Raw genomic sequence first — 60,948 nt, 5'->3', positions numbered from 1 at the left:
AGTTGACTTGACTTGACTTGATTATATTTTCTGTAGGAATCAGGGAACTTGTTAAGTGATGGAACTGTTGCATTGAATGAAATTTAGAAAAGAGTATGCAGAAAAATGATACATTTTGCGACACTCGTGTGCAAAAAAAAGGCAAAATATTTAAATTTTTTTAACATTCTTTTTTTTTTTTGAAAAAGGTTACAGTCTATCCATAATTTAACCAGCAGGTGGTAGCAAACACAGGCACGCACTATGACGCAGGACGTGATGTCATGACGCAGTGGGCGGAGCTCCTGGTTTAAAAGTGGCGGGTGAAGTATAAGACAAGTAGAGGAAGAAAACAAAAAGAAAAGAAAAAAAAAAGGGTTTTGTTTTGTCTCGGAGCTGTAAAAAGAAGCCGAGAGTAGTTTTGCTGGTTTTATTTGTAGTTGTGAGTGAGTTTGGTGAGGTTTGAGTGCAGCGCTGTAAACCGGCTCCCCTCAGGTTGGTGCTGTAAACAGTGTGTTAGCCTTTAGCTCAACTGACATTAGCGTCGTTATTGAAGCTGCGTGTTTGTTTTATGCGTGAATGAGCTGCTGATGTTTGTTAGTGAATCATCTGACTGATAAAACATCACCGAAATGTCCTTGTTGTTGTTGTTGTGTTTCCTGTTTGTTCAGCATGATGGAGGAGGACCGAGTGATTCCGGTCCGTGTGGCTCTGCGCTGCCGCCCTCTGGTTCCCAAAGAGCTGAATGAAGGATGCCAGAGCTGTCTCACGTTCGTGCATGGAGAGCCACAGGTCACAGTTCCACTCCACAACCCCCCGCCACATTAATAGGAACCCTTCCACACCTGGTTATGCATGCAATCAGCCAATCACGTGGCAGCAGTACTGCAGGTCCAGGTTTCAGAATCTCATCTCATTATCTGTAGCCGCTTTATCCTGTTCTACAGGGTCGCAGGCGAGCTGGATCCTATCCCAGCTGACTACTGGTGAAAGGCGGGGTTCACCCTGGACAAGTCGCCAGGTCATCACAGGGCTGACACATAGACACAGACAACCATTCACACTCACATTCACACCTACGCTCAATTTAGAGTCACCAGTTAACCTAACCTGCATGTCTTTGGACTGTGGGGGAAACCGGAGCACCTGGAGGAAACCCACGCGGACACGGGGAGAACATGCAAACTCCGCACAGAAAGGCCTTCGTCAGCCACAGGGCTCGAACCCGGACCTTCTTGCTGTGAGGCGACAGCGCTAACCACTACACCACCGTGCCGCAAGGTTTCAGAATCGTGCAAGAAAAAAAAAAGTGAGGGTCAGAACTGCAGGTAGAAACACCTCGGTGATGAGAGAAGGTCAGAGGAGAGAGATTTGGCCTGACTGGTAACTCTAATAACTGTTTATAGGTGTGGTGAGTAGAAAATCAACACATCAAGGTGGATGAGCTTCAACTGTGACTTTATGCGTTGTATGAAAACTGCTGCAGTTTGATTATGTGGATAATTGCATAAGCATGCAGGTGAATAGGCGTTCCTGTTGAACTAGCTCGTGTGTATCAACTTGATGCTCCAGCCATCTTCCATCATTAGGGTGAATTATAGTGTGTGTGTGTGTGTGTGTGTTTTTTGTTTTTTTTTCAGGTGGTGGTGGGCAACGATAAAGCGTTCACATACGACTACGTGTTTGATCCCACAACAGAGCAGGAAGAAGTGTTCAAAAGGGCCGTGTTGCCTTTACTCTTGGGCCTCTTGAAAGGTTTGTATGAATTTATTTTAAAGGAAAACTCCCTGAAGGAGGGCATGACTTCCAGGAAATATCCTGTTAAGATGGTAGTGTAAATCGGTATAATCCTGCCCGATGTGCTCTGTGTTTTGATTTTCAGGTTATAATGCCACGGTGCTCGCGTACGGTCAGACAGGCTCAGGAAAGACTTTCTCCATGGGTGGCACCTACACTTCAGCCCAAGAGAACGAGCCCACTGTTGGGGTCATCCCCAGAGTGGTTCAGAAAATCTTTCAGGAAAAGGACAAGAGGACTGACTGTGAATTCCTCCTCTCTGTTTCATATCTTGAGGTATCACATTCCACTGAAACCTCTCAAAATATTCAAGCCTTTCTTTCAGTCACACAGTTGGTTGATGGATATATAACAAAACTGTCTGAGCATATATGAACAGTGTTCAGTTTCATGAAAAGGTGAAAAGTTTGCAATACCCAAGCACACCTAAAAGTAACCAATGACCGCTTTAGTTGCCACTTTATTCGGCACACTTTTTCTAGACAGTAATACGGGCTTAGATTGAGATCAGGTGGTGAGATTAATAAAGCATGTGATCATAGCGTGTTTTGAAGTCTGTAAGAAACGTGCTAAAAATTGTTTATTCAACGCTGTTACACTCAACGAAGTTTTACAGTATCTGTCAGTTTGATTTTGTTCCATTACCAAAAAAAAAACCAATTGATTTTTATTACCTCCGCCAAGGAGGTTATGTTTTCGGTAGCGTTGGTTTGTTTTGTTTGTTTGTTGGTTAGCAACATTGAGCAATTCCAGCGTTATGGACGTGACACTTGAACTCAAAATGGCAACAAATGACCCAGTGCGTGTTTTATTGTCTCCCAGTATTTAAACAGGTGTTGCATATTTTAAGGCTGTACCATACTGGAGAAGTGATAGAACAAGAACAATTCCCATAGTACATCTAGGGCATGCCAGAAAATGCCAATAAAAGATGCGTTATGGATGTGACAGAAAAAGTATCACTTTTCTTGGGTGACTGTACATTTTTATCAAACTCTGTGAAATCGTAAACCTAATGTCGAAATGGAGATATCCATTTGATAGAGGGGTCCAAGGTGAATATTAAAAAATCTTTGTTTAAAATATTTTGTATTTCATGCAGAGTTTCGGAAGGAAAAGTCAGCGTTATGGATGTGACGAAATTGCATTATGGATGTGACGCGTCTGAAATAGACATGGCATATGTTTAGAAAATCAGCGATTTAACCACCATAACCCTTTGAAAAACTCTCTAAATATCAGCTAAAACTATCAAAGTTCTTAAATGATATTTAGGATGGCTATTGTTTTGCTGTTTTGTGGATTTTAGCATACATTTCTGTGGCTTGTGGCAATAATATGGAATTGTACATGATCAAAGTTGATTTTAGCTTGGGGTTTACATTATAAGAAAGAAAGACTGACAGTGACATATTAGGTTGGTTACAAATTGGTTCAGCTTATTCACATCTGTAAAATACAGGCCTAGGTGATCTCTCTGGGAGTGGTTTTGATGTATTACATGTTGCTTTATTTTTGCATGGTGAGGTTGACATTTACATGGAATTGCCCATTACGGAAAAAGTTATGAACGGATTGCTCTGAAGTTTTTTCCAGAGGTGTGACTGGGCACAAGTAACAATCCATTAAATTTTGGCGGTGAGCCGGATCACCTTCTGGATCCCGGATCTTTTTAAAGGATTCTTGGCGGAGGTCTGCGCTCTCCGAGTGCTTTTCTAGTTAATCTTTTGTGAGAAATCAGTGTGGTTTCTTTCCTAATTGGTGGCGACATCACTACACTACAGTCATGATTTAAAGGCTCAGTTTATTTAACCTCCAAGTAGAAAAACCCAGATGAAATGCCACCTCTAATTGGAAAGGCAGTAAATATAAGTCTGTACTAATGATCAGGATCTGCCCAGGTTCATTACCCCTTCTGAAAACTTGCCCCCCTCCTCTCACTCATCAGCAAAATGCCCAACGCTGATCCTGGATGTCAGACCTGCGCCTTCTCATTATCAGTGTTATCCGTATATGCAACACTGGTGTATATTGTATGTCATCTCATTATCTGTAGCCGCTTTATCCTGTTCTACAGGGTCGCAGGCGAGCTGGATCCTATCCCAGCTGACTACGGGCGAAAGGCGGGGTACACCCTGGACAAGTCGCCAGGTCATCACAGGGCTGACACATAGACACAGACAACCATTCACACTCACATTCACACCTACGCTCAATTTAGAGTCACCAGTTAACCTAACCTGCATGTCTTTGGACTGTGGGGGAAACCGGAGCACCCGGAGGAAACCCACGCGGACACGGGGAGAACATGCAAACTCCGCACAGAAAGGCCCTCGCCGGCCCCGGGCTCGAACCCGGACCTTCTTGCTGTGAGGCGACAGCGCTAACCACTACACCACCGTGCCGCCCTGTAACAAAGCTGTCAAACATAATTACTTGTTCTCTATTACGCTGTGCGCGGTTGGATGCGTGTACACAATCTTTTATACAGTAAACAATCTCCTTTTTAAAATGTTGCATACACATAAGGAAAGTGAGTAAAATGTATAGAACACAATTTAGTGTGCCTGTGTAGGGTTTCATGGTAGCTGCGGGGTCTTAAGTCTTAAATTTAATATTCCAATTTTCAGGCCTTAAAAAGTCTTAAACTGCTTTGCCCAAGTCTTAATTTTTTAAACAAAGGTCTTAAATTTACTCGTACTATCCTACAATGTGAAAATGTGGGTTTTGCGTAACATCAGTGAATATTTCTTGGAGCATAAAGAAACAATATTGATATATTTTCGCACCGGCGCAATCGTCGGAATCCGTGGTGGAGAGGAGACTCCGCGAATCGCAGCGTGGGGAAGTGTCGTTTTAATCAGCAGTGGCTTTCAGATGAAAGATATCGTGATTGGGTGAGGGAGGTTCCTGGAAGCGACGTTGAAGCAAGAGGCTGTGTTTGTCGAAAGACCTTCAAGTTGTCCACTATAGGTCATTTCGCTTTAGAGTCTCACATGAAGAGCTCAAAGCACATTGCATCTGCCCTCCACTGCCACCAGCCCATCGCTCAGTTCTGCACGGTTCAATCTCCGAATGCACCTGGAGTTGGCACTAGCACCACTGTCGAACGTCAGCCAAGCCAGACATCATCGGCAAGGCTAGCAACAACACAAGGGCCGAGCAGTGGCATGATGGGCGTCGGTGGAACCCCAACACTTCGGGCAGAGGTGCTCTGGATTTTAAAAACAATTACGGAACACCACTCGTACAGCTCGAATGAGGGCATAAGTGAACTCTTTAAGGCTGTGTTCCCAGACTCAGAAGTCGCTACAACATTCTCCTGTGGAAAAAACAAAACGTCTTGCATAACAAAATTCGGTCTTGCTCCTTATATAACGAAGGAGTTGGTCAAAGACGTTAACGAGGCAAGTGGTGGATTCGTCGTAAGGTTCGATGAAAGTCTAAAGACGACGAAAAGTAAACAAATGGACTACTCTCTATATCTATCTATCTATCTATCTATCTATCTATCTGTGTCTCTCTCTCTCTGTCTCTCTCATATATGTCTATCGCTCGCTCTCTCCTGTCTGTCTCTCTCTTAACTGTCTACCACTCTCTGTCCTATCTATATCTTTTTATCTTTCCTCTCCTCTCTCCTATCTATCTCTTATGTCTGTCTACCACTCTGTTATCTATCTATATTATGTCTATTGCTCTCTCCTATCTATCTATCTATCTATCTATCTATCTATCTATCTATCTATCTATCTATCTATCTATCTATCTATCTATCTATCTATCTATCTATCTATCTATCTATCTATCTATCTATCTATCTCATTGTCTCTTATCTATCCACCTCCACGTCTTCCCTCCCTCCCTTGTTTACTAGTATTTACATTTCTTTTTATTCTTCAAAATGTAAAATGGTTGAAGCAAGTTGAATGCTGGGAAACTAAGACAGAGTTTGTCTGTTTATCATCTCTGGTCATAATTAGTCTAGAGACAGTTCTTTAGGCCTTGAGTTGGGCCCTCAGTCTGGCTTTTTGACTGGTGAGTGCACGCCATTGTACCAATGTATTGGTACGCCAGTTGCATTTTTGTGCACCTTTAAGAGACTTGCCATCTATCTATCTATCTATCTATCTATCTATCTATCTATCTATCTATCTATCTATCTATCTATCTATCGTACAAAATATAAAATGGTTGAAGCAAATGCTGGGAAACTAAGACAGAGTTTGCCTGTTTAGAGTGTTGTGAATGTTTTGATATTTGATTTAAAAAAAAAAAAAATACACCCACATCACTTTTTTATTTTAAGTATCGTCTCTGGGTGCACGGTCATAATTAGTTCAGAGACAGTTCTTTAGGCCTTGAGTTGGGCCCTCAGTTTGGCTTTTTGACTGGCGAGTGCACACCTTTGGCATTAATGTGTTGGTATGCCGATTGCATTTTTGTGTACCTTTAAGGCCGTGACGTGGACCCTACGTTGTGCTCCTTTCTTCCAGCTTTAGACTTGTTTTTTTTTTTGTCTTGAATGTGAAGATTCGACAAGCAATGCACATAATGACTTAAGTATATAACTTTTTTTTTTTTTTATAATGTTTCAAGTAAAAATACTTTTGTCATTATTGGGAATTTGATCTGGTGTTCTATGACCGCATAATGGGTGCGACGTAGGTCTTAATTCTCATTTAAGTGGTCTTAAAAAGGTCTTAAAGTCTTAAATTTATGGTGGTCAAACCTGGGGAAACCCTGCGTTTATACACCACTGACTGAAGGTCAAATTCCGGGACAAAATACTTGCTTCTGTCATTCTACTTTCCACCTCCTGAATGGTTTGAATGATCATCTTTATATTTACGTTTGTCTTGATGATCTGTACGTAAGTGTATAGTCTTCATTGAGTTGCTGATATGTGATTGGCTGAATATTTGCAATACATGCGTGCGGTGACCACCGGTAACTCGGACTTTCCTGCTTCCCACATTTGAATGTTCATGCTAACTCAGACTTCTGAAGTTGAAACTGGGATTAGGGGGAGAGGTTTGGTTTGTACTTGATTTATTTTTAGTGGGTGTGAATTCACTGTTAACAAGAGAACACTTCCATTATTGGTGCCACCATGTTGAAATGATCTCACAGAACTGCAACTCGGAAGTCATATCTCGCAAATCTCAGAACTGCCAAGTAGGAATCTGAGGGGAGGAAGCCTTTCAAATGTATTGTTTAGAAACTTCCCAGTTCCCACTTTGTCCTGAACGCGGTGTTATTAAATGAGTCACTGGGAGCGTTGCAGTATAACGTTTTATTATTGTATGTTGTTCCAGATTTACAACGAAGAGATTTTGGATCTTCTCTGTCCATCAAAGGATAAACCAGTTATTAGCATCAGAGAAGATCCAAAGGAAGGCATCAAAGTGAGTTTGAAACTTGACCTGAGAGAGCTTTGATGAATGAGTTGTACAATTAATTTTGTTTTATTTCAGCAATGAATACTGAACACGCAGATCTCAATGATGTGCTGCTGCAGGTTGTAGGTCTGACGGAGAAGGAGGTGTTCACCGCTCAGGAGATGGTGGGCTGTCTGGAGATGGGGAACTCTGCCCGTACCGTGGGCTCCACAGCCATGAACGCTGCCTCGTCCCGTTCCCACGCCATCTTCACCATCAGCTTGGAGCAGCGCCGCGGAGGAGACAAGTGAGTCAGTTATACGCTTCAGCGGTGTGTGAGATTTGTGCCTCGTTTGCATGAATTGATTTGATTTTACTCGTGTACCAGTGACTTTCGTTAATTCTGTCTTTCTCGTGGGAACAAAAGTCAGCTTTGTTTGTACAGCACTATGGATTTGGGCAGCTCTGAACCCTGAAGGGTTGCTCTTCTCTCTCCCTCCCCCCCCCCCCCCCCCCCCCACTGTTATTTTTCTAAAGATCTCAAATGGCCCTGTTCCCTGAAATAAACAAATGAGGAGTAATTTTAAAAACGGTTTATTTGCAAATTTTGGAGTCCAATAGACTATTTCTAGGTAAAATGGAGCTGCTGGATGTTTTTAAGTAATTTGTATTAAAAACAGCAGCTCTGACCGTAGTAACATAAATCACAGGTATGTTATTGTTTCTGTAGTAACTGTTCCTTCACAGGGACTAATAATAAAAATGATGGTTGATGTGGTGAAGCTTTCCGTTAGGAGACACTTGTGGAAGGAGTCTCCATTGTCAGAGTTTTGTAATGATCTGTAAATTCTCTCCTTTTCAGGGCAGAGGAGTTTACATCAAGAGTTCTATGTTTTGAGTAACATATGTTGCTTTTTATTTTCCTTATTAATGTCAAATGGAGAATAAAGAGAAGCTGGTGATGGAGTTTATTTATTTAATAGCTGCTATAACGCTAGTGACAGCTAACTTGACTTGCAGATGTCTCAACATTAAACCTAGCTGTAAATGGGGAATTTTTTTTTTCTTACTATTACAAACACTATAGAAAACTGTGTAGAAATGATGGTTTAAGCTATCATCTTCACTTCATCACTTTATTCCACGTCTCGTCGCCATCTAATTATGCTGTGCAATAATATTGTCCCAAATAGTAATATCCATTTTATTTCTCTCTCCCTCATTGTGTACAATTATGTTCATAGCCTGTGTTACTTTACTTTACTCATGTATTCCAGCCTTGTTAGTTATATTATGCTGTGCAATAATGTTCACTACTAGTACGATATTTCAGTTGCCAGTATCTTATTAGTGCAGTATTGCTACTTCAGGTGAAGTGCTACTCTTATTTAAGTTCCTTTATTTTGCTGTGCACACTACATACATGGCCTGTGGTGTGTGTTTTTTTTTTTTTTTTTTTTTTTTTTTTTTGGGGGGGGTGTTACTGTCCATGCCTGACCCTTTTCTATCTGTGAGCTGCTGGAACATGTACATTTTCCCCCAATGAGGGATGAATAAAGCTTATCTCAAATTGCAGAGCTGGGGGGGGAAAAACACCCAGTATGAGAACTTGCCTTCTGTTTGACAAGCAACCAATCTAAATGGTCAGTTTATCAACACGCCCCTTCACAAAGTTGCGTGCTTAGTTGTAACTTGACTTTCAAGTAATTGAATGTCTGAGTGCATTTGAAAGTGACATCATGACATTCCTTGGTAATGGTACACTTTAGTTTTTGTGTGTGTGGGGGATTCAAAATGTTATTCAACTCCACCCATCGAACAACATGTACATCTTGCCTAAAGTGCCTTTTTAATAAAACTATAATGGCTGTGGTGTTGGGTGCAGGAGGGATAAGACTTCTGGCCATACTGGTATCTGACTTTGATCCACCTTACATCGTTCTGTATACATCACTGCTGTGCATGGTGTGTTCTTCCTTACTTGATGCTGTTCATGTGATCGCTCGTCCCTTGATTCTTCCAGTGTCAAAGCACACCACCTAAATGAAGTGCAATCTCATGGTGATGAAGAGAAACTGATGGCATGAGGAACAATTTGAGCCATAAGATGGAGAACTTTTCTGATTTAAATTGTGTTTTTTTTTTTTTTGTTTTTTTTTTTTTAAATGTAGAAATGATGTCATGGTCTCCAAACTGCACTTGGTAGATCTTGCTGGATCCGAGAGACAGAAGAAAACCAAGGCTGAAGGAGATCGTCTCAAAGAAGGTGAGGAGAAAGGGATGGGGGGGTTACTTTGATCACGGCTGTTGCAGCAGCTCTGTAACTGCATCTGTTTTATGGTTAGGAATCAGCATCAACCGAGGCCTGCTGTCTTTGGGGAACGTGATCAGTGCTCTTGGAGACGAGAGCAAAAAGGGCACGTTTGTACCTTACAGAGACTCCAAGTTGACTCGTCTGCTGCAGGGTGAGGGATTTGTAAAGTTTTATGATCGGAAAGTATTCAGATATTTAACCCCTTCATGCTCTTCAGCGTAGCATGTCCTGGTACAAACTTCTACACACAATCCAAAACCTAATATACTCTTGTACCAGACTCTACGATAACTGGGTGGGTGGGGATTTAATTTTATTTTAAGTTTTATATAAATATTGTAGATGCTCATTTTGCCTTAATGAGCTGCATCATACAACAATCCTAAAATGCATACATTTTGTACATGTCAGGGATCTTGCTTGGATTTTTGTCCATGTGATTTTTATTTTCTGTAACTTTGATTACTAAATATTTTAGACCTGAAGATGTTAAACCATTTTAATATTTAGTTGGCCTGAGGAGTATCATTCCTGTATGTTTGAGTATTAATTAATTATTCCCCCTGCCCCTTTTCACAGACTCGTTGGGAGGGAACAGTCACACCTTGATGATCGCGTGCGTCAGTCCGGCCGACTCCAACATCGAGGAGACCATCAACACGCTGCGTTATGCAGACCGTGCACGTAAAATCAAGAACAAGCCGATAATCAACGTGGATCCACAGGCCGCGGAGACGAAACGGCTCAAGCAGCAGGTACTACAGTGGATTAATTTAATGGCACATGATTCTGTGCATTGAATGGGATTGATCACGTTTATGCATGAGGTGTATATTTCCAAACACGCACACCTGACTGTATCTATGCAGCACCCTCTAGTGGTAGGGAAGTGTACTAGCTGGTAAACTGATGATGCAGTGCTTTCATCCCACTTACTGACAATCATATGACCATAACTGAGTAATTGCTGATTTCAGTGCTCACAGGATTCACAGATGGAATGTGAAGTAAAATCACAAGGATTGTTTTAGAATGATGCCTTGTTTGCACATGCAATCTTATAAATAGATGCGATTATACTAGACAGACTGCTGGCAAAGTGCTAAATAAGCCTTATTTTGGTCATGCAACTATTGCTTTACTTTAAGGTCATCCCTCCTGACAATAGACCTTGACAGTTCCATGCTGTCTGTAAGCACAAGCAGACTACTGTGCTTTTTAAAGGGAAGTTGTTTACCATATTTGGCAGCTTGAGGGCATTTCTTTATGCAAATGAGTGTAGCCATGTACAAGCAAATTGTGTGTTGGTGGTTTTGATCACATGTAGAACTTGTTCTATACTCGCTTTGATAAATGAGTCCCCTGAACACTGTAGGAATGTTGGCTCGATGTGATGAATGAACGTTATCCAGTAAACTGTTGATCTGCTTTGTCCTGCAGGTACAAGAGCTTCAGGTGTTATTGTTTCAAGCTCGAGGAGGTGTGGCTCCTGTTCTTTCAGGGTAACCATATGTGCAAATTTGTTTACATAGAACTGTAGAAGATATCTGCATGTACATGTTTGCCACTTTCTTCAGGTGCTAGAATATCGTGTCCGTTATGATCAGACCGATTAGACACAATTTATTAAGCATCCAGGAAAGGTGTTGTTCCAGGTTTTGGGAATTCTAAACATCAAATGGTGGTTCTGTAGGTCTGAGGAAGCGGAGAACATGTCAAAGATTGTGGAGCGTAACCGCAGTCTAAAGGAGGAGAACAGCAAGCTGAGCCGAGAACTGAGTGAGGCTGTAGGACAGACGGCCCTCATGTGCGAAAGGATCATCGTGGTATGTGTTTTAGTTCAAGTACAGAATTGATGCTGGGTGTCCCGCAAGACTAGCATCATAAGAAGGGTTTTTAAAAAAAAAAAAAAAGACCAAGAGTTTATTTGTAGAATTTGTTCAGTAGTTCCTTTCTATTAAATTCTTAGGAGTAGAATTATTTGGCTTCATTCTTTGCCCAGATGCATCATGGTCTGTAAAAGTATAAATGACAAACCTTTCAGGCTGTAGTTGTGCATATTTTAGTGAGAAGCTTGCTTTGATGACCCAGTTTAAGTCCATAAAGTGTGTGTGTGTGTTTGTTTCCTATCCTTGGATGATATCTGGATCCCCCCCTTGGTAGACGGAGCAAGTCAATGAGAAACTTCAGAGCAAACTAGAGGAACTGAAGCAGCATGCTGCGTAAGCTTGAAGTGGCATCAATCACTGACTTTTTTATTAAAAATTTGTATTCGTTTCTGTGGATGTAACGACTCTGACTCTGTATCCATGACTTTTACTTCAGGTGTAAAGTGGACCTTCAGAAGATGGTGGAGACCCTGGAAGATCAGGAGCTGAAGGAGAATGTGGAGGTCATCCGAAGCCTTCAGCATCTCATCCTGGAGTTACAGGTAAGAGTCAGGAGCTACTGATGGATGCTGGACTTCATTGGAGTCGGAGTCTGATTAAATCTGTTTTACAGTCATTTTTTACACAATATTCAGTGATTATATGTTCATTAGAATTATAGTCCCGTCCCCCCCCAATGATTAACTGTGGTTAAGCTAGCAATTTTTAAAACTCTGTTCTGAATGATTAAATCATTAATCAAGTTCTTTTTCAAATTGATTTGTGATCAGAGGAAACAATCCATCTTGCACTAGTAGAGCATGCTGTCAGATTTACCGTTTGTGGTGCTGTTTATCTGTTTCTGTAGCATGAGGGTGCAGGGATCGCAGTCACCATCGATGCCATGACCTCCGGCAATTCCACGTCTCTGGAGGTCGAGGCAGAGGACAACGCTGCAGACATGAGCCAGAGTCCTGCCACTGGATCACCTGTGGTATGCTTTTAATATCAAAGTTAACTGCACAGTTTGCTGTAGCCATTCTGCAACCTCATGTTTTCCTTCCTTTTCAGGCCAGCAATGCTGAAGCTCAGGACAAAGACTCCCCAGAGACGTTCACTACCCAGCATGCGCTGAGGCAGGCTCAGATGTCCAAGAAGCTCATTGAGCTCAACGAAGTCCTTGCACTTAAAGAGGCATACGTCAAGAAAATGTGCCAGAATGACAGTCACTTGGAGCCTATACAAGCAGAATATCAGGTAGTAGATTTATTACTTGTACTCTAAGCAAAGGATACACTCTGTAAAATGAGCACGTAGTCCAATTTTGTGTTTTAGTCTTTGGAGATGACAATCCTCTCCCTTACTAGCCATTCAGTTACTTGATTATTGTTTTATCCAATTACTCTTAGGAGAACATCAAAAACCTCCAGGCTGAGGTTGGATCCCTACAGAAAGAGAAGGAAGAGCTGATCCTCGCACTGCACTCTGCAAAGAAGGACACCAATCAAGCAAAGTAAGCTCATGCTAATAATACAGCTTGTATGATGTTGATTTCTCCCGCCATCCACTTGCAATTAATCAGATCATCACATGGGAGTAAAAGGAAATTAACATGGAGTATTTCCACTGTTTCAGTTTTGGAGTAGGGCAGGGCTATTCAAATAATTTGGAATTGGGGCCAGTTCATGAATCTGAGGCAAAATAAGGGGCCGGAGAATACAAGTAATCACAGTAACAAATAAAGAAATTACAACAACATACTGAAGGAGTCAATATATTTTATAAATGCAGAACAACATTAGCCTGGCTAACGCAACTTCAAAGCTCTACGAGCTATTGGTCTGGCAAAGATATTAAGCCCAACCGTTTCCCAGAGCCCGTGGTTGACCCGCCTCCCTGAAATGCCTCAGTTTGCTGCTGGTTGAAGCCAGAAAAGGCTGTGACGAAGCTTAAACCAATCACATCACTCTTTCCTTTGACGTATGCGACGCGACGGGGCTAACTGGTAGATTAAACTCTTACCGAAGCCGGTCGGGAGCAAGGCGAAAACGTCCTTCCTTTCAATAAATACCTCCAGGGCTGCTCTTTGCTCCGTTTTCAATGAGAACTTCCCGTTGAATGCCTTCAATACAGCATGTACCGCCGTGTCAAAGGCTTGCCGCTGCTCCATGTTTGTGATGTGAATGAAGCGCTTCCGGCATAGATTCTGTAAACAATCTATGGCTTCCGGTCGCAGTTCTACTACATCACTGCCTTGAACACGCCTCTACCCAGGGCCGTTGGAGATGCTCAAAGTTGATTGGTTCCCGATTTTTCGGGAGCTTGGAAGAGCTGTAGATAGCTTGCCTGGCCAGACTAAGCTCGCAACAGGCCCTCGTGTTGCGTCACGCTTAGGATGGGCGGGCCCAGGCTAGAACAACATGTGCACATAAATCCACACATGGACTGCTACTGTAATAACTTTTGTCTATTTTGAACATAAATCAGACATCATAACAGTCCATCAGTCTAGGTCAGCCATATCACAGATACTTAAGATTGCACTCATTTAAGTGAGAGGCACCATCAAATTTATCTCCAACAAAAATAAAACCAAAGTGCATACTGTAGTATGGTACAGAAAAGAATTACAACAGCATAACAGTGCGTGGTATTTTATCAAGGCAATATATTTCACATTGCACCCAGTTTAGGTGAGCCATATCAGTTGTTTACATTTTCATTAATTTAACTGACAACTTAAATTCCAAGTGCATCAACAAATAGAAAACCAAACTGCCATGACCGAGTCCATGGTCTCTTTTAACTCACCACTGAGTTTGGCACACAGGAGGCTTTGGTGGATAAAGCAATGTAGTGATCTCATCTGCGGAGCTGTAGAAGATCTCGCCGGTGGTCTGCCCCTCCAGGGGAATTAAACCAAGCAGATCCTCGCGAAAACATTCTCCATTAAAAAATCGCACACAGAGACACGGCTGCACAACATCACTGTTATCTGTCGACTCATCCACGGCCAAAGACATCACCTCAGCTTGTCCAAAAGCGTCTCGAAAACATCCGATGCAAGGGACTCGACTCTCCTCATATTTGACGTGTCAGATATTGGAATTTGCTTGGTCAACTCTGTAACGCTTTTTCGTGTTCTCATCTGTTACCACCTCATCAATGGATGCCAGCATACACTCCTGACTGTCTCAGTCTGTAAACGGCTTTTTCTTTTTTCCCAATATCCATGCCACTCGTAACGATGCCGCCGTTGCTCACTCTCGATCCGTACAAGTCCGGAACAATAGCCGACGTCTTTGCTCATAACAAAATGTAAGCCCCGATATCTTCTGCTTCCGAGCGGCAGAGCCCGACTGGAAAGTAGTGTTAAAGTTAGCATGCGTTGTGTTAATGTCTTCTCAGGGCCTGTTTACACGAGGACGCTGTCGGGTAAAAACGACTAAATATTTTATCGGAAGTGCCTTTCGTCTACACGGGGACGGCGTTTCCGAGGCTGAAAAACGGAAAAAATTGAAAACGCCTTCCAGAGTGGATAAGTTAAAAACAGCCCCCGTTGCATATCCGTCTAAACTACCCAATACGCGAAACTCTGCTCGGATCTGCTCACGTCGGGTACGCGTTTACGTCATACATGTGTCATAGACTGCACATGCCGGCCTGGGAAGTAAGAAAGTAAATAAAGTAAGAGCATGTCTGATTACATCGATCCAACGGACCTTCAAGCTGCTCTGGCAGTTTTAATAAACGTCCAGGAGTCCTTCGAACATCTATACCGAATCTGCACATGTACCGTTAATGAACAGAGGCGGGTATAGTATGCTCTTACTTACCATAGCCAGAGTAGTCAAAGTTTTCGCGGCGCAGATGTGCAGATCAGACAAGACGGAAGACGTTGTGCATGCGTGCAGACATAGCAGAGGTCTTTCACAGCACCACCTAGCCGCCTGGCATGCACATCCAATTGAATTCCACACGTTTATGCGTCACTGTATAGACGCAGATTTCCTCCTTGAAAACGGTCGTGTAGACGCCGAAAAAAGTGAGAATGAAAATGGACTTTTGCGTTTTTGTTTCAGACCGTCCCCGTGTAAAGTGGGCCTCAAATTATACTCTTTACACACGGCGAGGCACTCGTTGCAGATTAAGCACACAGGCTTCGTATCGACAGCAATAAACACGTATTTCTCCGTCCATTCATTGTTGAAGTGCCTGTTCTCAGAGTCAGTTTTTCTTTTCTTTAAGGTAGAGAGAGATCTTTTGTCTCGTTGGTTTGTCTTTTTGCTTGAAAGAAAGTCAGAGCGTTGCACTAGACCACACCACGAATGGCGATTTTTGATTCATCATTTAAATGACAAATCAAAAATAGCCATTCGCGGAAGTCGTGAGGTCCCCCAAAATATATGTCCGGCTAAAACCGCTATATTTTACCTGTTTTTCCACCATGACTTAAATGTGCGCGCATACCGCATGTGCTATGAGACTATCCATATTTAATAATTACAGTACACTCTAAGGGCCGGTACAAAATTCCTCAGGGGCTGGACCCGGCCCGGGGGCCGCCAATTGAATAGCCCATGAATAGGGGACCGTGTAGTAGTAATAGCAGTTGTGGAGTCGGGAACAGCTTACTAGGCAGAGACAGTCGCAGGTGTTTTTTTTTTTTTTTTTTTTTTTTTTTTTTTTGGTGCAGTAAACAAACAATGGGTGCATTTTTCAAAATCCTTTTACTAATCACTTGTTTAATGTCCTCATGGCCAGCATTTTCATGGTTCTGCTGTTCAGAGTGTTTGAGCCTGACCAGTGCAGGAGAGAAAGTATTTAATCACTTACTAATGAGGTTTTATTTATTTTATTTTTTTTTAAATCAAACTGCATCACTAATATAGAAACCAATTTTAATGGTCTTGAAATCTAGACACTCTGTTTCCTGTGACAAATTAAAAGCACCACAAGTCCAGTGTATAGACCCTTCCCACTGACGTCACCGGAAACCAGAAGTAAACAAACCCTGCGCCATATTGGAAGACCAACAAACTTGTGATTAGGGGGAAATAACGGCAGCGCGCGGAATTTAAACCCACGAGGCACTTGATTCATCATAAACCTACAATGGTAAACTTTTGTGCTGTGTTGGGGTTCCAACAAAGCTGATGGGAAAGGTGAAAAGAAGTCGTTCTACAGAATACCAGCTGTGATTGAGACACAAGCAAACCAAGGAGCTTTCTGCCAGGAGACAGTAGAACAAAATAGCAGAACAAAATGTCTGGACACAAATCAGGTTTTCAGAAAAGGAAAGAAAATAAACGCAGGGTCAAATACAAAAAAGGAGGCAGAAAAAGCAAAACGAGTTAAGGTAGGACAAATGGTTACTTTTGTGAGGCAGCCCGCCGTGGCTGCCTGCAGGCTTATTTATTATAGCCCATTTAGTTAAAATAGTTGATCTAAAATGTTTATAGTTATGTGATGGTTGTCCTCAGTGTTCAAACTATGCCGATATTTTCGGGGGGTCCCTTTTTTTCCCTGGGGGGTGCTTGCGCTTGTCTCAGAGCGCGGATCTCCAAACACGAGAAGCCTATCTTACGCACATATCACGCGGACTCCACACCTCCACACACGCATCGCGTCTGAAGTCATAACTCATCAGGGGAAATCGTGTCCGCATTGGCATGTTCAAAAAACCACCTCGCGTCAACAATGATACCACACGCAAGAAAAAAAACAGTCAGGCTACTCAACAACCAACCTGGCAGCAGCAGTCGTTGTCATATCGGTTTATTTTATCTTTGATGTAAACACAACACTTCGGATATGCAAATGCTTCCCGTTACACACGATTGCTATGTCAATAAACATCATTTTGCCAATATTTTAGAGACCCCCCCAACATTTCCCAAATCATGTTTTCAAGGGATCTCATGTCTGTTTCAGGGGATCTCGGATCCCCCGAGTACCATCGCCACTACTGGCTACGTTATCTCGGACGAATTTATGAAGTTATATAGTCAGTTTTCTAAAATAAAGATCAATGTTGGCAAAATCAAGCAAACAGAAGTATATAGATACATATCTCACGGTATGCAGCCAAACTGGCCTTGATTGGGGGAATTGACCCCTATGAAGTGGACAAAGATGCATTTTCAAGTGACTATGCAGGGCTGCCAAAGCCTGAAACTGACTTCATCAAACTTTAAAGGCTGTCTGATATATACAACTTTATATATTCACAGCGTGTCTTTTGGTGGATGCCGCCTGAATCGCGCAGATCCGGGTTTTTTTTTTTTGGGGGGGGGGCGTTGGAGTGTCTGATTATAATTTCAAAGTAAATTCTGTATTAAAATTACTAAATAAGCAAATCCGTTACAGTCCATGAAACAGGAAGTATAAGGATGAGAAAAAAACAGTTTAAATCGGGAAGCTGCGCACATTTGCGCAGTCCTGCACACCGCTTGGGCTGCGCAAATGTGCGCAGCTTCCCGATTTAAACTGTTTTTTTCTCATCCTTATACTTCCTGTTTCATGGACTGTAACGGATTTGCTTATTTAGTAATTTTAATACAGAATTTACTTTGAAATTATAATCAGACACTCCAACGCCCCCCCCCCCCCCCCCCCCCCCTTAAAAAAAAAACCCGGATCTGCGCGATTCAGGTGGCATCCGCCAAAAGGCGCGCTGTTTGCATCCCAAACACATTAAATCATACAGAATAGACCTAAAATGTTTTTCAAAAATGACCCTCGCGTGAGTTAAGTGACAAGTGTCAAATAGAAACGTGACAAACGAGTGATATTAAGTGTACATTACAATGTAAACGTACACTCAGTGGTTCCAGTTAGGCATTCTCCAGAGATTGTTCACACGATGTTTTTGTTTCCAAAAACAAACTTAAACACAATTGATTGTTTATTTAAACAACTTACCACTTATAAAATGATCGGAGCAGACTTTGCTGTGTTTGGAAGGCTGATAATCCTTGCGGTTGATTCTCGCAAGCCATAGATTTCTCCTTTGTATGCTGAGTTTTTGTTTGCTCGCCTTTGTGCTCCCGTACAGTGGGAATTCCATAAAAGCTCCGCTTGACGTCATCATCTGACCTATTACGACAGCCGTGAATACAACAGGTGTGCACCATTGCTAGCTTTAAATAGTAATGTAACTATAAATGTAAATAATATATAAATGAATGTAACTCGCACGCTACAATCTGTGCTCAGTGACTCGTACAGTAAGCTAGCTCTCCAAGATGGCCGCCACCAGGGAATCACCGACTCTGTGACGTCATGTGAAAACTATCTATCGGGGAGTTCAAAATGGAGGTCTGCGCAGGTCGGCTTTTTCAGTCCCGCTTGCGCCCGCATTGTGCAGTCCCGCTCCTGCCTGCACCCACAAAGAATTATGATTTTCAGTCCCGCTCCCACCCGCGCCTGCCATGTTTTGTCCCGCTCCCGCCCGCAAATCCCGCATGATGCAGACGTTCGCGTTATTTCTCAGGAAAGTTCTTGTCTTGACACAGCGTGATGGTGCCCCGCCCCCTACTTTGAGTGGATTTGAGCATAAATATCTACAGCTCACGTTCACATTTATTATTTACCTTGTTTCTGAATTCAGCATGTAGTGTGTCTCTAATAATAATTAGTGCTGTCAAGCGATTAAAATATTTAATCGCGAATTGCACATTTTTGTCACATGAGAAACCATTGTAATTCTCTGATCAGCATAAAGTGAATGGGCTTGCTTTGTACCATGAGTGAAGTGATTTACTGCTTGAGTTAAGGCCAATTTATGCTGACAACCCAGTCCTCGCAGACGGTGTCGCAGATAGCGTCTGCGTAGCCTCCCCACCTTCGCAGACGCTCTGCGCGCACCTCCCAAAAATTGACCACCGCAGAAGCCTCGCAGACGAGGGCTCTGATTGGTCCACTCTACATCCGCTGTACACGCACTTCCGCTTCCCTACTTTCCCGGTTTGTTTTGTTTTCACTACCGCCATTTTTAAAAACACGAGCAAAGATGGAGCAGCACGAAGAGCGGTTGATCAAGGAAGTACATACATCTATACGACTCCAGTTCTAGTCATTATAAGTAACCGGAGGATAAACACTCCACTAACCACACTCACCAACTACTCCTAGCGATTTCGTGACTTCGCACCCCCTTGCGTTGTAGCGGTGAATAACATCGCGCACGCCTATTACTCCCCGCTCAACGATAAATTACAACTGTCTGCGAAAAGCTATCTGCAAAAGCCTTGTCGCAAGAGCATGCAGAGGCCTTTAGTCTACAACTCTAATCAGAGAGACAGGTTACACAGTGACGGTAGGCTTGACTCAATGCTATCCCAGAAATCCTTCCTGTAATATGCAAATTTGGCCGCCTCTGATTGGACAGCCAAATTTGCATATTACAGGAAGGATTTCTGGGATAGCATTGAGTCAAGCCTACCGTCACTGTGTAACCTGTTTAAAACACGTTTTTAGTTAGCGGGACTGCAGCTTATCACCGCCCGCGCCTGCATATGTGCACTTCCGGTCCCGCCCGCAATGAGCTTTCAAAATTTGTCCCGCGGCTGGTCCCGCGCAGTGTGATATCGTGTCAAGGTGACATGCTGATTCTTCAGACTTCTTTCCACACCTGCACAGGTTGAGTGAGCAGCGCAGGAAGAGGTTACAGGAGTTGGAAAGGCAGATGACTGAGCTGAAGAAGAAACTCCAGGACCAGTCAAAGCTTCTGAAGCTTAAAGAGGCCTCAGTGCGCGATGTTACTAAGCTTAATCAGGAGATTCAGGTACGTCACGGGGCCGAAGCCTGTAATGCTAGAAGAGTTCAGAGATGTGTCAAGTGTGCTATTTAGTGACCTATTTTTTTTTTTGTGCATGTGTAGGCTATGAAGGCCCAGCGAGTGCAGCTGATGAGGCAGATGAAGGAGGACTCTGAGAAATTTCGTATTTGGAAGCAGAAGAAAGATAAAGAAGTTTTGCAGCTGAAAGAAAAGGTGTCTGTCTGGAGTTCTGGCTGTCTTTGTTGTGCTCTCCACACCACTAACAAACATGAGTAACTAATTGGATAATGCAAGCTAGTTTGTGGATTAAACAGTGAATGCTCTTGTAACTCCGTCTTATTTATCCAAGATTGTTCTGTGCTATATAATTTGCAACAAAGCAGATCTAGTCATCAACTACCTGGTTAACATTAGCTAGCTTGCAAAAACTAATTAAATTGAATGTAATTTCACTTACAAAAAAAGGCATGTTGCAATTTTAAGATGGAGATTAAAAACTGAATGTGTTTCTGTGAACCTGTTTGCATGAAACAGTCACCGATGGGCTGATTAGGCATGATGAAGTAATAGTCTTAAAATTTGATTCATGAGAATAGTGGTACTAACTGTAATGATTTACAGTACCAGAGTTAAATGTGGACCAGGCCTGAGATTGAAAGTAAATATTTCTAATCTCATGGTAGGATCGTAAACGGCAGTATGAGATGCTGAAGCTGGAAAGGGATTTCCAGAAACAGGCGAATGTTCTGCGACGTAAAACTGAGGAGGTAACGTTTGCACTTAAACACAGACGACCTTTCAGCTGATGATTCCTGAAATAGAAAATGACAAACTGATCTGTTCAGGGGAAATGCTATAACTGGGTTAAGCTGTCTGTCTGTGATCTCTCAGGCTGCTGCAGCGAATAAACGCCTGAAGGACGCTCTTCAGAAAAGATGCGAAGTGGCTGAGAAACGCAAAGAGACTCAGAACCGTGGTATGGAGGGAGCATCGAGTCGAGTCAAGGTACATCGAGCTTCTAACATGTCTGTGAAGATTCTCAGTCATCCAGGTCCTAGTAAACTGTGGGTGGTAAGAGTTGAAGATTTGGACTTGCTTGAAGATTCTTGAAGACATTTCACCTCTCAACCGAAAGGCTTCTTCAGTTCTGCCTGACTAATAGGGAGCATCAGGTATTTATCTTCTCATGGATGAAAAGCAGTCCTGAGGTGTCACTCACTACGTTTACATGCACATAGAGAGAATCGAATTTCTGCCATTGCTCGACTGAAATCGAAGTTCAAAATGCCATGTATACACCTTAATTCGGCTGAAATTGAACCGAACTTGATTTGTCGGAATCGAGCTACACGACCTAGTTTATGCGATTTCTGCCGAGCTACTTTGTGCATGTATACCCTATCGAGCTAGTTGTCGAGCTACTTCCGGAAGTGACGAGTGACGAGACCACAAGCGGGAAACACAACAGCCTCGGTCGGCATGACAACAGTAGTAGCGAGCAGCAGAAGAGGTCAGGAGGAACAAACGAAGAAGAGAAAATGGCGATGTAGAGCTCTCTGAAGTGTGGGTGGAGCACAGAGGACGTCAGGACAAAGCTTCTGGTACTAATAGGCTTTTTATTGTCAGACTTTTCAGTTTAACAGCCTACTTTTTATTCTTGAGAGAAAAAAAAACACGCGCGCGCTGTGTTCTAGTCCCGGGATGAGCTCTCCCCTCTGCTCTCCCTCTGCCTCCTTAAATAGGGCGCGGTTACTGGGAAGACGCACAAACACAGGTTAATTACCGTCAGGTGTAGTAATTCTGCCACTCACCTTCCCTGGCTCCGCCCTCCTGTCACAGACCGGCGCTTGACCACGCCCCCACTGCCACAGGCAAGCAGAAACGTGCACTTCTGGAGCAATGAGGAGACAGAGTTCATGCTCATTCAGCTTAAGGAGTTGAATATATTAAAATTCATGGACGGGAGAAAAACGCGCAATGGAGAACACGGAACTGATAACTTTGTTTACACTCTTGAATAGCTCTTCTTCATGATGACAACTGGAAGTGTACCAACACGATGGGGCGTGTTGCGCCACCTGTGGCTCAGGTGCACAATGCACCTCACACAATAGCCCGATTTCATTGTGTGCATGTAGGATTGGATTTCCTGGCACCCTGCTGGGACCAGCAGCTCGATTACCGACAGCAGCTCGATTTGGATGTGCATGTAAACGTAGTTATTGAGTCATCCTGTTGGTGTGGGTCACTGGGGCTGGGTGTGAACGGCCTCGAGAGTCGTTGGGGTGAATGACCCACACCAACAGGATGACTCAACGACACTTTAGGATTGCTTTTCATCCATGAGAGGATAAATACCTGATACTCCCTATACATAGTTTTCACATGACGTCACAGAGTCAGGGATTCCCTAGTGGCGGTCATCTTGTGGGTCAAGCTTACCGTACGGGTCACTGAGCACACATTGTAACGTGCGAGTACAAAGTCTTCAAAAGAACCCAAGCAGGCTATTTAAAGCTAGCAATGGTGCACACCTGTTGTATTCACGGCTGTCATAATAGATCAGATGATGACGTCAAGCGGAGCTTTTATGGAATTCCCACTGTACGGGAGCACGAAGGCGAGCAAACAAAAACTCAGCATACAAAGGAGAAATCTATGGCTTGTGAGAATCAACCGCAAGGATTATCAGCTTTCCAAACACAGCAAAGTCTGCTCCGATCATTTTAGAAGTGGCAAGTTGTTTAAATAAACAATCAATTGTGTTTAAGTTTGTTTTTGGAAACCAAAACATTATGTAAACAATCTCTGGAGAATGCCTAACTGGAACTGCTGAGTGTACGTTTACATTGTACACTGACATGGTACTGTAATACCACTAATGGATGTAAAAATTTGTCTTAAATCAACTCGAGATATATATGCGCAGTGTTGAGAGCTCTAAAATTCCAATGTTTACATACCTTGGCTGTAATTGGGACACGACTGTCACTTGTTTTTATATGGGTAACTTCACGGACCCAGCCACAGACAAAATAATTGTATGACTCCAGCGACTTGTATGCTTTGAGGTCGTCAAGTGTGTAGGCACTTTTACTATTCACGAAATAGCTCACAATATCAGGGTACGATATGGATGGCAGCCCTGCATAGTCACTTGAAAATGCATCTTTGTCCACTTCGTAGGGGTCAATTCCCCCAATCAAGGCCAGTTTGGCTGCATACCGTTGTCGTGAGATGTCGTCCAATGTATCTATATACTTCCATTTGCTTGATTTTGCCGACATTGATCTTTATTTTAGAAACTCGTCTGAGATAATGTAGCTGGTAATGGCGATGGTCCGTTTTGTTTGCCCCACAAGATGGCGGCTGGAGGGCGTTCCCCGGAATGCCGTGACGTCAGTGAAAACTATCTATTAGTCAGACAGAACTGAAGAAGCCTTTCCGATGAGAGGTGAAATGTCTTCAAGAATCTTCAAGCAAGTCCAGTTGCTCTTTTTTAACCACCCACAGATCGAGCTTCTAAGCATGGACAGAATTGATCAGTATTGTTTTGCAGAGGTGTGGGTTTTTTTTTAATTATTTTATATTTCAGAACTCTTTATAAAGATTTAGATTAGATAAAACTTTATTGATCCCTCATTACAGATAAACAGAGAAGAAATAGAGGAAAAACTTCTAGATAAATTAAATTAAGTATTTACAAATATAAAAGAATAAGATATGGGGGAGGGGGGAGAAGTGGGGTTAGGGTGTGTGTGTGTGGGGGGGGGGGGCAGGAAAGATATTACACATTGTATTGCTTATTGTCAGGCTAGGCTACTGCTCCTTCCTGTCCTCTGTCCTCCTGTTCCCCCTCCTCCTCCCCAGAGAGGAGTTGTACAGTCTTTTGAGTCTGTTCGTCCTGCACTTGGGAAGGAGCATTCTGTCACTGAACAGGCTCCTCTGGTTGCTGATGACGGTATGCAGAGGGTGACTGGCATCGTCCATGATGTTCAGTAGTTTGTCTATAGTCCTCTTCTCTGCCACCGTCACCAGAGAGTCCAGCTTCATGCCAACCACAGAGCCAGCCCGCCTGATCAGTTTGTCCAGCCTGAATGTGTCCTTTGTGCTGCCCCCCAGCACACCACAGTGTAAAACAGGACACTGGCGACCACAGACTGATAGAACATCCACAGGAGTTTCCTGCAGATGTTAAAGGACCGCAGCCTCCTAAGGAAGCATAGCCTGCTCTGTCCCTTCCTGTATAAGTGATTGGTGTTGCAAGTCCAGTCCAGCTTGCTGTCCAGCCACAGCCCGAGGTACTTGTAGGAATCCACAGCCTCCACCTCGACTCCCTCGATCAGAACTGGTCGTGACTTTGGGAGGTCCAGACCAAGGTCAGTGACCAGCTCCTTGGTCTTCGAGGTGTTGAGCTGCAGATGGTTCCTGTTGCGCTACACAGCAAAGTCCCTCGTCAGGCTCCTATACTCCTCCTCTGTCATCACTGATACACCCAATGATGGCTGTGTCATCGGCAAACTTCTGAATCTGAGACAGCTCAGAGTTATAGCAGAAGTCTGCAGTGTACAGGGTGAAGAGAAGAGGGGCCAGCACCATGCCTTGGGGTGCTCTGGTGCTGCCAATCAGTGTCGGACATGATGTCCTTTAGCCTGACGTACTGCAGCCTGTCAGTGAGGTAGCTGGAGATCCAGGTGACCAGGCAGGGGTCCACTCGCATCCTGTTCAGTTTGTCCTGAAGCAATAGGGGCTGGATGGTGCTGAAGGCACTCGAAGTCCAAGAAGAGGATCCTCACTGTGCCATTTCCCTTATCCAGATGCGAGTGGGCTTGGAGTAGTAGGTAGAGGATGGTGTCTTCCACACCAACACCTGCCCGGTATGCAAACTGCAGACAGTCCTGGGTATGTTGTACCTGGGGTCCAAGGAGGCTGAGGAAGAGCCGCTCCAACATCAGATGTGAAGTGAGCGCCACTGATCGGAAGTCGTTCAGCTCGCTGGGCCGATTCTTTTTGGGAACTGGAACGATACATGATGTCTTCCAGAGGGTTGGCACTCTCCCCAGCTGCAGGCTGAGGTTGAAGATGTGTTGGAGGGGTTCGGCAGTGCAGGTCTTCAGTAGCCGGGGACACACCTTGTCTGGGCCTGCTGCTTTCCTGGGGTGAAGCTTCCTCAGTTGACCTCGGACCTGGTCTGCAGTAATGCACAGAGGAGTCTGTGTTGAGGTGGGGGAGGAGGGAGCTGCTGTGATGACTGGGGGGAGGTGTGTTGAGGGAAGAAGGAGAGATGGCTGCAGTGAGGGAGAGGGTGGGGGGGGACGTGGGCTGGTTGAACCAATTTGAAGAAGTCCTTCAACTCGTTCGCCCTCTCTACTGTCCCCTCAACAACTCTGGTCTTTGTGTTGTGGCCTGTGATGGTTTTCACACCTTCCCAGACCTTTATGCTGTTCAGTTTCTGCTCCACCTTTCTCCTGTAGCTGTCCTTAGCTTCCCTCATGCAGCGTTTCACCTCCTGCTGTGCTGTTTCATCGCCTCCCTATCCCTGCTCCTGAAGGCAGCCTTCTTCCTGTTGAGGATGGCTTTGACTTTCCTGTGTTACCCATGGCTTGTTAGGGTAACACCGTACAGTCTTAGCAGGGGAGACCACGTCTGCACAGAAGTTAAGGTAATCCATCAGTGTGTCAGCCCCTCTATGTCCTCAGTGTGGGCTAAGCAGCACATCCCAGTCCGTGATGTCCTAGCAGTCTCTGAGGGCATCTTCCATTTCAGGGGACCACCTCCTGATGGAGCTAGTTGTTGCAGGCTGCCTTTGGACCAGGGGGGTGTACTTCGGCTGTAGAAGAACCAGGTTGTGGTCAGACTTTCCTAGTGGGGGGGAGGGGTGTGACTCTGTATGCATCGCTCACATTGGCATACAGCAAGTCAATTGTCCTGTTGTTCCTTGTTGGACAATCCACAGCCTGGTAAAAAGCAGCCAAAGTAGAGTCCAAAGTAGCGTGATTAAAGTCCCCAGAAATGATGATAAATGCCTCAGGGTGCTGTGTCTGCAGCCTTGTTGTGACAGAATGAATCCTCTCACATGCAGCAGCTGAGTCTGCCCACAGAGGGATGTAAACACAGATGGTGATCACGTGACCTGAACTCCCTTGGCAGATAATATGGCTGCAGGCTAACAGCTAGCAGCTCCAAGTCCGGGCAACATAAAACTGTCTTTATGGAGATGTGTCCTGGGTTACACCAGCGTTTAACGTAAATGATGAGTCCCCCACCTTTGCTTTTCCTGCATGTGTTTAGACTACGTTCAGACTGCACCCTGAAACGACCCATATCCGTGTTTTTTTTTTTTTTTGTTCCCCCCCCATATGCGACCTGTATCCGATTTGTTATTGACTATCTGAACAACACAGATCCGATTCCCCCCCCCCCCCCCCCCCCCCCCCCCACATGCGACCCAGGCTGCTTGGATATGTGGTCCTAAATCCGATGCATATTGGATATTTTCACATGCGACTGCAGTCTGATCGGACAGGTCGCATTCATGCGACCTACACATCAAGAGACAAACGTCACTATTCTGCGTTGGCTAATCCCGCCTCTTTGGTGGAAAACAACATTTATACAGTTTTCAGATTTTTAAGTAGACTTTTATAGAATTGATCAAGCTAATGGTGGATTTGGTAGGGGCCTGGATGTTTATCTGTTAGCCTGATTAAATAAGAGTTTCTATAACTGATTTATAACTTAAACCATCCTGTACCACATCGCCAGGTCTCGCCTCATCTCCATAGCAAACTGCACTGGTGTTTCTGCACCTTGAGCCAGCGCTGAGAGAAGTTGCAGAATTCAGCTGGCTATAAACAATCTAAATAAGTAATGATAAAAATGTAGAAAAAGTTTATTAATATGACGAAATAAATATGTGCAAATTATTAAGCCTGAATTAAGAGTTTGGTAATACAGCGGCCGTATCCCAAATGACTGCCTACTGAAGCTCGAGTGCACTATATAGAGTTTAAAAATCCATTACTTCCTAGTAACATGTAGTGCACTTATTAGAGAGACATTTAGGAGTCAACCCTCGTTACCAGGCTACACGTTTTCATTTCAGTTCAGAAACAAAAACACACATGAGACCTCACACTTTACCACTAACCAGATAATTAAACAAACAAACAAAAATCATTAAACATGAAGAGTGCACTTTTTTTTATGTATTACGTAGATGTGCTTATTACGTGTCAATTTGCGCATGCGGGACACTTTTTTGGGTCGTTTTCCGTTCATATTGGAGATCGCATACAAGTCTCATAATTGGTAATGTGAACGGCCTATTAGTGTCTCTGTCGGTTTTCACAGCAGTGAATCCCCGCAGGTCCACGTTAGCATCCGGTACAAGGTGTGTTAGCCATGTCTCCGTAAAGATAAATAAGCTGCTCTCCTGGTAAATCTGCTGGTTGTTCAGAGCGGAAAGCCAGGGCTTTCCACTAAGGCTCATACTAGCCAGCCATGATAAATAAGTAGCCAGCCAGGGGGGGAGTAAACACAAACTCCTGTGCATGCAGTTCCCAGGATTAAATGTATTTTCCACAGACCATTTATTTATTCACTTTACTCAAATACAAAGTAAAATGGCAGTAAATCTTTCTTTTCTTGCGTATTGCATCATGAGGCGTTCCTGGCTTGGAAATCTCTTATTTTCGGTGCATGACACATTCATGCAGCTGAGCATGCTATGAATTAACAACGGTCTGCAGTGGGGCTACACAAACACTGTGAACATTTCTCCATTTGTGTATGAAAATACACTCCAACCACTCAGTTTGGTTTCATTTACAACCAACGGTGTCTTTTGATGCCAGCACGTAATTGAACGAGAGAAGACTGGTTTACCAGAGACAAAATAAGCGTTATCTCTGCTTCTGTTCCCTCCGATATCGCCTCCGACGGCCCCGACACACTACTGCCTCCGCCGAGTGCGCGCGCGCACCATGTCAGGGCTGCGGATGAGTTACTCTCCCTTGATCAACGAAGTCCGCGGGGAATTTGTGGTTATTATCGGTACAAACAGCACGAATCACAACTTAAATGAGTGCGGTTCAGTTTGACATTGTCAGTCCGTTAGATAAACATTTAATTTTATTAAAATTGAAAATTAATATTTAGAGCCTGTGGGCTAAAAAATAAATCATTAAAGTAGCCGGCTGGACTTGATTGTGTAGTCGGCTGTATGGCCGGCAGCCGGCGCTTGTGGAAAGCCCTGGGAAAGCTTGTCGACTTTTATTCGGCAGCGAGTTCGCATTTCCCATGATGACCAAGGGAATGGATGATTTGTAGTTCCGCCGGTTGTCCGCTAGCCTAGCCTTTAGCTTAGCTCCAGCCTTGCAGCCCCTGGGTTTCCTCCTCAGCTCGGCCGGGATGGGGTGTCGTATCCCGGCTCGTCCCATTTGTTTTCAGGGCCAGCAGCTCCTCTCTCAAATAAGTGAGAGAACTGGCTCCTGGTTGTGTGTTAAAGTTAAATATGTCCATGTTATGTAGTTAAACACACTGCCTTTGTAAGAAGAGCAAAAAAGTGGAAAAAAAAAGGTGGAAAGAGGTTTAAAGAGCTAAAAACTACAGAGCTACTGGCGAGGCAGCCGTCTCACACAGCGCCCATACGTATATGGGCATACGTAAAGCATAAACAAATGTAATATTGAAGAGGAAAGAAAATTACAACCTCAAAACTAATTTATCATTCCAAAGATTAGTACAGAACACTCTCAATCTGTCAAGTGTCCCTTTTTGTATTATGTTTTTCCTTTTTTATTAAATTCACAAAGCTGTAGACAAAGTAATTGTTTTCATGTTTTCATAGCAATTGGCGTGAAATGCACATGTACCAGATTTTAAAACGCATCTTTTTCACTCACTCAGGCGTGGCTGCTGAATGAGGTGGAGGTCCTGGTGAGTACAGAAGAGGCTCGACGCCACCTCCAGGACCTGCTTGAGGACAGGAAGATGTTGGCTGAGGAGATCACGCAACTCCGCCAGCAGATGGAGTCTGGAGATAAACCTGTGGCTAAAGTGCGCGTGAGTGTTTTGATTGTTCCCAAGTCTTAACACGCTGCTAAATCTGGGAAATGATCTGACTGGAAAAATAAACAAGGGGAAACTATGAAGCAAGCAAAACTACTTTTGTCGTTTTGCACAGCGCCGCACCCTGACCATCTCTGAGCTGGAGGGTAAAGGAGAGCTGGAGGCTTCCATCAGTAAACAAGTGGACAACCTGGAGACTGAGATGGCACTCAGGTCAGCTACACCGAAACCAGCAAATACAGCTGTATAATAAACAGCTGTAAGCAGCAATCGCTGGGTCAAAGCATCAGTGAATCTGGGGAATCCTCAAGGAGGAGTATTTATTTAAAAAGTTATAATCCCTTCGTGTTGCCACTTGGTGGTGCTATGTGATTATGAACATGTACAGGAACTTCGGGCCATGACTTCCTGTTTGTGGTGTGATGTGAATTGATATAATTGCTATGATAACACTAACACACCCAATTCTTTGCTTTCTTGATAATGTGCTGGCCAAATGGGGTTTGGATCTGAGAATCCTTTGGAGAAGTGTTTTAAAAATGAGGTACTTGTCAAATTGTGGACTTCCTGCTGGGTGAAGAACGTAGGTGTGAAGTTTGTCTTAAGAAAACTCCTATGGTGCATGTAGGTGGAAAAGAATGGGGGGGGGCAATATTTGAGCTCCTCGGCCACACCCAGGCCCAAGCATTGGGCAGAACCTGATAGCAGCATTTTTTTGGGGGGGGGCTGTTGAGTTTCCAAGCACCATTTTTAAAAACTGGCTCAAATTTGGCTGTAATATTGTTGGGTTCTTTTATTAATTTCTTGCCCTTTTTACATGTAGGAGTGCTCAGATCGCTGACCTTCAGCAAAAGGTTCTGGATGCTGATAACGAAGGTCGAATGAAGCAGCGCTGGGACTCGATCACCACTATTGCAGAGGCCAAGATTGCCTTGAAAATTCTCATGTCTGAAGTAAGGGTTCATTTTGGATGAAGACGAGCTGTATATTTTATTTATTTAAAAAAAAAAAAAACTTTATACTCACAAAGGTCACTTGTCTCTGACGAATGACTTCAGCAAATGGACAGTGGTTTTTTTTCAGACCTCAAATGTATCATAAAGAGACAGAATTTTCACTTAATGGGACACATTTATGCTCCCCCGCCCCCCCCCGCGCACACTGAGGGTGGTGTGTGTGTGTGTGTGTGTGTGTGTGTGTGTGTGTGTGTGTGTGTGTTCCCCCCCCCCCCTTCTCTCCACTAAGAACATTTTAATTCAACAAAAAATTGCATGCCTCCAGATTGGTGTTTTATTTATATAAAAAGTCAGTTATTGTTTGCCATAATAAACACTGTTGGATACGATGCAGGTTGTTGCCTCCAAGACCGCAAACGCGAAGCTGGAGAGTGAGCTGAAGCAGGAGCAGGCAAACCACCTGGACCTGCAGAAGGTGCTCTGTGATGAGAGGAAACTGATGTCCACTATGGATATGGAGCACCAGAGCCACCTTGTGGAGCTTGAGCAGAGACACCAAGAAAAGGTAGGCCTTCTGGGACGTGTTTGAGGAGTGCAGCAGATGTAATAAATGTGTACTGCACCCTTCCCCCAGTAGAAAGGCTGTATGAAATCTGATCTCTAAATGAAGTCGTCACTGGAGAAATGTTCAGAATTCCAGGTGTGAACAGCTGGGTGTTTTCTCAGGGATGTATATTAATACACAGTGCCTGTATTTTTAAAATTCTTATTTTGGCACCATTATGAAAAATTCCATAATTGCAACTCTCTTGTGCGTTTGGTTGTTCTGAGAATTGATTTGCTCAATAATTCTTCCTGATTTTATAAGAACCGATTCGGCACATTTTAAGAGAAACAAAGCATTTTGAGTGCAGGCCCATCATGTACATCTGGTTTTGTGTTGCAGTTTTCACGTTTATTTTTCATTTGAGAAATCCATAGATAAACAACTTTCGCCGAAGCCTTAACATTCTCGTCAGACTTATTTATTTTTAAGTTATAGCATTTACACCAATCAGTAAAGACCTGAGGTTTTTACTCTGGATCCAGCTGCTTAAGTCTGCTGGAGTTATTTTATTTACACACACACACTGTGTCCGGGGATCAGGTCGTCGAGGCCCCTGCCTTCGACTGCCACCCAATCCACATTGCACCAGTCCCCTACTGCTACCTCTGTGGGTGGTGAACCCACAGGAGGTCGGGCCCACGTCAGCTCTTCGGGCTGAGCCCGGCCGGGCCCCATGGGCAAAGGCCCGGCCACCAAGCGCTCGCATACGAGCCCCAACCCCGGGCCTGGCTCCAGGGTGGGGCCCCGGCTGCGTCATCCCGGGCGACGTCACGGTCCTCGGATTTTTCTCCATAGGGGTTTTGGTGACTTTACCGGTCGATCTACGTTCCGACTCTCACCTATGGTCATGAGCTTTGGGTAATGACCGAAAGGACAAGATCGCGGATACAAGCGGCCGAAATGAGTTTCCTTCGCAGGGTGGCTGGGCGCTCCCTTAGGGTGAGAAGCACAGTCACTCGGGAGGAGCTCGGAGTAGAGCCGCTGCTGCTCCACATCGAGAGGAATCAGCTGAGGTGGCTCGGGCATCTTTTTCGGATGCCTCCTGGACACCTCCCTGGGGAGGTGTTCCAGGCATGTCCCCCCGGGAGGAGGCCCCAGGGAAGACCCAGGACACGCTGGAGGGACTATGTCTCTCGGCTGGCCTGGGAACGCCTCGGTGTTCTTCCCGAGGAGCTGGCCGAGGTGTCTGGGGAAAGGGAAGTTTGGGCTTCCCTGCTTAGACTGCTGCCTCCGCGACCCGGTCCCGGATAAAGCGGAAGAAGACGAGACGAGACACACACACACACACACACACAAAAAAAAGCCTAGAACACTTGTAATTATAGGTAGGACAGAACTGGATCCATTTTAATCGAATGCCCCTGATTTAAAGGGTGCAAATCTCTATAAATGTTGTGCGTTTGTGCATGCGCTTAATGGATCTATTGTTTTTGATTCTTTGTAGGTTCTTTATCTCCTCAGTCAGCTACAGAACAAACCTGAGGAGGAGGAAGAGGAGAAGCAGGAGATCTCCAAGAGGGAGAGAGAGCTGCTACAGCGTCTGAAGTTTCAGGTCATCATAAAAACATCCTCTTCCTTTTTTATTGTTAATATGAAACTTTGCAAATGATAGTTTTATGTTAATGACAGGAGGAGGAGCTTGAGAAGATGCAGGAACTCCTGGCAGAAGTGGAAAAATACAAACAGGTATAAACATCAATGGCTTATACTTTAGTTTGTTTTATGAACGTTGTTTAGGACTCAAACAATTTCAACTTTATATCACCAGAAATTACTTCTGGCTCAGCTGACAAGTGCAAAGAAAGCAGCTCCGGTATCAAACGAGTCACCGGACACATCATTCGAATATGTTCCTCCGAAGGTAAGATATTAATGCTGCATGTGGGTGGGTTCCCCCCCAAAAAAAGATCCTGATGTAGCTTATTTCTCCAGAAGGAGCTTTTGAGGAAATTGAGTGTTAGTCTATGCTATTTATTTATAAAGATTTTGTATTTAAAAACGTCATGCCATGGGATGTTTATACCAGATGCTCTATTTTCACAATGTATTGAAAAGTGCACGATGTTTTGCGCTGCTTTTGCTGGCTGATCCGGTAACAACGACCCCAATAGCGCCCCCTATGGGATACATTTACCACTTAAAGGAGACGTGCAGAACCTGTATTTTTAAATAAGTGGCTAGTATCTCATCCTTGACTCTTGTATGCTGCATAAATGGGGAATTAAAAAAATGAACATCTGCTGCAAAGTTGGTATTCGCGCTGAGCCAGCCAGCCCTGAGTGCATGATGTCATAGTGGTAACCAGTTTTAAGGCCGAGGCCTTTTGACAGCTATAGACAAGTCGTATAAGTAAAAAATTATGGTGAAAGTAAGAAATGGCGTTACTGACTTGCTCAACTAAGACTGATTTGACTTCAGTGATTGTGGGTTGACTCTCATTAAAACAGGATGGGTGCTATAACTTATGCAACACGCATGCATTTTAACTGATAAAATGTAAAAGGCTCATTGTCTCAGTTCATCTGATTTTTATTTAATCACATTCTGAAGCAGATTAAATAATCTTTTACTGGTAACTTAATACAAGTTACATGGATTAATCTAAATGCAGGTAAATGAGTTTTTGTATCCGAATGAGTCGCATCTTACCCATCGGTTTTCAGTTCTTGAAGTCTGACCTTGTGGCCGATTTTGTTTTGAAACGATCTGACTGTCAGTTCTCTGTTCATTCGCTTCTTCTACGTAAGGGCGAGATATTGCTGCTGAGGCGAGCATATCCAGCGGAGAAATCGGACAGCTGCGCCACTCATTCTCCATATGGCATACTCCACCATTACTGCTCAGGCAATTACTAAAACCCAAGATGGGATGTCACCAGTTTTGGCAACAACTGCAGGGAGGTTGCTAGAATCCTGAGTGATGGGTCCTGTCCCATCCCGGGTTTTAGCAACAACCCTTGGCTCACGCTCCAGGAGAACTGGTGCAACTGAACTTGCTTTTCTTTCCCTTTAATTGTTGGTACTGCACCCTCTTTCAATCCGGGCTTATAGCCAACGCTCCTCAACAGATCAGAGGTCTCGTACGAGTCTTCAGTAAAATGTGCAGAGCAGAGGAGAGACCGCTTCATAGGCGCCCAATGTGCCCGTGAACTTCTCGCAAAATGCCTCCAAATCTTTGCAGTTTGAACCTTCTTGGGCCGTGAACGCAACGTAAATCCAGCTTCTGTCGTGTTGCTGCACCGGCCAAAAACACATCTACGTGGCATGGCGATAAATTAGCTCAAAATGGAGGATCGGCGTTGCAGTCAGCTCTGTGTTTTAGTAGAGCGGAAATGGCAATGAGACCGATAGACTTCCTGCTGTGATGTTACGGACATCGTCGTTCACTCGGACCGCTACCTATATGAATAATTTTAATCAAATTATTAGATTTATTGTTAATGCTTAAAAACTATTCCTGTGCCATTCTTAAGGTCTCAAGGCATTTATAAAGAAAGTGAGGCCATGGCTCTGCGTATCTCCTTTAACATCCATGACTGGGACAAGTACAGATCATAAAAATTGACAAAGGATGCTTTGATTAGTAGTGAAAATGCATCAATCATGTGAGTGCAGTTTTTGTGCAACATTCACTTGGCAGTGCTAATAGTTCACCATGTGTCGTCTTGACCTTCTGAGCAGCATTTTGTGGTTTGTTGCTTAACGAATCTGGGAAATTCGCCAAATCCATAGTTCTGTATCTGTAGTCCGTGCCTGGAAAATGGACCATTTTTGGTTGCATGCACATGATTTCATGTCAGTTACAGTAACTTCCCTTGGTCCAGTGTCACTGTTTTGTATTTCCTGCATATGGAAGCTTGGTAGTTTAATGCAGCAGGTAGAACTCCAATCCATAATCTGAACACTGACCCCAAATAAACATGGTAACGTTTTGGGTGACTTAACATTCATGCACAGTGTCTTTTTGGAAAGCATTTTTGTACCTAATCCCCCCCCCCCCCCCCCCAAGGATTTTAGTGTTTCAACAAATTGCGCCTCTGTAAATCTTGAGCTCAGTTGGTGCTGAGGTTTGCTCAGACATGATGTACTCTGATCTCAAGAAATTTTCCTTCTTGTGCTGTTTCTCACATGGTTTCTTTTTAAAGCCGAAAGCCAAAATGTCCACGGCGCGAGCACCTCTGCAGGAACCCATCATTGACCTGGATGAGCTGGTGTCTCCATCAGAGTCTGAGGAGGAGGATGAGTGGCGTCCAGACAAGAAGGAGAAAAACAGACGGGGCTCTAAGAAATCTAAAATGACTGGGGTGAGGAAGAGGAGGCAACTTGCATTTTATAAAATATATAGTTACACTTGAGTTATTCTGTCCCTGGAATACTCTAATCTGTCTGTGTTGCTTAGCAACCAGAGATTACCATTAACATGCTACATTTGCATAACAAAAGAATTGGTTTTGTTTTTTCATACCACAGCAATGTTTGTTTTTGATTTCTGAACTCAGGAAGTGTGTGTGTGTGTGTGGTTATTCCAGCTTTAAGAAACAGCAGGTTTATATTAACACGCACTCGTTCTTGTATATTATCATTTCTACAGTAACGGCTCATTCACAGGGACGTGTACAGCAGACGCTCCACATAACCGAAGACTCATGATAAACGTGTTCATTCAAAAATCTGTTTAACAAAGACTCGCGGTAGTTGAGATTATGCTTTCTGTGAGGAGTTATTTTATGGAAGGAGTCTCCAGTGTCAGCACTTTGAGTCTGGAAGTTTTCTGACCTCAGGACCGAGGCGATTACGGTTTCTTGTGAACATGAGCTGGACTTTTTTTTTTTTCCTCATCTGAGAGAGAATATAGAGGCTGGTGAGGGAATGACTGCTTATAGCTGCTATAACAAGTGAGAACAGAAACTAACTCCTTACAGATGTTCAACATTAAATGTAGCCGGAAAAATCCAGTTCGTATGACAGCACATCTGTACAGCATGCTTTAGCCCTTTTAATTTTTTAAAGGGAGTTCCTGAACGGGGCGGCACGGTGGTGTAGTGGTTAGTGCTGTCGCCTCACAGCAAGAAGGTCCGGGTTCGAGCCCCGGGGCCGGCGAGGGCCTTTCTGTGTGGAGTTTGCATGTTCTCCCCGTGTCCGCGTGGGTTTCCTCCGGGTGCTCCGGTTTCCCCCACAGTCCAAAGACATGCAGGTTAGGTTAACTGGTGACTCTAATGGCCCTTTTCCACTACCCTTTTTCAGCTCGCTTCAGCCCGACACGGCTCGCGTTTCGACTACCAAAAACCAGCACGACTCAGCTCGCTTCAGCCCTGCTTAGCCCCTAAAACTCGCACGGTTTTGGAGTGGGGCTGAAGTGAGCCAAAGCGAGCCGAGTGAGGCTGGGGGCGTGAGGAGACACTCCCCTGTGCACTGATTGGTGAGGAGGAGTGTCCTCACATGCCCACACACGCCCCGCGAGCACGCTGGGATCTGTAAACACCGCAAACCCGGAAGAAGAAGAATTACGAATTACGAGAATTTCTGAAGCCTTATGCGCCTCGCCTCATCTATACGCTCTTGCCAGTATCTGTCCGCGTTGTCGGTGACAACAAGCCACAGAACCAAGACCAGCAACACTAACGACTCCATGTTTATTGTTTACTATCCGGGTCGTGAGACTACCGCTTAAAAGATCACTGATGTCACTGTTTGCGCTGCTTAACGATATCACCTGACGTCCACCCACTTTTGCTAACTCCACCCAATGTGTCCACCCACTTCCAGCCAGCACGGTTCAGCGCGGTAGTAATCGAAATGCAACTCCAACAGCCCCGCTCAGCCCGACTCAGCCTGACTCAGCCGCGTTTGTAGTGGAAAAGCGGCATATATTGACTGTAGGTGTGAATGTGAGTGTGAATGGTTGTCTGTGTCTATGTGTCAGCCCTGTGATGACCTGGTGACTTGTCCAGGGTGAACCCCGCCTTTTGCCCGTAGTCAGCTGGGATAGGCTCCAGCTCGCCTGCGACCCTGTAGAACAGGATAAAGTGGCTACAGATAATGAGATGAGATGAGTTCCTGAACACCTTCACTCCCTCTAGTGGCTCAGATCTATTTTACCATTTCTTGTTTTCCTATAAGTGTCCCTCCTGTTTGTGTTTTGCACAGTGCGCATGTAAAGGCCGATGTGTCAATAAACTGTGCCGCTGCCGCAAAGGACGAATGACGTGTGGTGAGAACTGCCTCTGTGACCGTGAGAAGTGTCGCAACATGGACACGTGTTCCAGCATGGTGAGAAATAATGGAGCTGCTTTACTGTACATCAGGAATCTCTACATGTGCCAATTTTATTAAGCTGAGCTGTTGATCATCTCAGGATGTTGCGGAGATAAACGACACATCCAAAGAATCTGTTTCTGTTCCTGAAGACCCCACAGCTGTAAGCCCTCAAGATGCCACCTTCTTCAGACCTCCATGTGTTCCACCAACTAAAAAGGCAGGGCTTTTATTTATTTAAAATTGATTCTTTCTTGTAAGCAACAATTAGTGTGTGACACAGAGCCATGAGTTCAGTGAGCTTTGAATTGATGTTCTCACTTCTATCCAAGTTGAGGTGCGATGCTGGAAAGGGAATAATCCAGACTTTGCTCAGATTCCTCTGAGCAACTTTGCAACATCTAACTAGATTGTAATTTTCTTGAAATATTAGTGCTTAGAAAATGAAAAGGTAAAAATGAATATGAAGTAAAAATTGGAAAGATTAAGATATTTAATGGGGGAGAGAGAGAGATGCCCAAAGTACTTTGCTTTATAAAATGAGGGTTTTTATTTGATTTGCCTCAGTCTACAAAAATAACCAAGTACAAAAATGTTAAAGGTCTGCAAATAGCTTAATGCATTAAATAAAACAACGTGGGAATCCCAGCTTAGAGGTACAGTGTAGACGGAGAACGGCAGTTGATAAAGATGAATGAGAGAAATTGGAGCTGGAAAAGTTAGATGTGAAGGGGGGTGTACAAAGTTTAGACATGAGAGAAACTGAGAAGGAGTGATAGATGGCTGGCTAGGGAGAGAGTGAGGGAGCGAACACAATCACTGACTGTTACTGAATAGTGGAATCTTTTAATTCATTTCAGTGGGATGGGGTGTGGTGTGGGATTTTTTGGTAATATCAAGTTTCAAGTGGAGAAAAGTAAAAATAACAGTAAAAAGTGTTTTACCAGAACTACAACAGTTTATCCAAGTTTCAATTTTAAGCAGTTCTTGCTGTTGCAGAAAGCTGGTTAATAAGTCGGAATAAGAAGAAAATGAGCTCTGGATGAACAAGATGGTGCTTCACTTTCCAAACAAACGGTTTCCCATTTACTGTTCAAAGCAAAAATCATGGACATGACCTCAATGTTTTAAAGACGTTATGAGAACAAACTTGGAAGAAAGTAGCAGAGACTCGTACCTTGGGTGATTTGTATGTAACCTGCTGGACAGGCCACACCCACAAGTGATGTAATATGAAGGTTACAAGATTTGTACTGGAGACCGCATCGATCCGAGCCACCTTTTTTGTTGATCCTGGGTATCCGATCCTGTAATAGGTGCTGGAGATTGGAATTGGAGAAAAATATTTTTGTAACTGGAGTCATTTACATAAAAGGAGACTTGACTGACTTTTTTTATACTTTTGAAAAAAGGATAGAATTGTAAACACCCACAGCCAACTATTTTATTTTTCAGATAAATGTGAACACTACGGTTTAGCTGGCAGTTTAGCAAACCTAGAAATGTTTAAGTATCATGATGATGGTATTCTGATTAAATTGCTGAGCTCTAAAACAAACTGCGAGGGAATCCACAGGATTCTGCTGTGTGGGGTTTTTTTTTTTTTTTTTTTTTTTTTTTATAAATAAATCAACCCTTGACATGTTCATTTTATTCCATTTAGGAAATTGGGGACATGAGCAACCTGTCTTCAGTTCTGAAGCTGGAGAAGAAACCAGTAGCTGCTGATGTGGACAGTGAGGAATCTGAGGACGCCACCATGCCCAGCTTTCTGCGTAAGAACAAGAGAGGACTGAGCAATTTCAAAAACAGCTTCTTCTCTGGCTGCACTCCTGTTCGAGAGGAATCGTGAGGTAGTGGAGACACTTGCACACCTTACTTTTCTCTGATTTTAGTCTTTTTACTTTTTTCTTTTAAATGTCTGTCTGTCTTCTATCTGTCTGTCAGCAGGGTTTTTGTGTTTTTAAATGGCTCTTTCACTAAACACTATTTTGGTAGTGTGAAATTTTTTTTTTTTAAAGCAGTACCTTACTGTAGTCAAATCAGTAAATGACTAATCACTGATTTGTAGCTTTTACATTTGGATGAATTCTGTAGATGTTTCTTAGATGTCTGTCAGATTGAAGATCTCAATAAAATGGTTTAAATGTGTTCTGAGCATTTTCATTTTGATTTACCAAACCAACAAGCCATTGTGGTTTTTATTTTATTTTTTTTATTTTATTAAAATGAAGATTCTCAACATTGTGCTCTGTGTTTGGGGAGCTGTGACCTTTTATTCAGTCGGTGTGGTTTGTTTAACATCAGGTAAATATGTTCATGAAGGACGTCACTGAAATGCTTCAGCCAGAAAGTGTTCAGATGTGTTTGAACACCTTGCAGTGGCTCAAATGGCGACGGCATCGGCCATGTGGACTCTCGCCAAACACATTTATCAGTGTAGTGGGTTTTTTTTTTTTTTAAACTAAAAATCCACCACATTTGTATTCTCTGGCATAAAGAGGAAAAGAACCAGCCAGCCTGTTACAGCATGAAGTTCAAAAGCCAGCATCGGTGATGGTATGGGGGGTGTTTTGTGCCCATGGCAGGGGGAACTTTCACATCTGTGATAATTCCATTAATGCTGAAAGGTTCATACGGGTTCTGAAGCAACATGCTGCCTTACAGATGTGTCTTCAGGGATGTCCCTGTTTATTCCAGCAAGTCCATGCCAAGCCATGTTCTGCGTGTGTTAGAACAGCATCAGGGTTCTAGCTGGGCCTTTTCAGCATGCAGGGTTGATGTGCAAGGCTTCCTTACCGCTATGCCCTACAATATTGCTAACATGCCTGTAGAAGTTGCTGCTACACTTTTTGATAAGTCTTTTTACAAGTGTTTTGAATTTTTCTTGTCCAAGCAGTGGTGACAGCGCACCCCCACATGCGACTGTTCTGCATTCGGACATACTCCACTCCCTGTCCAGGTGAGCACCCAGGGCCCGAGTAGTTCTGTGGGGAGATGGTCCCTGATCATGCTAGTCCAGTTTACCCCCTTCCTTCTATTGTGTTCACAGTAAAGTGCCATCCATATTAAGAGGTGCTTGCGTCTCATGAATGTAATGCACGCCAGTCCCCGAGTTAGATCTGGATACTCCATGTATTGTAATAGCTGAAGGTGAAAATAAAGCTGACCCCTAGTGAACATTGTGTGTGGTTTTTTTTTTATTTTTTATTTCATATGTCTAAGTCTTCAATCAAAAACAATCATAGCAACTTTTGGCAAAGAAGGTGACTTCCAGAGAGGCCTGCAAGTGTGAGGAAGTGCATTTAAGAATACATGCTCAGATGCAGAACCCACAAGGCCTAAGGTGGCCCCTGAATCCCTGGCCATTATGACTGGTGCTACTACTCATTATTTTGGTTGAGTTAGAACCCTGCAGCATGGCTTTGTGATAAGAGTGCAGGTGCTAAACTGGCCTACCAGCCTCCTATTGAAAAATGTGTTGCATGTAACTGAAGCGCAAAATACGAGAGACCCAGACTGTTGAGCAGCTGAAGTCATGTATTGTGCAAGAATAGGAAATAACTTCTCTTTCGAAATGTAAACAACTCTTATTCCAAAAAAAAAGTGATGCAACACAGTGGGGTTTTTGGAAGGTGTTGCAGGCATCAAATTCAGAATGGATGTATATTTACAAAAAAAAAACACCTCAGTTTAAACACTATCTTTTGTATTCTATTCAGTTGAATAAAGGGTCAAAAAGGATTTGTGACTCATTGCATTCTGGTGTTATTTACATTTTACTCAACATCAAGTTTTTTTTGGAATCGGGGTTGTGCTTTTGGATGTTCAGAGTAATTGATCACCGTAACGGGCAATCCTTTGATCACCCTAATGACTCGCCATTCACACCCAGCCTCCAGCGACACACACCAACATGATGCCTGACACCTTAGATGAGCTGGTCATCAGAATTCTGAGCCAGGAGAGGATATAGTCCGGGAGCCATGGGGTCGGACCTGGAATTTTTGGTTAAAGTGTTTGTTTTTTTTTGCTTTATCTTATAGATTTGAGGTAGCTCTTCAAGATTTAAGAGGGTGCCTGGTGATATCCCTTGGGCAATTTAATATATTAACCCTTTAATGCCCTATATGCCCAAATAATGGAAGAAAATACAAAAAAAAGTGTAAATACTGATATTAAATGCACCAAGTTGGCTGTATCTGATAGGTATTCACATTTTTCTCTATATTTGTCATTCAAATACATCAAATGTGGATTAATTAACCCTTTCATAACTTTTCCAAATTAGCGATTTTTATACAAGTATTACATAAACTCTACAGTTAATACAAAATAATGATCAATATCTACGTAAGAACTATACAGCATGCAAAAGAACTATATACAGCATGCGCACACACTAATGACCAATAACTATGTAAAAGAACTACATACAGCATGCATACACTCACACCAATGATCCACTATGTAAACGAACTATATACAGCATGTATACACTCACACCAGTGATCCACTATGTAAAAGAACTACAGCATGCTATAGAACTATATACAGCATGCATACACTCACACCAGTGATCCACTATGTAAAAGAACTACTGTATATACAGCATGCATATACATTCACACCAGTGATCCACTATGTAAAAGAACTATATACAGCATGCAATAGAACTATACACAGCATGCATATACACTCACACCAGTGATCCACTATGTAAAACTACAGTATGCAATATATCAAGCATGCAAAATGGCATATACAGCATGCGCACACACACACAAGAATAGCAAAAGATACTGATTTTCAATTAACCAAATTGGCTGTACAGTATTCACGCTTTACTGTCATTCAAATTAGTCAAACGTGTAATTGACCCTTTCATAAATTTGCAAAATTAACAATTTTGATACAAGAACTACAGTACATAAAGCATGTACGTGCATGCATGCATGCACACGCACACACACACACACTAATGAGCAATAATTATGTAAAATAATTACATACAGTATGCAAACACACACAAAACACAAAAACTATTTAAGGAAAGAACTAAGAGTTCAGATGAAAAAAAAACCCTCTAAACCCTTTGCCATTGCTTAGTGTCTGTAAAAATATGCTTATGTACTGGATGCCAGCTAGTACAGAGGAGAATGTTAAGTAAACCTTACTCCCCAACGTTTTAAAAGTCGTGCTAGTCAGTGGAAGAGCAGTGTGGTTTGGAGTGGGGGTGAATCGGGGACAATGCCCTGAATTTTACTAGGGAACCAGGAACATTACTATTTCAACAGTCAATATCGTAAAAATAAGCAATCTATTAGCTTAAGGAAACCTTACTGCCCAACGTTTTAAAAGTCATGCTAGTCAGTGGACTGGCTAGTGCACATGACTCTCAGTCCACAAGCAGTGTGGTTTGGAGTGGGGGTGAGGATAAGGTTAACAGACTTTTGAGATGATAATCGGGGACAATGCCCTGAATTTTACTAGGGAACCAGGGACATTACTATTTCAACAGTCAATATCGTTAAAATAAGCAATCTATTAGCTTAATGTATTAGCTTAAAAAAATCAGTGACTAGCATTTACTAGGTGAGAGTTGGGTGTGCTAGCCAGTGTTGTGAAACTATGGGTCTAGTTCACTGGTGAGCAGTGAGTACATGTCACTGCTCTTTCATGATTACAGTCAAATAGTTTCTCTGCTTAGCTTACGCGTGCTGTGATCTTTTGGGGGCAGTGTGATTGACAGAGTTAGCAAGATAGCTACACAAGTTGGCTTGAATTAGCTAATTGTGTCCCTCATATGCCCCTGCAGAAGTAAACACAAGGATGACAATGGAGTGTATGCCTAATAATTTAAGGCTCGCATTAACAACCAAAGTAATAGAGTAATAAAGGGCTTTTTGGTATAAGCCCCGCCCCCAATTGCATGGCCACACCCCCAACCATGGCTGGAACCCCACCCCCAGGCCTTAAACTCATCCTATTATGTTAACAAACACAAAAATAAGTATGATATATAGACTTTGGTGAACATAAAGTGAAGAATGTCAGAATTTAGGCTATGACTGCAGCACATCCAACAATAAAGGGCCAATATCCGGAATTGCCCAAGGGATATCACCGGGCACCCTCTCTTATCTTAATGAGTAGACCTTGGACAACAACAAACAGCAAAAAAAAAAAACTTTAACCGACGAAGCCAGGTTCAGCCAAATTTGGGCCTTTGGCTCCCGGACTAATAAATATCTGATACTCCCTATTATGGCCCTTTTCCACTACCCTTTTTCAGCTCACTTCAGCTCGCTTCAGCTCACTTCAGCCCGACACGGCTCGCGTTTCGACTACCAAAAAACAGCACGACTCAGCTCGCTTCAGCCCTGCTTAGCCCCTAAAACTCGCACCGTTTTGGAGTGGGGCTGAAGCGAGCCAAACCGTGCCGACTGAGGTTGGGGGCGTGAGCAGACACTCCCCTGTGCACTGATTGGTGAGGAGGAGTGTCCTCACATGTCCACACACGCCCCGCGAGCGCGCTGGGATCTGTAAACACCGCAAACCCGGAAGGAGAATAATTACGAATTACGAGAATTTCTGAAGCCTTATGCGCCTCGCCTCATCTATACGCTCTTGCCAGTATCTGTCCGCGTTGTCGGTGACAACAAGCCACAGCACCAAGACCAGCAACACTAACGACTCCATGTCCTCCATGTTTATTGTTTACTATTCGGGTCGTGAGACTACCGCTTAAAAGCTCACTGAATCAGTGACATACAGAGCATCGTGGACGAGTTCGCGGAGCGCAAGGCTCGTCGTATGCCCTTCAAATAATGCGCGCAGTAGGCTATTGATGTTTTATTATGAGCCATGTACAGTATGTCGCCTAATGTTTTTTTGTTTCTGAGTTACATGTTCGTTTGAAGGACTTAATGTACAAAATAACATAGTTGCACCCCGTAGTGTTGAAATTGGTAAACACAGTGCATTCAGTGAGGTTTGCACCGCCCTCCTTTTATTTCTGACTCTTCCTGTCAGCGTTGCAACCTCTGAGCGCTCATTCGTATGCCCTTCAAATAATGTGCGCAGTATAGGCTATTGATGTTTTATTATGAGCCATGTACAGTATCCTAATGTTTTTTGTTTCTGAGTTACATGTTCGTTTGAAGGACTTGATGTACTAAATAACATAGTTGCACCCGGTAGTGTTGAAATTGGTAAACACCGCAGTTGCGGACATTTTGTAGCCTAAAATGATGTTATGATAAGCTTTAATAAAGGGCCCGGTCATTTGCCCCGCCCCCGGCCCGGCTCTGACTTGTTCCGCCACTGTCACTGATGTCACTGTTTGCGCTGCTTAACGACATCACGTGACGTCCACCCACTTTCGCTAACTCCACCCAATGTGTCCACCCACTTCCAGCCAGCACGGTTCAGCGCGGTTGTAGTCGAAATGCAACTCCAACAGCCCCGCTCAGCTCGACTCAGCTCGACTCAGCACCGCACGGCTCAGCCACGTTTGTAGTGGAAAAGCGGCATTAGTCAGACAGAACTGAGGAAGCCTTTTGGACGAGAGGTGAAACGTTTTCAAGAATCTTCAAGCAAGTCCAGTTGCCCATTTCTACCACCCACAGTTCAGAGTAATGTTAGTCTACAGGCTCCCAGCCCTGGAGGACCCTCTGTCCTGCATATTGTAGTGTTTTCCCTACAGTAGCACACCCATTTCCACCCAGAAAGAGCTTCTGATTAGTTGGTTAATCATATCAGGGGTGCTGGGAGCAGAGAAAACATTTAAAATGTGCAGAACACAGGGTTCTCCAGGGACAGGAACCTGTGTGTTATGGAGATAAGCAGCATATAAACAAGTGATTATTTTTCTTACAGTTAAGGTTTTTTTTTTTACATTTGTCTTCACGCTGACACAAATTAACTTGGTAAATATTGAATTTTCTAAACTGTTACTCATTAGTGTAATGAATTACAGAATGTTAGTATTAAATTGAACACCTGTTATTAAACTGATTTATGATTTCAGTGTGCTATAAATAATGTTAACACTAAAAATGTGCAATAAAAGTAGAGACTTGAAACTGTCCCAAAGTATCGATTTTGATAAGTTTAAACCACACTTTTTTAGAGTAGAACGAACATTTTTTTTCCTTCACATGTCAATAAACACTTTACTGATTTCAGAAACGTGGCATATGTTGGGAATTTTCAGAAATACTTTAATTTTGTTTTATTAACAGCAACAATGCTATAAATTCACCAACTGCCCCAATAGACCTGAATTCCCTCTTGTTCCTAAAGGTGAGCTGTGGGTGAAGACCATCTTGGATTTCACAGTGAATGTAAATATTCTGTTATACAGTTATTCTTCCTTAGGATAACCACACCCAGGGTTGCCAGATCTCCACAACATTTCCAACCAAACTACATTTCAAAAACATCTAGAAATGGTGGCTGTATTGATGTTGTTCCTATATTCCTAGGAATCTTTGTTCCCAGCTCTGGATTCACTTCAGATGAGATGGACTATTGTGGGGGTATTAGTGTCAGGATAAGGGGCACGCGCTCAGAAATAGGGGTACAGTTGGGCTCCATTTCTGTCCAAGGTACAGTCGACACTAATGTACCCCACAGGGCTCATTATTGGACCTCAAGATGACCGTGTACCTCTGTAGGGCCAAAATGGTACATAAATGTTCCCAAGCGGTACATAAACAGGGCAAATAAGTACCTTGGAGGGTCCTGTCCCAGTCACAAGCCATTGTACCCTTAAAGGTGCAATAAGGCATGTTATTTTCTGAGTGTAGAATATGAAAACACACCGGCTGTACAGTATTTACCACAGAACATTGTTTACACCTGCTCATTCTTAAGCTGAAAAAAGAAATGGAAACAATTGTTTTCGTCTCGCAGATTAATATCCTATTAAAACCTCATGTCCCAAATTTCAATATATTTTTTTATAATAAATTTCACAAAATATGGCCTGAAAAGGCTTATTTACACAAAATATACCAAATGGTGGTCTAGTGGTTAGGATTCGGTGCTCTCGCTGCTGCGGCCTGGGTTCAATTCCCGGGCAGGGAACGCGTACTTTAGCTAGGGCAGCACGGTGGTGTAGTGGTTAGCGCTGTCGCCTCACAGCAAGAAGGTCCGGGTTCGAGCCCCGGGGCCGGCGAGGGCCTTTCTGTGTGGAGTTTGCATGTTCTCCCCGTGTCCGCGTGGGTTTCCTCCGGGTGCTCCGGTTTCCCCCACAGTCCAAAGACATGCAGGTTAGGTTAACTGGTGACTCTAAATTGAGCGTAGGTGTGAATGTGAGTGTGAATGGTTGTCTGTGTCTATGTGTCAGCCCTGTGATGACCTGGCGACTTGTCCAGGGTGAACCCCGCCTTTCACCCGTAGTCAGCTGGAAAAATCAGGTGACTATTTTAATCTTTCCCACCTGCTAACTCGCTTTTTTCACCCACAGACTGACTTCAAAAGCAGCGTTTAAAAAAAAAAAAAAAAAACGCCACCCTGGCAACCCTCCCCACACGATTCACTCGTGCTGCTCGGTTCCTCAGTGAAGAATCGACTCTGGAGAAGATTCAGTCGGTATACGGATTCTTTTCACGTAGCCGTGATTGAGAATACAGACTCCGGAGTACGCACCATGCGTAAGAATTGGCCGTAAAATAGGTGCTGGATGGTGGAAGCAGTGTTCGGGGCTGGCTGTGCGGGCTCTGCATGACCGTCCGGGAGCCGAAAACAGCGAGAAAACCCAACCCAGCTGCTGTGCATGGAACAGTGAGCGGAGCCGGGGAGAGTCCGGATGATGGACGGCTGTGTTTATGTTGTCGTTCAGCTTAAAAACCGCGTCCTGACAGACGGATGACAGAATTCCAGCAGCAGCACCGGGAGAAAACTTCAGCGCCCGCAGTGAGGCGGTGAGAGCAGCGGGGAGGCGACAAAACGGAGCAGAGGAGCGGCTCACTCAGGAGAGGAGCTCAGAAATGACTCAGTGACGCCGAGAGAGAGAGAGAGAGAGAGAAGGAGAGAGAGAGAGAGAGAGCGCAGAAAACTGCGTCGCTTTAGGGTGCGTGCTCGCGCTCTCTCTCTCGGTTCCTGCGCCTCGAGCTGAGCAGCCCGTCCGGTTCCGACTGCCTGCGCGCTTATGCAAGTAAACAACTGACCCGGCTCGGCTCGGCTCGGCTCCGGGGCGGAACGGAGCGTCGGGGAGAGAGGGAGACGGATGGTCGGCCGGTCCTGCGTGCTCGAGTCCCCGGATTCCCGCACAGTGAGGGTGCAGTGCGGGTGTCTGTCTGCGCACTCCGACATCCGCCTCGCCAGCTCATATTCATCTGTTCTGTTGTTGTTGTTGTTGTTGTGTTAAACCGGGACGCATGACCTGATGAACTGCTGGTGCGCCTGGCATCTGAACGAGGGAATAAAAAACAAACCACCCTGCGACTTTCCCCTCATTTCCCCGCCTGAACAGACCCGCGGGACGCAGCTGGAGCTGCCTATCTGCGAACATTGCGTAAGGCTGCAGCGTAGGCTACGATTTCTCCCTTTCCTCACTGTCGCTTTCTATCTTTAACACATCGGGTGACATTGCAGTCTGTGAGAAATTGGAAATCCTCCCCCTCCCCCCTCTTTTTTTTTTAACAATTTTTACGTAGACTGACTACGTTTGAAAAAGGAGGAGGAGAGAGAAAAGAAGAAACATTAAAAATAAATAAATAACTAACATAAAGCGGTGAAGGTGGAGCGTCGTGCGTCGTACGTGGTGACGCAGTGGGATTTTTACGCGTGGTCGGCGTTTGGCCCCGCCCTTCCCGCCGTGACGGCGATGGGTCGGAAGCGGTGTGTCGGTGCAGATTGTTCGAAGATGGCGGCCGGCTGCTGCGGGGTGAAGAAGCAGAAGTTGTCGGGATCCCCCGGCTCAGGGGGTCCCGGCGGGGCGGGCAGCGGCGGCGGGGTTGCAGCCGGGACCGGGCACTGCGGATCGGACTTGGGGATCGGGTCTTCATCGTCGACGGTCGTGGCCGGAAGCGTGAACCGAGTGAACGGCCTCGGGGGTCCGGGGGGCAGCGGGAGCTGTAGTGTTAGCAGCAGTAATAATAATAGCAGCGGTGGAGGTGGATGCGGCGGTAGCAGCGGTGGGAACAGCAACAACACAACCACCGCTCTGTCTCCGACTCCAGGAGGCTACAGCTCCAGCACCGGCCTCTCCCCGAACCTCAGTCCGGGACCGGGCTCAGGCTCAGCCAGGAAGATGGTGGTCTCGGCGGAGATGTGTTGCTTCTGTTTCGACGTGCTTTATTGCCATCTTTACGGTTACCAGCCTCCCCGAACACCCAGGTTTACAAACGACCCCTAGTAAGTAGCAGCACCTCGGCTAATGCTAAAGCTCTGCCTCTTTTGTTAAGTCGAGTGAAATGTATTTATTTAAAAACACAGATTTCTAGTTAGTTCTATTGTTTTTAAAAAAGACTTAAGTTTGCAGTGTTTTCACTTCTCATTAAACTCATACAGGTCTGGAACACTTCCATTATCCGTTTATATTTTGGATAAACTTTCTCTCTCTCTCTCTGTGCGCTAGAAACACTGTTATTCCTCAAGCTTTCTACACTCAGTGTCCGGGCTTTCTTTTCTTTTCTTTTCTTTTCTTTTCTTTCCTCTAAAATCCGGATCAGAGCCGAGTCTGTTTTCACACACTGCTCGACCAGTTCAGACAAAATGACTTAAAAAAAGTAGTAAATTAGAATAAAAAACAAGAAGAATCTGAAATGTGTAAATGTTTAGATTTTTGAAATTCACACCGAAATTCAAAGTCTAATTTTAATCTAATTCATTTTTTTGTATATTTACTGAAAAGAGAAACTCTCGCTTCCTCACTGCTCCTCTTACCCCAGTGGGTTTTAATTATTTTAACCGGCTCTCTCTTGCTAGCTAGGTTTATAATAAATTATTTTCAATCCATGGATCGACGACTGTATTCTCCCTTTTAGCAAAATAACTCAATTCCTGATAATTTATCCACCCAGATCATCTTAAACAGGATTATTTTTAATATAAATTCATATTAAATGCTGTTTCTGGGCTCCAGGTCGAATGATGGCTAGTTTGATTTTGATGATTTAAAAAACATCATATATATTTACTGAAAATAAGATCCCGTTATTACAGAATAATAAACACATTTCCACTTATTGTTCCATTTTCAACAAGTTTGTGTCTGATATTTATTTAATCACCGCCTCAGTAACAACTCATTATTTAGCCAAGCGGCTAGTTTAGCAGTTAGCGGTTAGCATCTCTGTGCTAAGTCGCTAACAAAGCCCGAGTTGTTGAGTTTGTTTGCTTTTTAACAGGAATGTTCGGTTTAAAGTCGGGATTCCAGACTCAAGATTTTGAAGTAATTTTATTAAAATTAACTCTGGTTATTTTTTAAACAAACATTTAATTGAGTGCTTGTCCGTGTTTTTAGCTTAAACTTGCACTGACCTGACTGAAACCTAATTAGCTTAGCTGCTTATTGAATGTGAATCTCTCTCTCTCTCTCTCGCTGCTTTGTTCATCTTTTAATTTCGGTTTTGAAATAAAATACGTGTCTTTTAGTAATATATATATGGTTGAGAGGATAAGATATTCAAGATATCCAAAGTCAGGGCCGAACGATGTGACAAAAAATAAATATCGCGGTTCTTGGGCATTTCTACGATACGTTATCACGACACAAGTTAAAAAAAAAAAAGTATTACTTAATTTCAAAGTTTAAGTCTTACATTTGAACATCAAATCACCTGCTTCCAGTCAGGTCATAATTAAATTATTTGAAGAAAGCCATAAAAAAAGATGAAAAATATCACAGTATCTTGGAAAAGAAGGCTGACACTGGAGACTCCTTCCAATGATGATCCTTTTTTTTTTTTTTAATTGTTGCTGTTAAATACTACTTTGTAATCGGTTTATTACTCGCCTTTGATGACTCAGAGTTGGCTGTACAAGTCGCTGTGAAGGTGATGTTGCTCAGGAAATGATGTAGAATAGTTGATATAAACCTGCGATCTGAATTTAACCCGACACCACGATGGTCATTCAGAGCCATGCTGAAAAGGAATGGACCAAAATTACGCAGTGTTGTGCGAAATAGTTTTAAACGTGACGATATTCTGTGGGGTTTTTTTTTTTTTTGGATTGGGGGGAGTGAGCATTTCCTTAAAGTTTCTTTGAGGTTCTTCAGATTCCAGTAAGACTGTGACTCTTTGTCGTTTATCACTTAATTAGTCCTGTTTTATTATTAATGCCTTGTTTCCCTCATGAACCTCACTCACTGTTTACAGATTCCAGCTGTGTCGTAACCTTTAAAATGTTTTCTTGTTCCATAGTAAACACTTTTTGTCTGCTGTAGATGATCATTTTCACTCGGTTTGTTTACACCGCGGGCGTCTACTGTTTTTTATAAGTTCTTCAGTGGACAGTTTGAGTGTAATAGTTATAACAATATAATATACGCTAAATAAAATCTGAAACACCGACCTGTTACAGAATAATCCAGACAAACTTTGGAAAGGTATGTGTTTGTTTACATGTCTTTTTTTTTTTTTTTTTTTTTGTGATGTTTTGAGCCACAAAATGGCAGCCGTGATGTACATCACCGGAAACTGCGTCACGTGAGATCAGTCATCCAAAGCACGTCGGTTTAGGACGTGCAACCTGAGTCTCATTCAGAACTGCAGTATGAGAACTGGAGGATTATTGTCAATCGTTTTATTTTTAAACATTTACATGGAGTCATTTTCAGCTAAACTAATCCCATATTGGAAAATTGGCCTATTTTAAGTTTTGTCCTCAAACATAAATACTGAAGAATATCTGGTGTGTCTGTGAAATCCCATAATGCACTTTATCCTGGATAAGCGTTCGAATTTGAAAATTGAACCCTACCCTGGATTGAGGTACTCGAGACCTCTGTATCGATCTGTATTTTCAGAAATAAAACTGGATTTTGTCCTGTCCCCTTCCAGATTGAAGAAACATTGTGTTTCTATAGAGCCAGAGAATTTTAAGTCTGTGGCTTAATGATTTACAGTCGACCAGGTGAACTCTAATCACAAGCAGCTCTGTTTCTGTGGCAAATTCTGCACCTCGGTGTGTAAAAATTAGAATCGGAATCAGAATTACTTTATTAATCCCTGGAGGGAAATTCAAACTTGCTACCAAGCTCCTGAATCAAAGTAGTAAACATGTCTAAAAATAGAAGATAAAATCATCTGAAAAAAGAATAAATAAAAATAAAATAAATTTAAATAAGTTCAATAACTTAAGTAAAAAAATATTGCTCGCGTTACACATCAGTAGTGTGGTGATCTGGTGACATGGATCAAGGCAACAATTATAAATTGGTTGTCGGAAAAGGACCGAGTGGTGTGTAAATAATTCAACAAACCTGCAAGGTGAATTTCCTTTAACTTTGATTGGAGGATTCGAAATCCTGTTGTATCGGATCGATGTGGTGATATCGGTAAATATTGAGATTTGGAATGGGAATAACCAGTCTGTGCTTAATGTTTTGTTTTTTAACCTCCTAAGGCCCAAGCTGTTTTTTTACATGCATTTTTTATTTCTCTTTGCTATTTGGGCTTATTAGAACCTGATTAGGGGGCGGCACGGTGGTGTAGTGGTTAGCGCTGTCGCCTCACAGCAAGAAGGTCCTGGGTTCGAGCCCCGGGGCCGGCGAGGGCCTTTCTGTGCGGAGTTTGCATGTTCTCCCCGTGTCCGCGTGGGTTTCCTCCGGGTGCTCCGGTTTCCCCCACAGTCCAAAGACATGCAGGTTAGGTTAACTGGTGACTCTAAATTGAGCGTAGGTGTGAATGTGAGTGTGAATGGTTGTCTGTGTCTATGTGTCAGCCCTGTGATGACCTGGCGACTTGTCCAGGGTGAACCCCGCCTCTCGCCCGTAGTCAGCTGGGATAGGCTCCAGCTCGCCTGTGACCCTGTAGAAGGATAAAGCGGCTAGAGATAATGATATATATATTACATTACACACTCTGGTTTCTGTCACAGCTGGTTTGACTGTGGTCTGAAACCTGGGTTCAGGTCAACGTCTGTGTGCTGTGCTTGATGTAAGTCGCACTCCGTTGGAAAAACGATTGTGAAGTTCATTGTGTGTTGCAGTGGCTAACCAGAAACTAATTTATGAGGAAATGTACAAAATAGTCACGTGTGTTTTCTTGATCTGTACAATTAAATTGCTGAGTGTGACGCGTGCTTACATTTCATCTGGACGTCAGACAGCAGGAGCATCGAACAATTTTTCTATATTAATAAAATTGCTATGAAATACATTTATGACACCGAAAAACATGTTAATAATGGGATAAAATTACTCCTTACATTATAAACCCTGATCTATTTTTTCTGGCAAAGCAATCTATTTATATTACAGTGGTTCAATTTGTAGTCATTACGAAATAAATATATTAACATTTTGTAATTTTATTTGCGTGAGCATCATCTCATGAAGGACTCGGAATGTGTTTCATGCCATAGCTTTAGTGCATCATCTCCTTTCTGCTGCCCACTGAGGAACATTTCAGACACTCCAGAAGGACCTGCTGCAGGTTAAACTCCTCCGACTCGGGGCTCAGAGATGATGCTTTAATAACGAAGAGCCTTAAAATGATCTCGAGAGCCCAATGTGTTCAGGAGGCGTGAGGAACGCAGTAGATTGGCTTTAATTTGCAGCGGTTTGAGTTGTGAACGCACAACTGTTGTTTTTGCTTTTTGTGGTCTACCTGACTGAGATGGAGACTTCGCTTAATGTTAATATGGATTACATTTTTAAAAATGTAGTTTTGTATGTTTAAGAAAAAAAATCCGTCTTGTCCTGCATTTTTGGAAATGGCAGTGCTGGTATTTCAAAAAAGTAATCATGTTAAACACGACGTATCGAGCACTCAATGAGGAGAAACGTGGGGAAAAAACAAGATGTTTATCACTGAAGGTTCACACGTTCATTCAGTCATTTTATTATCTTCAGTAATCACTACTTTAAAAAAAAAAAGCTCGTGGACTGATGATGACCTGCTGGAGGAACGACTGCTTGAGGTTTTGCTCTGGTCTCATTTGAGATTTCCGTGCGATGTGTGGTGGTGGATTCAGGAGCGTGAGAATGGAGTAATAGTAGCAGTAATTATAAAAGCATCATAACATCAAGCTGCAAAATTATAGCCCAAATTAACGAGCTGATCACATTCCATGATAAACAAGGTGCGAGCATGTTCATAACACGCAAAAAAACTCCGGAATTTCAGAAATTTCATTCCACGTTAATTTGAAATAAATCATATATTTTTCACTTGCTCTGTATGCAATGTTTTTAATTTTTAGTTGATTTTTACTATTTATTAATTAATTAATTAATTAATTAATTAATTAATTAGCTCCTTGATGTTGGCATGGCGTTTTAAAATTAAAGACCAAACCCATAAAATGTGTAACAAGAACACACAGCTTTCTGATGTGATTTAAAAACAAGTGTTTTGCCACATCTGTATGATAACTGCAAAAAAAAAAAAAAGTCCCGCCCTGGGGAGCGGTTTGGTAAAGCTTTGCTGTCAGTATCTCAAAACATTTATAATTTTTATGGAACAGAGACAAAAACACAGAGCAAAAAAAAAAAAAAAAAAAATATATATATATATATATATATATATATACACACATATTATATATATATATATGTGTGTGTGTGTATGTGTCATTAATAGAATTAACAGTGAACTCTAGTTCTGTAGATTTTGATGCAGTTTTTCTCACTTGGTCACTGAACAGTTTTTGACACTTGGCGACATGAAGTGAATATTTATAGCAATGAATTATTTAATGACTGTGATTGAACCCCAGTGCATTCAGAAAGCCACGAGTTTGTTTATTCTCTTGCGTTGTGTGTGTGTGTGTGTGTGTGTGTGTGTGTGTGTGCAGTTAGTGATGACTGAGACGGTGTTAAAGGTTTTATTATTTATTTGAAATGAAAAACACTGAGTCAGTGGAGAAAAATGTAATTCAAGACATTTCATTATTTTATGCAGTGTGTTCCTGAACCAGCTGCCACAAATATGTTTAACTGAGGAAACAGGAAATGACTCAAACTGTACAAAACCTTATAAAATCCTCTGCCTTTTATTAGAAAACTAACGGTTACAAAAAGAGATGCTAAAGAGATCTGAAAATGTGTTGTGAATTAATTTATCATTGATTCTCAAGTCAGAGGTTGCATTACACAAAATCATTATATTACACAGACACGAGTGTTTTACTGGGAAATACGCCACTGGTATTTTCCATCCGGGACGTGGAGAACCAAAACCGGGACATAAATCTCAATGTCACTCGTGAGGAAATTGATGAATTGTTTTGATAAATTTGGGGATTTTGTGTCGATTATAATAAAAAGAAAATCACATGTTGGCTTGAAGATATGAAGTTTATCTTCTCGTGTTGGAAAAACACTCACTTTTTTATATGAAATACATCGCGGATCTGAGTGATGTATTTCACACCGATGACATCACTCCGGGTGTTTCTGACTAGACACGTGTTGGCAAAATGTTGAACCAGTTCAAAGTTAAAATTCTTTTAATTTACACTTTTTTTTTTTTTTGTGAATGTGTCCATATAATATAAAGAATATTACACAGTGGCGTGAAGATATGAAGTTTATCTTCATCTCATTATCTGAAGCCGCTTTATCCTGTTCTACAGGGTCGCAGGCGAGCTGGATCCTATCCCAGCTGACTACGGGCGAAAGGCGGGGTTCACCCTGGACAAGTCGCCAGGTCATCACAGGGCTGACACATAGACACAGACAACCATTCACACTCACATTCACACCTACGCTCAATTTAGAGTCACCAGTTAACCTAACCTGCATGTCTTTGGACTGTGGGGGAAACCGGAGCACCCGGAGGAAACCCACGCGGACACGGGGAGAACATGCAAACTCCGCACAGAAAGGCCCTCGCCGGCCACGGGGCTCGAACCCGGACCTTCTTGCTGTGAGGCGACAGCACTAACTACTACACCACCGTGCCGCCCTATACATTCACCACTCAAAGATTAACTTCATATCTTCACACATCCTCATCGTATCCTCTATTTACCTCTCAGTGACTGTCGTTGTGTCTGGTAATGAATTCTTATTATTAAACACTAATAGATTCTCCATGTGTTGGAGTGCAATAGATTTTTTTTTTTTTTTTAATTTTAATTAATGAATTTATTTATTTAAAAAAGGATAAAGTCTTCCACTGGTTCTGTAAGCAAATTGAGAAAATATGTTATGAGCAAAATCTGGAGTTTATATATAGAGCGCCCCCAACTTTCTTGATATGTACATTTTACACAGTGCATTTATATATAATATATTCTCAAAGGTGGTGATTTTCATGTTTTTCTAAAGTATTTAAATTAAATTGTGAACGCAATGCATAAAATGATAAAATGGTTATTTTTCAAGTATTAAATGACCCATTTTTCACTTAAAGGTAATTATTACCTCGCCTACTGCGGAGTCAGTGGAGTGAGGTATTTGTTTTGGGTCGGGTTTCTTTGTGTTTGTTAATGTTACGGGGAAACGGCTGGATCAATCTTCATGAAACTTTCAGGGTAGATGGTCATTGGTCTCAAATAGAACCTCCAACATTTTGAGGGTCATCAGGTCAAGGTCACCAAAAAGGTCATTCGTTTTTGTGTCTGCTGCCTCATATACAAGCGCTAGCTACTACGTCATCGTGCTGTAAGAGTGTAACGATCACGCACTACGCATACACACGTTCCTATTAAAATGGCTGGTGAGTGTATACAATTCAGTTCACCATTTGAAATAAATGGACTAGACTGAAGAAATCACTTTCAGATGTGTTGATGCTGATTGCAGAGGGAAAGTGCATTCCTATTTTAAAACTTACTGCAGGTCGTCCCCCTTTCCTCGCCTTCTTCAGCCAGTGGTCCTGTGTGTGATGGAGATGTGACACGCTTCCGAGTTGTTACGGGAAGGTTGTTGGAAAGAGTATTGAGACCACTGAGCTCTAGCGCCGGGCCATTTCTGGGAAATAAGAGTTTGGGTCATGGTGACAGCGTGTATATGTCCACCTCGGTTCAGAGGTTTCAGTTTTGAAAACTGTAAGAGTAGAATAATATAAAGTACAGACACTTGGTATAGTTTACTTGTGTGACTTTTTTAAATTGTTCATTTTTGGATTACGCTTCATTTTTGTGGCTAGTCAAGTTTATTTGTATCACGCTTTTAACAATAAACATTGTCGCAAAGCAGCTTTACAGAATTTGAACGACTTAAAACATGAGCTAATTTTATCCCTAATCTATCCCCAATGATGAAGCCTGTGGCGACGGTGGCAAGGAAAAACTCCCTCAGACGACATGAGGAAGAAACCTCGAGAGGAACCAGACTCAAAAGGGAACCCATCCTCATTTGGGCGACAACAGACAGCCTGACTATAACATTAACAGTTTTAACATGAGGACAGTTTCATTGATGTTATAAACTCTTCATTGATGGAAACTTGAGTGCAAAACTGTTCATGACAACTGCAGTCCCAAAGTTAGCAAGTCAACTGTAGTCCTCAGCCATAAAAGCATTACTGTAAGAGTCCAGAGCGTCTTCCAAGTGTGACTTTCGACTGTCCACATGGGGCCGTCCTCCACAGGAGCGATGTGATGAGACTCCAACCAGACACAGGGCACCAGGATGGATCAGGCAGGTCTGAGGAGCAGAAGAGGTTCAGCATCTCGATCCCAGGATTGACCTGTAACTCAGAGGGACAGATTGGGGGGGACGACACAGGTTGTTAGGTATGCCCAATGTCACCTGATGAGTAGGAACAGTATACATATTGCACTGAGTGCAAGCAGGGACTCCAGCAAAACTAACTATGACAGCATAACTAAAAGGGGAGAGCCAGAAGGTAACACAGGCATGAGGGGCCCCGGGACATAAAGCAGCAGCCACTACACCGTCAACAAACTCGAGTGAGCAAGCGAGTGGGGACTGACCGCATCCATACATCCCAGTTTACCAAAACACTCTGTCTGAGGATCCTCCAGATCTACTCCTTTACCTCATAAACACCATTAACACAAGGCTTGACTAAACAGATCTGTTTTCAGCCGAGACTTAAACACTGAGACTGTTTCTGATTCCCGAACACTACTTGGAAGGCTGTTCCATAACTGTGGGGCTTTGTAAGAAAAGGCTCCGCCCCCTGATGTAGTCTTCACTATACGAGGTACCAGCAGATAGCCTGCACCTTTTGATCTAAGTAGGCGTGGCGGGTCATAGAGGAGCAGAAGTTCACTCAGGTACTGTGGTGCGAGAACATTCAGTGCTTTAAAGGTCAATAGCAGTATTTTATAATCAATACGAAATGTGATTGGGAGCCAATGCAGTGTGGATAAGACAGGCGTGATGTGGTCATATTTTCTAGTTCTAGTAAGGACTCTTGCTGCTGCATTTTGAACTAACTGGAGCTTGTTTATGCACTTATTGGAACATCCAGACAGTAAGGCATTACAATAATCCAACCTGGAGGGAACGAAAGCATGGACTAGTTTTTCAGCGTCATGTAGTGACATTAAATTTCTTATCTTGGCAATATTTCTGAGATGAAAGAAAGCTATCCGGGTGATGTTATCGATGTGAGTTTCGAATGAAAGACTGGGGTCAATAATCACTCCGAGGTCTTTTACTGCTACACGTGAAGAAACAGAAAGGCCATCCAGAGTTACTGTGGAATCAGAAAACTTACTTCTAGCTGCATGTGGTCCGAGTACAAGTACTTCAGTCTTGTCAGAGTTAAGCAGAAGGAAGTTAATAAGCATCCAGTGTCTAATGTCCTTCACACATTCCTCAATTCTATTAAGCTGGTGTCTCTCATCAGGTTTTGCAGAAACATACAACTGTGTGTCATCAGCATAACAGTGGAAACTAATACAATGTTTACGAATAATATCACCCAGAGGGAACATATATAAAGAAAAAAGCAGTGGACCCAAGACAGAACCTTGTGGAACACCAAACTTTACCTCAGTATGTCTAGAAAAATCACCGTTTACATCAACATACTGATAGCGATCAGTTAAATAAGAGCTGAGCCAGGAGAGGGCCGTTCCCTTAACTCCCACAACATTTTCTAGTCTATCCAGAAGAATGGAATGATCAATGGTATCAAATGCTGCAGTAAGGTCAAGCAACACAAGCAGCGAGACACAGCCCTGATCAGACGCCAGCAGTAGGTCGTTTACTACTTTAACCAGAGCTGTCGCTGTGCTATGATGAGGTCTAAATCCTGACTGATACATTTCATGGATGTTATTCCTATGTAAATATGAGCATAACTGCTGTGCCACAGCTTTTTCAAGGATCTTGGAGATAAAGGGGAGGTTTGATATTGGCCGATAATTGGACAGCTGACCGGGATCAAGGTCAGGTTTTTTTTAATCAGGGGTTTGATAACTGCTAGTTTAAAGGATTTGGGTACATAGCCAATCGTAAGAGAAGAATTTATTATTGTTAGAAGCGGTTCAATTTCAGGGATCCCAGACGTCCGCTATTTAGCGGAATTCCGCTATTTTCTAGTGAAAGGTTTTTTTGTTTTTTTTTTGTTTTTTTTTATTAAATCTCTTGTATATCCATTAAAAGTATGTTTAAGTAAAATGACCAGCAGAATACGTTCTGATTTGGTTTGCTTGTTTAGTGATGTTTTCGTCGGCTTCGTTTGTTCTTGTTGACATTCGGGAACACTCGGAAGTTAAATTGATGTAAATACCGCGAGCAGTGTTGCCAGATTGCGCGGTTCTCCGCCCAGTTGGGGGGGTTTCAAGCGCATTTTGGCTGGTTTTGAACATATTTTGGGCTGGAAAACGTCAGGAGTATCTGGCAACACTGACCGCGAGACTGTACGCGATAGAACAAGAAAACAATATGGCTGCGCCCATTTGCTAGAAAACCTGTTTTAACTCCGTTTGTGCTTTTGTTTCTAATGCGTTGAACTTAATTCAGAGCACTGCAGGAACATCAGAAAAGCAGAAGGAAAGATCAGAGAAACAAAAGCAGAGAAAACTGGAGGAAAGATCACAGAATGCACCCCAGAAAAGAGCATTACATTCCTCTGCAGTGAAACCTTTCAAAAAGAGAAAGGTTTAAATCAAATATCTCCAATATTTGCTGTACATATGTCTATATCTAATATTACTGAATCATTGATTTCTGCTCATATTCATGATTTTTGAAAAATGAATGTGGCTTATATTAGACTAGTATAGACATTAACTCGAAACAAAAAAATAAACAAATGAGATGAACTATGGATACTATTGTTATATTATAACAAAATCAGTGGAATATTTAGGCAAGTATATTCTTCAAAGCTACATTTTCGTCTAATTTTTATAATTTTTTTTTTTTGCCACTTATGTCATTGATTACAAAATATGGCATCAAATAGATTCACATTATGGTTAAATTCTGTTGCTTTTCTACGTTAAATCTGTGTAAAAAATGTGTTCTATAGCATCTTTAAATGTTAAAATCTCAACAGCTTCAGGCAGCCCCCTTGACCCCTGCTGATAGTTTCTCATCTCATCTCATTATCTCTAGCCGCTTTATCCTGTTCTACAGGGTCGCAGGCGAGCTGGAGCCTATCCCAGCTGACTACGGGCGAAAGGCGGGGTACACCCTGGACAAGTCGCCAGGTCATCACAGGGCTGACACATAGACACAGACAACCATTCACACTCACATTCACACCTACGCTCAATTTAGAGTCACCAGTTAACCTAACCTGCATGTCTTTGGACTGTGGGGGAAACCGGAGCACCCGGAGGAAACCCACGCGGACACGGGGAGAACATGCAAACTCCACACAGAAAGGCCCTCGCCGGCCACGGGGCTCGAACCCGGACCTTCTTGCTGTGAGGCGGCAGCGCTAACCACTAGCCTACACCATCGTGCCGCCCGGTGATAGTTTCTTACGTTCCTCTATTTTTTTCAATTACTGCTGGGATCCCTGCAATTACTTCAGGTATTCTCTGTTTGAATAGACGTGTAGGTAAGGGATCTAGTACACAAGTCGAGGCATTTGATGCGGAGATTAATGAAAGTAATTCAGTTTCTCTAAGGGGAGTAAAACATTCTAATTGCTGATCTGATAGTTATATTGTTAACTACAGGGTCACTTACATTGTCTGATCTTAAATTAGTAGTTTGAATTTTTTGTCGGATATTCTCAATTTTGTCATTAAAAAAATTCATGAAGTCGTTGCTACTCCATACTGCAGGTGTGCATGTGTCTATAGTGGACTTATTCCTGGTTAATTTTGCTACAGTATTAAACAGGAATCTAGGATTATTTTTGTTATCTTCTATTAGGGAGGAGAGATATGTTGATCTCGCAGCACTAAGAGCTTTTCTATACTTCAGGAAGCTCTCCTTCCACGCTAATTTGAACGCTACCAATTTTGTTTGACGCCATTTACGTTCCAATTTTCGAGTGGTCTGTTTTAAAGTGCGAGTGTCATCATTATACCAGGGTGCTAATTTTTTCTCTCTGACCATTTTCCTTTTAAGAGGAGCTACATTATCTAAAGTATGGCGGAATGTTGACTCTAAGCATTCAGTTGCCTGATCAAGTTCTGCAGGGGCTGACAGTGACCCAATCAAAGTTGATAACTCTGGGAGATCATTTATAAAGCTCTGTGCAGTAGTTGACATGAATGTATGTTTAATACAGTAGCGTGGTGAGGTGCATATATTATTACTCAGACATAGTTTGAATGAGATGAGATAATGATCTGAGAACTTCAGACTGTGGAAGTGTGACTATATTTTCTACATTTAACTCTGTTAGTATTAGATCGAGGGTGTGACCAC

General features: G+C 43.0%; 2 protein-coding genes across 4 annotated transcripts in view; both read left to right on the top strand.

The window, feature by feature from the left end:
* Positions 1-258: 258 nt before the first annotated feature.
* kif4 (kinesin family member 4) lies at positions 259-40,187 on the top strand. The gene is made up of 31 exons (XM_060936533.1): positions 259-474; positions 651-771; positions 1,620-1,734; positions 1,862-2,052; positions 7,092-7,181; positions 7,295-7,461; positions 9,326-9,420; positions 9,500-9,619; positions 10,048-10,223; positions 10,909-10,970; positions 11,162-11,294; positions 11,632-11,690; positions 11,794-11,899; positions 12,205-12,330; positions 12,408-12,593; positions 12,746-12,849; positions 19,980-20,124; positions 20,221-20,331; positions 20,802-20,885; positions 21,010-21,123; positions 29,029-29,184; positions 29,306-29,403; positions 30,014-30,143; positions 30,541-30,711; positions 32,198-32,305; positions 32,383-32,439; positions 32,522-32,614; positions 34,898-35,056; positions 36,900-37,022; positions 37,108-37,227; positions 38,671-40,187. Exons 2-31 carry the CDS (start codon positions 652-654, stop codon positions 38,857-38,859), a joined length of 3,708 nt encoding a protein of 1,235 aa, XP_060792516.1. The 5' UTR covers positions 259-474; position 651; the 3' UTR covers positions 38,860-40,187.
* Positions 40,188-46,597: 6,410 nt separating this feature from the next.
* The window catches only part of ammecr1 (AMMECR nuclear protein 1), a 75,232-nt gene continuing 60,881 nt past the window's right edge, over positions 46,598-60,948 (top strand). For all 3 annotated transcript variants that reach the window (XM_060936532.1, XM_060936530.1, XM_060936531.1), the window contains exon 1: positions 46,598-48,374. In XM_060936532.1, coding sequence (XP_060792515.1) covers positions 47,845-48,374 — 530 coding nt within the window. In that variant the 5' untranslated portion in view covers positions 46,598-47,844. The remainder of the gene's footprint in view (positions 48,375-60,948) is intronic.

Source organism: Neoarius graeffei, chromosome 12 (assembly GCF_027579695.1).
Source record: "Neoarius graeffei isolate fNeoGra1 chromosome 12, fNeoGra1.pri, whole genome shotgun sequence".
In the NCBI taxonomy this organism is placed as follows: Eukaryota; Metazoa; Chordata; class Actinopteri; order Siluriformes; family Ariidae; genus Neoarius; species Neoarius graeffei.
This window is presented reverse-complemented; position numbering and strand designations above follow the sequence as displayed.

What these genes read in the sequence shown, in the direction of transcription:
- kif4 (XM_060936533.1), top strand. Translation starts at nt 652, where the DNA reads ATGATGGAGGAGGACCGAGTGATTCCGGTCCGTGTGGCTCTGCGCTGC. An exon ending in TGTGCGAAAGGATCATCGTG is followed by an intron (nt 11,295 to 11,631) that starts GTATGTGTTTTA and finishes CCCCCTTGGTAG; the next exon opens with ACGGAGCAAGTCAATGAGAA. An exon ending in AACCTGTGGCTAAAGTGCGC is followed by an intron (nt 29,185 to 29,305) that starts GTGAGTGTTTTG and finishes CGTTTTGCACAG; the next exon opens with CGCCGCACCCTGACCATCTC.